Raw genomic sequence first — 60948 nt, forward strand, 5'->3', positions numbered from 1 at the left:
ATGTGCCGGCTATGTAACTTGCATCTGACCCATCCTGAGCCGTTCCAGAAGCAGTGGGGGTCGGCTACTGTGTGTAACAGACCCCCCCCCCGCTGCTAATCACCCGCAGCCTGTCACACCTCAGCCTCCTGTCCCTCCTGGAATGCAGCAGCCGGTGTGAGGAGCTGCGTCTAGGGCTGAAGACTCTGATGCCCGCTCGCCCTCCGTCCATCCCCGGCGCTGTTCCTATGCATATTCATGTGTGCACACTCTCGGTGGCTGCGCTTCCTGACCGGCCTGAGTGTGCACACATGAATATGCACAGAGTAACGGAGGTCCGACAGCTGGGAGCTTCCCGGAGCTGAGGGGAGGGGGATTTGTAAAGGGAGCTAATATAAGATGGAACAGACAACCTGAACCTTGGCCAGCAGCAAAGGTTAATCTTCCTGGTGGCCGAGGTTCAGGCTGTCTGTTCCACCTTAAATTAGCTCCCTTTACAAATCCCCCTCCCCTCAGCTTTGACAAGCCTCATGCTGAGTGTCCAAAGGTACCGCAGTGAGAGCAGGGGATGTGTGCAGACATTGCAAACATCCCTGCCCTCTAGTGTGCCCCCGCATCCCTGCCCTCTGGTGTGCCCCCGCATCCCTGCCCTCTAGTGTGCCCCCACATCCCTGCCCTCTAGTCTGCCCCCCACATCCCTGCCCTCTGGTGTGCCCCCCACATCCCTGCCCTCTGGTGTGCCCCCCACATCCCTGCCCTCTGGTGTGCCCCCACATCCCTGCCCTCGGGTGTGCCCCCGCATCCCTGCCCTCTGGTGTGCCCCCGCATCCCTGCCCTCTGGTGTGCCCCCCGCATCCCTGCCCTCTAGTGTGCCCCCCGCATCCCTGCCCTCTAGTGTGCCCCCCGCATCCCTGCCCTCTAGTGTGCCCCCCGCATCCCTGCCCTCTAGTGTGCCCCCCCATCCCTGCCCTCTAGTGTGCCCCCCCATCCCTGCCCTCTAGTGTGCCCCCCCATCCCTGCCCTCTAGTGTGCCCCCGCATCCCTGCCCTCTAATGTGCCCCCGAATCCCTGCCCTCTAGTGTGCCCCCACATCCCTGCCCTCTAGTATGCCCCCCCATCCCTGCCCTCTAGTGTGCCCCCGCATCCCTGCCCTCTGGTGTGCCCCCGCATCCCTGCCCTCTGGTGTGCCCCCCCATCCCTGCCCTCTGGTGTGCCCCCCCATCCCTGCCCTCTGGTGTGCCCCCGCATCCCTGCCCTCTAGTGTGCCCCCGCATCCCTGCCCTTACACCCCTGCCCCCTGACAGGAACTGACCTGCCAGGCAGAGTAACCCTCTCCTGTCCGTCCAGACCTGGCAGCCACACCCTGCAGTGTGGGGGTTGTAGTCTGTACCCAGTGGCGGATTAAATGTACCCTGGGCCCCGGGCTGTTCACCCAACCTGCCCCCCCCCCCCCGTCAATCCGCCCACATTATAATCCACTACTGCCCCCCCCCCATGCTGTCTCCAATAAACATAATGTTTGGTCCCTTGCTGCAGAGAGGATGTCAGGAGAGGAGGGGGCTGATCTTATAGGGGAGGTCACAGGGTCACAGCAGCACAGAGGATGTCAGGAGAGGAGGGGGCTGATCTTATAGGGGAGGTCACAGGGTCACAGCAGCACAGAGGATGTCAGGAGAGGAGGGGGCTGATCTTATAGGGGAGGTCACAGGGTCACAGCAGCACAGAGGATGTCAGGAGAGGAGGGGGCTGATCTTATAGGGGAGGTCACAGGGTCACAGCAGCACAGAGGATGTCAAGAGAGGAGGGGGCTGATCTTATAGGGGAGGTCACAGGGTCACAGCAGCACAGAGGATGTCAGGAGAGGAGGGGGCTGATCTTATAGGGGAGGTCACAGCAGCACAGAGGATGTCAGGAGAGGAGGGTGCTGATCTTATAAGGGGTGGGAGTGTTGTATTTTTTTTCGAGGTATCGAACTGGTATCGAGTATCGAACTAAAAAATCGAGTATTGGTATTGAACTCAAAATTCTGGTATCGTGACATCACTAGTCAGGAGTGGCTTAACACATGGAATGCAACACTTGTAGCCCATGTCCTGCAGACGTCTGTATGTGGTGGCTTTTGAAGCACTGACTCCAGCATTTTCGTTACAATCCTGTTAAGACTGCGGTTTTCCCAGTTGCTTGTGCACCTTTTTCTACCACACTTTTTCCTTCCACCCAACTTTCCATTAATATGCTTTGATACAGCACTCTGAGAACAGCCAGCTTCTTTAGCAATGAACTTTTGTGGCTTACCCTCCTTGTGGAGTGTGTGAAAAGGACTGCCTTCTGGACATCTGTCAAGTCAGCAGTCTTCCCCATGATTGTGTTGCATACTGAACCAGACTAAGCCAGGAACAGACTATGAACAGGGAACAGATCATAAAGGAAAGACTAAGGGCCCTATTCCACCGGACAATTATCATTCAGATTATCGTTAAATCGTTCGAATCTAAGCGATAATCATTCGGTTGAAATGCAATTAACGATTAACGATCGAACGAGAAATCGTTGATCGCTTTATAAGACCTGGACCTATTTTTATCGTTGCTTGTTCACAAATCGTTCGCATTGAATAAGACGTCGTTCGGTCGTTCGCAGTAGATACGAACGCAATAGCAAAGAAATAGCGAAGAAAAACGATCGCAAATACGATCATAAGTAACGATTATCGTTCCATGGAAATGAAAGAACGTTTTATGGTCTTTCGCAATAGCGGTCGTTTGAGATCGTTAATCGTTAACGATTATGTGAACGATAATCGTCCGGTGGAATAGGGCCCTAAGATTTCTCAGTTTTTTTAAATCCATTCCTGGCTTTGGCTTTAAAAATCTGTCAGATAAATCTCTCCGTGTAAAGGCACCCGTTTTGGTTTAAGAGCTCACAGTTTTTCAAAATTGTGACTTGGTTTAAGAGCATTGTTTTGGTTTAAGAGCTCCCTGTACTAGGTGGGAGCACGAGTTGGGGAGGGACATGGTCTATATAGCGGGGTCTACAGCCCTGTACTCTAACCCAGGAAGTCTCCCTTGCCTTCCAAATCATAGCAGATCCACTTCAGGCTGGGGCTTACATCAGGGGACAAAACTGTGGAGGTAATCTCTTCATAGCTGTAACCCCTCTCTCCCCGGACAGAGTGCTGCATGTATGTACCCACATCTGTACTGCTCGGTCCTTCATGCTCCCTGCAGTCTCTGTCAGTCCTGATTGGTCCATGCTGAGCACACACCCCTTCTCCATTGCTGTCATGTGACCACACAGACCTCTGACAGCAGCCCTGCTTCTCTATTCTAGCCTGTTGTACTACGCTACTGCATTATAGGGATCTGCAGTTCCACCCTGTATCTACAAACTGCTGCTGTGTTTCAGGTTTATGCTCTTACTATACATCATACTCCACACGCTGATTTCCATACTGTACAGTAACCTATAATATCACATATTCAGCTGTTTATAAATATCTGTTTCATTTGTCTTACATGTTATTCAAAATATAAAATCATTATTTTTGGGGGGTGGAACCAATTGTCTGCATATCAGTGATTTCTTATGGGAAATTTGCTTTGGTTTAAGAGTGGATTTGGATTACAAGCAAAGTCCCAGAACGAATTATGCTCGTAATCCAAGGCACCACTGTACATTTGTTTCAATAAAGGTATACAATAAAGTAATATAATTTTATTGAAGCAATGTATTAGCAAACATGTTTTCTTTGGAGTTGCCCTTTAAGGCCCAGGATACTTGTCAGTGGTAGTAGTCTAGGGGACTTTAATAAGCAATCATTTGGTGTCTTATATAAATCAATGCAGTACATTAATCTATGCGACTGGCACTCTACTGGTACAGACCACCATAGAGATTTGTTAGGAAACACAGGGGGCCCAGCACAGGACTCCTGTCGCCCATAGCAACCAATCACAGCTCAGACCTCATTTTACCAGTCCGCCATAAGCGAAGAAAGCTGCAGGATGTGAACGATCACTCACAGTTAGATAGTTTGGCTATATGTGCCAGTCACAGCATGGGGGCGCTGCACCCACATGTCACATTACCAGAACTGAACATCCTTTAAATAATCTTCAGGAAATGTACAGAACATTGGTAACAATCTAGTACACGGCATTGTTCTAGGAAAAACAAGACATTCTCCCCAATACAGCAACAGCCAAGTGTCCGACCTGACAAGCACGGGCAGTACTTCCTGACACAGACAAGGAGGGGCGGGACATTGTATCGGACCAATCACGGAGCGCGACACAGACCGGATGTTCTGCAATCTCAGCGCGTGTCCAATCAGAAGCCTCCTGACAGCTGAGCAGCTGTCAGTGTGGTGACGCCGGGCCGGAGTAATCAGGCAGGACAGCGTAGGGCTATGGAGCAGGCTCATGTGACATAGAGAGCGCCCTCCATACTACGGCCGGGAGATGAGCAGCAACTCACCCGCCAGAGCCGCAGCCACTGCCCCGCTCGTACTGAGCCCGAAGCGGGAGAACGGCTGCAGTGTGGGGCCGGCTACCCAGCTCATCATAAAGGGTACGGGGAGCTGGAGGGCAGAGGAGCGGGGGGTACGGGGAGCTGGAGGGCAGAGGAGCGGGGGTACGGGGAGCTGGAGGGCAGAGGATCGGGAGGGCAGAGGAGCGGGGGGTACGGGGAGCTGGAGGGCAGAGGAGCGGGGGTACGGGGAGCTGGAGGGCAGAGGAGCGGGAGGGCAGAGGAGCGGGGGGTACGGGGAGCTGGAGGGCAGAGGAGCGGGGGTACGGGGAGCTGGAGGGCAGAGGAGCGGGAGGGCAGAGGAGCGGGGGGTACGGGGAGCTGGAGGGCAGAGGAGCGGGGGTACGGAGAGCTGGAGGGCAGAGGAGCGGGGGTACGGGGAGGCTTGAGGGCAAAAGAGCGGGGGTAAGGGAAGCTGGAGAGCAGAGGAGGGGGGGGGGGTAAGGGAGGCTGGAGGGCAGAGGAGCGGGGGGGGGGTAAGGGAGGCTGGAGGGCAGAGGAGCAGGGGGGGGGTAAGGGAGGCTGGAGGGCAGAGGAGCGGGGGTACGGGGAGGCTTGAGGGCAAAAGAGCGGGGGTAAGGGAAGCTGGAGAGCAGAGGAGCGGGGGGGGGGGGTAAGGGAGGCTGGAGGGCAGAGGAGCGGGGGGGGGGGGTAAGGGAGGCTGGAGGGCAGAGGAACGGGGGTTACGGGGTGCTGGAGGGCAGAGGAGCGGGGGGTAAGGGAGGCTGGAGGGCAGAGGAGCGGGGGGGGGGGGGGGGAAGGGAGGCTGGAGGGCAGAGGAGCGGGGGGGGGGGGGGTAAGGGAGGCTGGAGGGCAGAGGAGTGGGGGGGTAAGGGAAGCTGGAGGGCAGAAGAGGAGGGGGTACGGGGTGCTGGAGGGCAGAGCAGCGGGGGGTAAGGGGGGGGGTACGGGGTGCTGGAGGGCAGAGCAGCGGGGGGTAAGGGAGGGGGGGGGTACGGGGTGCTGGAGGGCAGAGGAGCGGGGGGTAAGGGAAGCTGGAGGGCAGAGGAGCGGGGGGGTACGGGGTGCTGGAGGGCAGAGGAGCGGGGGGTAAGGGAAGCTGGAGGGCAGAGGAGCGGGGGGGTACGGGGTGCTGGAGGGCAGAGGAGCGGGGGGTAAGGGAAGCTGGAGAGCAGAGGAGCGGGGGGGGAAGGGAAGCTGGAGGGCAGAGGAGGAGGGGGTACGGGGTGCTGGAGGGCAGAGCAGTGGGGGGTAAGGGAGGGGGGGTACGGGGTGCTGGAGGGCAGAGGAGCGGGGGGTAAGGGAAGCTGGAGGGCAGAGGAGGGGGTATGGGGTGCTGGAGGGGGTACGGGGTGCTGGAGGGCAGAGGAGCGGGGGGTACGGGGAGCTGGAGGGCAGAGGTGCGGGGGGGGGGGGACGGGGAGCTGGAGGGCAGAGGAGCAGAGGGTACGGGGAGCTGGAGGGCAGAGGAGCGGGGGGTAAGGGAAGCTGGAGGGCAGAGGAGGAGGGGGTATGGGGAGCTGGAGGGGGTACGGGGTGCTGGAGGGTAGAGGAGCGGGGGGTAAGGGGAGCTAGAGGGCAGAGGAGGAGGGGGGGTACGGGAAAGCTGGAGGGCAGAGGAGGAGGGTACGGGATGCTGGAGGGCAGAGGAGGAGGGGGTACGGGGAGCTGGAGGGCAGAGGAGGAGGGGGTACGGGGTGCTGGAGGGCAGAGGAGGAGGGGGTACGGGGTGCTGGAGGGCAGAGGAGGAGGAGTGGGTACGGCGTGCTGGAGGGCAGAGGAGCGGGGGGGTACGGGGAGCTGGAGGGCAGAGGAGCGGGGGGTAAGGGAAGCTGGAGGGCAGAGGAGGAGGGGGTACGGGGAGCTGGAGGGCAGAGGAGGAGGGGGTACGGGGTGCTGGAGGGCAGAGGAGCGGGGGGTACGGGGAGCTGGAGGGCAGAGGTGCGGGGGGGTACGGGGAGCTGGAGGGCAGAGGAGCAGAGGGTACGGGGAGCTGGAGGGCAGAGGAGCGGGGGTACGGGGAGGCTTGAGGGCAAAAGAGCGGGGGTAAGGGAAGCTGGAGAGCAGAGGAGCGGGGGGGGGGGGGTAAGGGAGGCTGGAGGGCAGAGGAGCGGGGGGGGGGGGGGTAAGGGAGGCTGGAGGGCAGAGGAGCGGGGGGGAAGGGAGGCTGGAGGGCAGAGGAGCAGGGGGGGGGGGGAAGGGAGGCTGGAGGGCAGAGGAGCGGGGGGGGGGGGGGGGGTAAGGGAGGCTGGAGGGCAGAGGAGCGGGGGGGGGGGGTAAGGGAGGCTGGAGGGCAGAGGAGTGGGGGGGTAAGGGAAGCTGGAGGGCAGAAGAGGAGGGGGTACGGGGTGCTGGAGGGCAGAGCAGCGGGGGGTAAGGGGGGGGTACGGGGTGCTGGAGGGCAGAGCAGCGGGGGGTAAGGGAGGGGGGGGGGTACGGGGTGCTGGAGGGCAGAGGAGCGGGGGGTAAGGGAAGCTGGAGGGCAGAGGAGCGGGGGGGTACGGGGTGCTGGAGGGCAGAGGAGCGGGGGGTAAGGGAAGCTGGAGGGCAGAGGAGCGGGGGGGTACGGGGTGCTGGAGGGCAGAGGAGCGGGGGGTAAGGGAAGCTGGAGAGCAGAGGAGCGGGGGGGTAAGGGAAGCTGGAGGGCAGAGGAGGAGGGGGTACGGGGTGCTGGAGGGCAGAGCAGTGGGGGGTAAGGGAGGGGGGGTACGGGGTGCTGGAGGGCAGAGGAGCGGGGGGTAAGGGAAGCTGGAGGGCAGAGGAGGGGGTATGGGGTGCTGGAGGGGGTACGGGGTGCTGGAGGGCAGAGGAGCGGGGGGTACGGGGAGCTGGAGGGCAGAGGTGCGGGGGGGGGGTACGGGGAGCTGGAGGGCAGAGGAGCAGAGGGTACGGGGAGCTGGAGGGCAGAGGAGCGGGGGGTAAGGGAAGCTGGAGGGCAGAGGAGGAGGGGGTATGGGGAGCTGGAGGGGGTACGGGGTGCTGGAGGGTAGAGGAGCGGGGGGTAAGGGGAGCTAGAGGGCAGAGGAGGAGGGGGGGTACGGGAAAGCTGGAGGGCAGAGGAGGAGGGTACGGGATGCTGGAGGGCAGAGGAGGAGGGGGTACGGGGAGCTGGAGGGCAGAGGAGGAGGGGGTACGGGGTGCTGGAGGGCAGAGGAGGAGGGGGTACGGGGTGCTGGAGGGCAGAGGAGGAGGAGTGGGTACGGGGTGCTGGAGGGCAGAGGAGCGGGGGGGTACGGGGAGCTGGAGGGCAGAGGAGCGGGGGGTAAGGGAAGCTGGAGGGCAGAGGAGGAGGGGGTACGGGGAGCTGGAGGGCAGAGGAGGAGGGGGTACGGGGTGCTGGAGGGCAGAGGAGCGGGGGGTACGGGGAGCTGGAGGGCAGAGGTGCGGGGGGGTACGGGGAGCTGGAGGGCAGAGGAGCAGAGGGTACGGGGAGCTGGAGGGCAGAGGAGCGGGGGGTAAGGGAAGCTGGAAGGCAGAGGAAGAGGGGGTATGGGGAGCTGGAGGGGGTACGGGGTGCTGGAGGGCAGAGGAGTGGGGGGTAAGGGGAGCTGGAGGGCAGAGGAGGAGGGGGGGTACGGGGAAGCTGGAGGGCAGAGGAGGAGGGTACGGGATGCTGGAGGGCAGAGGAGCGGGGGTAAGGGAAGCTGGAGGGCAGAGGAGGAGGGAGTACGTGGTGCTGGAGGGCAGAGGAGCGGGGGGTAAGGGAAGCTGGAGGGCAGAGGAGGAGGGGGTACGGGGAGCTGGAGGGCAGAGGAACGGGGGTTACGGGGTGCTGGAGGGCAGAGGAACGGGGGGTACGGGGAGCTAGAGGCCAGAGGAGCGGGGGGTACGGGGATCTGGAGGGCAGAGGAGGGGGGGTACGGGGAGCTGGAGGACAGAGGAGCGGGGGGTAAGGGGAGCTGGAGGGCAGAGGAGGGGGGGTACGGGGAGCTGGAGGCCAGAGGAGTGGGGGGTAAGGGGAGCTGGAGGGCAGAGGAGGGGGGGTACGGGGAGCTGGAGGGCAGAGGAGGGGGGTACTGGGATGGGAGCTAGATGGAAGAGGAGCGGGGGGAGCTAGAGGGCAGAGGAACAGGGGGTACGGGAGAGAGGAAGCTGCTAGGAGTGAGCAGGGCAGAGGGCACTATGGGAAAACACGGGAAGCTGTCTCATGTGACTGTGGAGTGTTCAGGATTAGATAACAGCATCTCCTTCCTTCCCCAGAAGTAGTGGCGCTCTTGTGTAGAGATAATGGTATCGCTATATGCACAGTGGCCATGACCCCTTTAAAGTGACAGTCCCACCAGGCCCAGGATGAAGCACTGGAGGCGGGCCGACCCACCCCCAGTGGGAAGAAACCCCAGCCCCTCCATGACGTGACTCCATTAGAATCAATGGAACCCTATCATAGAGGGGTGGGGGTTTCCTCCCACTAAGGGTGGGTCGGCCCGCCTCCAGTGCTTCATCCTGGGCCTGGTGGGACTGTCACTTTAAGAATTGTGATAAGGGCTATGAGAGTCAATTATGACTCAGGCGATGGTGTATAAGAGTGGCGGTTTCTGTGTTAGTAACGCTTGTGACCTTTGACGACTACCTGGTCACTTTAATAACCAAAGTGGGTGGAGCTTAGCGGCAGGCAGTGGCAGAATTATTCTACGTCACACCAGGAGTTAGTGGAAATTATAGCAGAACTCAATGGCTGACTGAGGTGTGGTGTCAGGTACCTCTTAGGGTATGTTCACACTCAGCTAATATGGTGGAATCCCGCCTGCCTCCGTGTGCCATAGCCAGAGGGCTCGTGCCTCCTCTCCCGCCGCTCTCCTTGTCAGTTCTTCAGGTACAAAGCGGATCCACGACGGAATATTCCGTGCATAATTTCCGCTGTGTGAACAACAGAGCGGAAATCCCTTTGAACACGATGGGACACTGCTCTGTACATATTTTTCGTGCAGAATACGCGTACATTTAAGCACAGATTCTTCCTGAAATTCCTCACCTATTCCTCAGTGTGAACATACCCTGAATGTGATGAAGAGGCTCTGCCTCCTGACACCCCTGTGATGGGGGGACAAGCATAGCAGCCACTGTACATAGTCACTGGAATGAGCCAGGAGATATGCTGGACCGTCTTGTGCTTAGCCATATGTTTTTCCTTGCTTGTTCTAGTGATTGGTCGGAGTGTTAACACCCAGACTCTGACTAAGGAAAAGTGTTTTTTTTTTAATTTTTTTAGTAAAAGATACTTTAATTATTACTTGTGCACATTGTAGCAGTCACCATAGCCTTGAACTGCAGCATTGTTGGTCCCTGGCCAACCGAATAAAGGGTTGTAAACTGTAAATGGTGGAAAAGATTCTACATCGGATTATGTGTGAAATCTGCTACTGCTATCCACCCCATTGTTTTACTTTAATGGAAATGTGTGCCATTTTTCTGCAAAGTAAATACATTGTGGCTTCCTATTAGACTTTGGGTAAACTACTGCACAGATTTTTGTTTTTCCATTGCAGATTCATTATCCAAAAAAATAAACATGTAACTTTTTTTTTATAAGATCTTTGTGGCTTCAGCATTGGGTATCCTGACTGTGATTGGAGCCAACCCATGCCCAAAACCTTCAGAAAACCCATAGCAAAATGTTGCAGATCTGCTGTAAAAATCATGGGTATAGCTTGGAGTTCTTGGATGATGGAAAAAGCCACAATGTAAACAAACCCTTAGGTCATGACTACTAGTGTACCCTAAAATAGCAGCTGATAATGGTAAACCATAGCAGTAGGGGGCCCTGTGAACATCTTAGCGCTGGAGGGGAACCTTCTCCATGGGGAAAACACATAACTAAAGCCCCTATTACACAGGGCAACTTGCTCACAGCGCTCGTTTGCTCCTTATTCCCTGCTCGATGCCGCCACCGTTACACGTGGGTCACAGCCGGGTGGGGGGGCAGGGGTGCGGCGAGGTGTGGGGGGCTGCCCGGGTGATCCTTAGATTGTCTGGGCAGCCCATAGAGTATAGCGACGGGAGCAGATTGCTGCTATACGAGTCGTTTTTCTTTCAACATGTTAAAAGACAGAGGCCTACAATGATCAGCCGACATCATTCATGTCGGCTGATCGTTGTGTTCTATAACACAGGATGATTATTGCCCGTAACAGCCGATAATTGTTCTGTGTAATAGGGTCTAAAGGGTCCTATTACACAAAAAGATTTATCAGCTGGGCCAGCAGCAAGTAAGCTCCAATCAGTGAGATCTGTGTTCGTTTGCTGTGCCTCTACATAGCACAAAATATCTGTACTGTCTGTATCACAATTGGCCACACATAACCCTGTTTAAACAAGAAAATGTGTGGACGGCAGCAATAAATTTTAGAAGCAATCTTAAAAGACACAATTGGCTGAGGATCAGGCATTTTCCCACTCATTGGCTGATCAATGTCACCTTTACACGTTACGATTATCGTTTCTAGCAACTCTCCTGGCCAATATTCAGCCTGCGTAAAAGGCCTTTAAAAGATTGTGTGAGGGGGGGGGGGGTAGACACTACTGGGGCCCCAAGAAGTCTTGAGTACTGGGATTTTGCACTCCCGGTTGCGCATGCACACTTCCACTCCATTTATTTTTATTTTACCAGGATTCATGAATATTTGAAAGCAGAGCTATTGGTAATAAAGGGCATCTTTACTCTACTAATGCCTCCCCATTGTTTAAAAAAAAATAGAGAGGAAAAAAAACCTTACTGAAATCCGCACTTTTCTATTTTACAGATGTTGGAGAAATTCATTCCAGAATGTTGGATCACCGACCGATCATTCAGGGTGAAACACGATACTTTATCAAGGAGTTTGAGGTTAGTCACAGACTTTGTTTCAGTGCTGTACATTAATAAAACCTGCATGAATCATGTAAAAGAAAATAAATTCCTTTATGTGTATTATGTACATCTGTCAGTTCCAGATTTATACATTAGGTGGCAGTAGCATTCTACTGTAGTGCAATAGCTAAGACTAGTACTATTCAGTATGCACAAAATATTTCTTTTAAAAATGCTATATAGGGATTATCCAGAATTAGAAAAACATGACTGCTTTCTTTAAAGGAGAATTCCGGTGAACATTTTTATTAAAGTTTTGTATTGCTCCCAATATTGTATTGCTCCCAGACAAAAATGCTTCCATCTCCATTATCAAGCTTCATCCCTCTCTCATCCCTCTTCCACTCTGAGCAGTCAGCTAATTTATATCCTGTAGCTAATAAAGTGAACAAGTTAAAAGGAAGGCAAGCCTATGGAGGGGGTTGGAGGAAAGCAGAAGATGGGAGAGGGAGTGCCTGGGTACACGGGCGGAGAGAGAGACTGATCTGTGAATAAGGGGATCTCACCCCACGGTGAGTTTAGAAATGATCATCAGTAAAAATATTTCACGCCACCACATTTTCCAACCTCGCTTAGTTGAAAGCAACACTTTTCTGTGCTTGGACCCAGTCCAGGTTTTAGCTGCCATATCAGTCAGAATACTGACCAGAGTGTAGAAACTACATATACATATATAAAGACATATACTTGTGGGAAAATTGTACAAATTGTAACATATAATTGTGGGCAAAAATAATGGCATCTGTCTGTCCTTACTGTAATCACCATAGGCTGAAAGTTCAGCAGCCATATCTGTTCTACCATATTCCCCCAAAAAAATCAGGTTTCATGTCATAATACTAGAGGACTAAATACTAAAGTGACTCCACGGCACAGAATGACTTGAGTGTCCCTGGCCACATGTCATGGAGTATCTCTAAAGAAGGGGAGTCCACTTTTTTTCTGGTTGATACTGAAAATGAATCATATAGTTAGTAATACGTACAGAGTAGCCAAGATGTAGATAAATGTTCTAAACACACGCTGCATTTTTTGTTGAGTTATCCCCGAAGAGCATGACATATTCCAAGCTCTGACATCTGCAATATGGCCATACATAAATATGTCTAGCTATCTAATCTATGCATCACCAATAAATAATATTTCTACTCTGATCCAAAAAAAAACCCTTGTTATCAGTTCTGTGACACACAACCTTTTGTATAATCTGTCCACATACTATGTCAAAGGAATAGAGCTTTAGAAGTAACTGCACAGACATTTTTACTGGGAGAAGGAAGACACAATTACTGTGACCATCTTCTGGGACACAGCAGCACATGAGTGTTGGTGATCTCATCATTGAATGTTAGGCCTTGCTAGACCCAGATTAGCTCTGCAGTGAGTGCCAGAGAGCTCTATTAAAGGACATTTTTTAGGCACATGTAACAAAGTAAGATGCATCTCTTTAGGGAGACATCTGATTTTCTACAAATCTTTAGCAGGACAACAACTCCAGACATACAGCCAATATCAAGTGTACTTTGTAATAGTGCCTTTTAGTGTACCACAAAATGTATGATGGAGCCCCCAACAATATTATTTATGGGGTGAAATTGTGGAAAAAATGCAATTTAGTAACACTTGGGTTCCCATGTCCTATGTAATGCACTTTATGAAAAGAACAGCCATTTTTTCAATTTACACAATGGCCATTCTTTTCAGAATTCAATTATTTGCATAGCAAACAACGGCCATTGTTTCACACAGTGTATTGAAAAACGACCGTTGTTTGGCTACAGCCCTCAAAATAATCACGTCATTTATTTCCAGCCATTGTCCATAGACTTCAATGCAATTTTTCATTTAGAACAACAACCGTTGTTTGATACTCAAAACATCACCCGTTGTTTTGAGTGCCAAATAACGGCCGCTTTTTATACATAGTGGGTACATAGCCTAATATTGATATAGCTTTATTCTATATGACAGTCTTAATACAATGATACACATGTTTTCATTGGTTTTTTTTTATATAGTAAAACTTCTTTTTGCCAGGTAAAACGTTTTTGTTTTTTTTGCCGATATGAATTAAATTGCCCTATTGTGACTTGGTAATCCGCAGCTCCGACTTCAACTCCAACTCCTGAGTTTTATCAGGGTCCAACTCCAGCTCAGAAACAAACTCCCAAATAGTGACCAACAGCTTCTCCAAACTCCCATACCTAATAGTGTTTTTCAGGTTTTAATAAATAAGGGCCTTACAGTGACAGGACATAAACTGTTAATAAGAAACATTTATAAGATTCAAAAAAGTAATCCAGCAGTCCACCGATTAACCCCTTCAAGACCAAGCCTATTTGCACCTAAAAGACCAGGCTCGTTTTTCAAAATCTGACCTGTCTCACTTTATGCGCTCATAGCTCAGTGATGCTTTAACGTATGCTAGCGATTCTGAGCTTGTTTTTTCGACACATATGGCACTTTATATTAGTGGCAAAATTTGGTCACTACTTTGTGTGTTTTTTGTGAAAAACATCAAAATATCATGAAAAATTGAAAAAAAAATAGCATTTTATAAACTTTGAAATTCTCTGCTTCTAAAAAAAGAAAGTCGTATCACATAAATTAGTTACTAAGTCACATTACCGATATGTCCTCTTTATTCTGGCTTCATTTCATAAACATATTTTACTTTTTTAGGGTGTTACGGGGCTTAGAAATTTATCAGCAAATTACCGCATTTTCGTGTAAGTTTCCAAAACTGATTTTTTTTTAGGGACCAGTTCTTATTTTAAGTTGATTTAGGAGGTTTGTATACTGGAAACCCCCATAAGTGACCCCATTTTGGAAACTAGACACCTTAAAGAATTAATCTAGGGGTATAATGAGCATTTTAACCCTACAGGGGCTGGAGGAAAGTATTCACAATTAGGCCGTAGAAAAATGAAAAATTAAAATTTTCCAATAATATATACGTTTAGATTAAAGTTTCTCATTTTCAAAAGGAACATGAGAGAAAAAGCACCCCAAAATTTGTAACGCAGGTTCTCTTAAATACTACGGTACCCCATATGTGGGCGTAAACCACTGTATGGGCACACAGCGGGGCTCAGAAGGAAGGGAGCGCCAATTAGCTTTTCCATTGCAGATTTTGCTGAAGAAGTTTAGGGGCGCCAGGTGCATTTGCAGAGCCCCTGTAGTGTCAGCAGAGAGAAAAACCCCCATAAGTCACCCAATTGTGGAAAGTGCACCCCTCAAAGAATTCATCTTGGGGTAGGATGAGCATTTTGACCACACAGGTGTTAGAGGAAAGTATTCAAAATTAGACAGTAAAAATGAAAAACTCTTAATTTTTTCCAATAATATGTTCGTTTAGTTTGAAATTTCTCAATTTCACGAGGAACTAGAGAAAAAAAGCACCCCAAAATTTGTAACGCAGGTTCTCCTGAGTAAAAAGGTACCTCATATGTGGGCATAAACCACTGCATGGGCACACAGGAGGGCTCAGAAGAAAAGGAGCGCCAATTAGCTTTTTCAATGCAGATTTTGCTGAAGAAGTTTCTGAGCGCCAGGTGCGTTTGCAGAGCCCCTGTAGTGCCAGCGGAGTAAAATCTCGCCATAAGTCACCCCATTTTGGAAAGTGCACCCCTCAAAGAATTCATCTTGGGGTGTGGTGAGCATTTTGACCCCACAGGTATTAGAGGAAAGTATTCAAAAGTAGACAGTAAAAATGAAAAACTCGAATTTTTCCAATAATATGTTCCTTTAGTTTGAAATTTCTCAATTTCACGAGGAACAGTAGAGAAAATTCACCCCAAAATCTGTAACGCAGGTTCTCCTGAGTAGAACGGTACCCCATATGTGGGCATAAACCACTGTATGGGCACACAGCCGGGCTCAGAAGGGAAGGAGCGCCAATTAGCATTTTCTGTGCAGATTTTTCTGAAGAAGTTTCTGAGCACCAGGTGTGTTTGCAGAGTCCCTGTAATGTCTACAGAATAGAACCCCCCCAAAAGTCACCCCATTTCGGAAAGTACACCACTCAAAGAATTCATCTTGGGGTAGGATGAGCATTTTGGCCCCACAGGTATTAGAGGAAAGTATTAAAAATAATATGTTGGTTTAGTTTGAAATTTCTAAATTTCACAAGGAACAGGAGAAAAAAATATACCCAAAAATCTGTAACGCAGGGTCTCCTGAGTACAACGGTACCCCATATGTGGGCATAAGCCACTGTATGGGCACACAGCAGGGCTCAGAAGGGAAGGAGCGCCAATTTGCTGGAGCAAAACAGCAGCTAGTAATAGTTATTAGAATAGTGCAGTTAATAAAATAAAAAAATTAGATTACAGGTAATATGGGGTGGTTACGGACAGTCTGGGGTGATTCTGGGTAATCTAGAGGGGTTTCCGGGCAGTCTGAGGTGGTTCCGGGTAATCTGGGGTGGTTACGGGTAATCTGGGTACAGGATACGGTCAACATGGGGTGGTCACAGGCAACCTGGGGTGGTAAGAGGCAACGTGGGGTGGATACGGACAACCTGCTGTGGTTACAGACAATCTGGTATGGTTACAGGCAACCTGCTGTGGTTAGAGGCAACATGGGGTGGTTACGGACAATCTGGGGTGGTTACGGATAAACTGAAGTGCTAATAGGTAATCTGAGGTGGGTACCTGTAATCTGGCGTGGTTACGGGCAATCTGGAGGGGGTCACTGGCAATTAGGGGTGGTCAGAGGCAACCTGCGGTGGTTGCGTGCAATCTGGGGGGTTACATGTAATCTGGCATGATTACGGGCAACCTGGGGTGGTTATGCCCAACCTGCGGTGGTTACGAGCAACCTGGGGGGGTTACAGACAATCTAGAATTGTTACGGATAGACTGAAGTGCTTATAGGTAATCTGGGGTGGGTACATGTAATCTGGGGGGTTACGTGCAATCTGACGTGATTACGGACAATCTGGGGTGGTTATGGGCAACGTGCGGTGGTTGCGGGTAATCTGGGGGGGAGGGAGTTAGGGGTATTTTGGAAGTAAACTGCAATTATTACTATAATAAAAAGTGTGTTTTTTTATTTTTTTGTATGTTTGTCACTTTTTGTACTTTATACATTCATTTTCACTGTATTACTATGATTACTGTGATATTTTCTATCACAGTAATCATAGTTCAGTGACAGAGACCAAATTGGTCTCTGTCACTTTAAATTTTCAGAGCTGGCTGGTTGTGGAGCGCATGCGCACTTCATAACCAGCCAGGACACCGAAGAGGAAGGAGCTCCAGGATCAGGTAATATATAAGGGGTATAAGGGGTGACTGGGGTGACAGGGGGGGTGGGGGGACATCACTTTTTATCCCCTGTCACCAATCATTCATGGTGACAGGGGATAAAAAGTGCCTGGAGCACATGGCACAAGCGATCAGCGGTATATAGTATATACCGCTGATCGCTTGTATCGGGACCCCACAGGGGGGGGGTCCCGATGACTGCTCCATGCTCTCCGCTCCCTCCGGTGGCGGAGAGCATGGGGCTTTCATTCATTTTTCTTTTTTGATCACTGTGAACAGACATTAGTCTGTTCACAGTGATGGCGGCGTCCATCTTGGATCCGATGGCCGCCGCGGGAGGGGGGGTTAGTGACTGGGGCACTAGGGGGGCTGATCTGGGGTCTGATTTTACTTATTTCATCTCCCCCCACCGTGGATTCACGGTGCGGGGAGATGAAAATACAGCGGCGGCACCGGCCCATTAGTGACCGCCGTTTCGGCGGTCACTAAGGGGTTAATGGGGGTCAGCTGCGGGATCGCAGTTGATCCTCATTATCTCCGGTGCTGTACTCAGATGAGAGCGGGATCGCTGTCCCTGCAGCGATCCCACTCTCATCACAAATAGGAACATATATATACAGATTGCTGACGTGAAGGGGTTAAAATACAATATTTTATTGCAAATCCATTTAAAATATGTAAAATGGAGTACACTGTTAATGGATTTGCAGTAAAATACTGGATTTTAATTGGTGGACTGCTGGTTTATGTTTTTCGTATCCTTTACTGGCTTTAGTTCAACTGCGGTTACAGGAGGGTTTGACATCACTTCAGGCTATTACAAAGTTATACAACTTTGTAATGTATGTTATGTCTGTGAATGGCCACCTTCCCCGTGTTTCCCCCCACCCACGCTAGACCCGGAAGTGTGGTGCATTATACTCACCGCATGTCGTGTCGTCCACGGTCTCCGATCGTCAGCAGTGACGTCTTCTTCGGGAGCTTGGCGGATCTTCCCGAGTGCCGGCCACCCTCTGCAGCGTCATCCGAAGCTCAGCCGCGATTGGCTGAGCATAACTGTGCTCAGCCAATCGCGGCTGAGCGGCTGATGACGCGGCCACGTCATCAGCTGCTCAGCCGCGATTGGCTGAGCACAGTTATGCTCAGCCAATCGCGGCTGAGCTTCGGATGACGCTGCAGAGGGCGGCCGGCACTCGGGAAGATCCGCCAAGCTCCCGAAGAAGACGTCACTGCTGACGATCGGAGACCGTGGTCGGCACGCGACAGGTAATGTATAGCGCACCACACTTCCGGGTACACGGGTGGGGGTGGTGGGACACGGGGAAGGGGGCCATTCACAGACATAACATACATTACAAAGTTGTATAACTTTGTAATGTGTGTTATTCTGTGAATAATTTTTTTTCGCCGGACAACCCCTTTAACTGGTACCAGAAAGTGTCAGAGATTTGTCATTTACTTCTATTAAAATTTTTTAAAAAGTCTTCCAGTACGCACTTATGTCTTGTAAGAATGTATGTATGTCTTGTAGGAAGTGGTGTATTCTTTCCAGTCTAGAGAGCAGGAGAGGTTTTTTTTTTATGGGAATTTCCTACTGTTCTGGACAGTTCCTCTCACGCAGAGAGCGATGTGTCAGACTGGAAAGAATACGCTACTTGCTGCAGAACATACAGGAGCTAATAAGTACTGGAAGACTTGAGATTATTTATTACAAGTAAATTACAAATCTCTGGCACTTTCTGGCACCAGTTTATTTGAAAGAAAAGATTGTTGCTAAACTACCCCTTTAAGTGCACTAGACCCTTAGGGCCCTATTCCACTGGACGATTATCTTCAGATTATCGTTAAGTCATTCACATCTAAACGATAATCGTTCGTTTGAATAGCAGTGAAATATTAACAACTGAATGAGAAATCGTTGATTGTTTAATAAGACCTGGACCTATTTTTATTGTTGCTCGTTCGCAAATCGTTCGCATTGAATAAGATGTAGTTCGCAGTAGTGACGAACGCAATAGCGACAACAAAACGACCTCAAGAACGATCATAAGTAACGATTATCGATCCATGTAAATGGGTGAACGATTTCAGGTCTTTCGCAATAGCGGTCGTTTGGATCGTTTATCGTTAAAAATTATCTGAACGATAATCGTCCTGTGGAATAGGGCCCTTACTATCTCTGCAGTACAATCCTAGTAGGCAGTGACGCCTCCACCAGCTTCAGTAGATAAATTCTCTCTCTCTCTCCACGCCCAGATCTCTAGCTACAGCAATCACCAAATGGCCCTCCTCCAGCAGAGTCAGGACACAGGATTTGTTTTCCATTTTAGGCTTCTTCTGACCCACGGAGGGAGGTAGCTTCACACACACTGTATTGCAGCGAATTTGATCTAAATAATTGAACACTGCATCAAATCTGCTGCATGTATGTGTGAACGCAGCCTTAGTGTTTGCTTTTCTCTCCCATTGTGTGTGAAGTCAAATCATGATGCAGTTGTTGTTTTTTTTTTCTCCCCGCCACTGTATACAGGACTCCTGAAGAGAGAGGGCAGTGCTTGCTTTAATCCCATTGTATCCATGTCCTGTGATCTCTGCAATGCTTTCCTATTGGGACAGCTTTTGGAGCTGTCCTTTTTATCGCCTTTAGGCCTTTTGGCCAAGATCAAGTGTGGAAACAGTTCTTAAGTTTAATATCTGATATGTCCCCTATCTGGGGACCATACATTAAATGGATTTTTAGACAAGGAAGATGTCCTCTCCAGGCATTGACCTTCTATTGCAGTGCTTCCAGGTTCAGTGCGCAAAAAGAAAAAATGAATATCCTTTGTTGTCCATAGCAACCAATCACAGCTCAGCTTTTAAATATTCATGAGCTTTGGTAAAATGAAAGCTGAGCTGTGATTGGTCCCTATGGACATGATAGGACCTTCCCACTGTAAGACTGCTTGATAAATCTCCCCATGGTTCTTATTTCCCATGTGTTTGGCTGGTGACTTGCTATAACTCTAAATATGTGACTTCCTGGTCTGTATGCAGTTAAAGTGATTTAATTCACAGTTTGCTAAGCAAAAAAAATATTCAATGGAAGCAGTCTTGTCAAATAGATATATTGCTGCTGTTAATTTTATAGGCAGACTCAGACAGTGCGTCGCCCCATTAGCAATACTGTATGTCTGTGAGGTTCAGAGGTCTCCTATTGTGTGACGGCAACATGTAAAGCAAGGATAACTTACACAGGATATTTTGCCAATCTTTTACTGAATTGTTAGGGTATGTGTTGCTGTAACATTTATGTCCTAGTTATATTCATTAATGTAGTTAAAGGATGGGGTTACAGAGTGAAAGCTTCAGAATAGGGAAAATTAGATCCTCTTTGGAGGTTCATGCATCATCATTTTTGAGTAAAACTCTGATAGGGACCTGTGTACCCCAAACACTATTAGCTGGTAAGGGGCTCTTACATTGCTGGTGGCTATTATGCACTAGTCATACCATTAATACCACTGCCAGGTGAAGTGAATATGGAGTGCAAGACACAAGCCCAGATTTATCACTTTTTTTATCTCAGGAAGTCCTTTCTGAGGAATGAAAGCTGAGCTGTCATTGGTTGCTATTTGTCTGAGATTAATAAATCCTAATAAATCTTGACCATAATCTCCAATTTCAGTTTTTGATGTGTTGGAAGCAGTAAAAATGGACGAGCATTAGGGTCTGAGAATCTCTGGCAAGGCCCATATTGTGATGGCTATATGGCTGGGTCACAGCCTATCCAGAATGGCATGTCTTGTGGGTGTTCCTAACATGCATTGGTTAAGTGTAACCAAAAGTACGTCATTGGGAGCGAAGGATAGCCATCTTGTCTAATGCCATAGAAGAATACCGTAGCACAAATTGCTGAAGAAGTTAATGCAGTGGTCCTGCATAGGTCTTGTGGAGTCGGGAGCTAAATATTAAAGGGAAACTATCAGCAGGTTTGTGCACACGTACCTCATCTTTCCGGTGCCGGTCTTCATTCCTTAATCGGTCCTGCCGTTTAATCAGACAGAAGTATGTAAATTAGCCCATTAAAAGTACTAAGGCTCTCCTTGCCCCCACCACCACCACCTCCTCCTTTGGTCATACCTACCTAAAGACTGTCCTGTTTATGCATAATTGACTATGCACAGGTAGGTGTGACCGCTGGAGGCAGCTTGTGTGGGCCGAGGAATGCCCCCAGTGCTTCTAAAGCGCAGATTTAAAGGGGTAGTCCACCCAAAAAAAATTTCTTTTAAATCAACTGGTGCCATGAAGTGCCAGAGATTTGTAATTCACTTCTATTAAAAAATCTTAAGTCTTCCAGTACTTATCAGCTGCTGTGTGTCCAGCAGGAAGTGGTGTTTTCTTTCCTGTCTGACAAAGTGCTCTCTGTTGCCTCCTTTGTCCATGTCAGGAACTGTCCAGAGCAGTAGCAAATCCCCATAGAAAACCTCTCCTGCTCTCCAGACTAGAAATAATACAACTTCCTGTTGGGCATACAGCAGCTGATAAGTACTGGAAGGCTTGAGATTTTTTAATAGAAGTAAATTACAAATCTCTGGCACTTCATGGCAGCAGTTGATTTGAAAGAAAAAAAATTTGGGTGAACTACCCCTTTAAATACTTGTTTCAATAAATTTTATCTAAAACAGCGGGACCAGCATCGGAAAAATGAGGAATGCGGCTGCAGGGAGATATCAGCAGACTTTTACAACCACATGCAGATAAGTGTATCTTGCTGACCCTCTTTACATGCTTATAATATGTACTGTATTATTGTTCCTGCAATTTGAAAGGAAATTCTAATAGGAAGCTTCCTAAGCTGCACCAACCCAATTACACCACTAGATGGAAGTAGACAGTTATTTTTGTTGTGCTGCTGACAGATTTACAATCCTGCTATTATCTTGTTAGCATAGCTCTTTCTGTGGCTTTTAGTGCTCTTCACCTCAGAAAGGCGGGTCATGTAGCGCAGACACGACAAACACATGTTCCAAGCAGATGTCCTTTGAGTGGTTTGTGCGAGGTGCAGTTGTGAGCTAATATCTTCCAGTGTTCCTCTGGGTCTGTGTTTCATTCCACTAAGGGTTTATTAAAACTCTCATATTCTTTGTAGTGGAGATTCTTTTGAACCATTTTCCAGGCCTGCAGAACTCATCTTCTGCTCTGTGCTACACTCCAGGGTGTGAGATCAATGTAGTGAATGTGGCTGCTTTATAATTCTGCGCTCATGGTTTACCTTCATTCACAGTGGGCCCAGATGTCTCTGACAGTTCATGTATCATGGTAACCAGGGTGCATACATTTCTGGAGACACAGGGCTACTAAATACAAATGGCTTCCAAACAATTGAGATTTCTTGTGTTATGTCTTCACTTTCAGGATTTACAGTACTTTTCAGTGATGTACCCTTCAGTGTATGTACTCATTAACATTGAAAATGCAATGCCAAGAAGTAAAATAAAGTATGAGAAGATTTTCAGAGTTTCTTCTATAATACCATACTATCTAAATCTCTATACATGGCTTTGGTGCAGTAAGAGTGTGAACATCATTTAGGGAGTAACTGGTAAAGTGAATTTGAGGCTAGAAGATCTACAAATGTGTTTATTTCCCACAATACTCCCTTGAGCTGTGTATTGTCCAGGTTTCCCTCAGCCTGCTGTACTCCTCTTTATACAACAATGCCTCCTCATCTTACTAAATAGAGTAATACCTTGGTTCCCAAACAACTTGGTTTTCCAACACTTCGATATTTGAACAAAATTTCTCCCTGAAGTTTTGTTACTCGAACGTTGTTCAGTATCCGAACAAAATCGGGGAAGATACTGTAACTGTCGCTTGAACTATTGTTCAGCTGACCGCTATTAGGAGCTGGGACACCAATGACACATAATGACAAGAATCCCCACTCTCAACTAGTGTTCCCTGCAGCAGAGCCGCAGAGAGAGAAACAGGAGCGGGGCGGCTGTATGAATTTGCTGCACTCGTGCCCCTGTTAGAACTCAGGACCAAATACAAACAGGTGCCAAGTTCTAACTGGACTTAGTGGTGGGAGCTGTACCAGCTGTGAGGACTGGAAATGAACCACCGTCTGCGGCCTGGAAATAGTTGCTGCAGCTGGGGCAGACTGGCAGAGAAGCAGCGACGGTCTGGGAAAAGTGTGGGCCGCCGGCTGCTGTGGGGAGCAAGGATGCCGACGGCCTGGAGGAGCAGGGTTCCTAGAGCTGGGCCATGGCAGTGAGCAGCAGCATAGCGGGAAAGCAGTGGCTGCCAAACAAGGGGTGGACCAGGTGCAGTACAGATGGCAGGCTGGAGGAGCTGTTGCTCGCAGTGGCTGCCAGGTGAGCGGTGGGGAGGGCCGCAGGGACGCAGCCTGGAGAGGAGTCTCTGCAGCTGGTGCAGCTCCCACTCAGCTCCACATTCATTATAGCAGGGTCCTTTCCAGAACCGATTAAGTTTGAGAACAGAGGTACCACTGTAGTATTTAATATTTTAAAATACTTGCATCAAGGTCATTGATTCATGAAAATAAAGCAATTTGATTCTAGAATAAAGAGGTTATCTGCTTTACTAATATACTTTGGCCTGGTATACTATTGCATTTTGGCATTAAATTGTACCACAATTTGCACAAAAAAAAAACACAAAACTCTAACGAAGGGTATGCAGCCTGTAAAAGGGGTCATTGCCTGAAAGCAGCAAATACAGTACATCAAAGTATGGGTGCACAGTTTAGTACAACCGCTAATATTTAGTGTAAACCTAGACTAGATATACAGATATAGGCCTGAGACACTAATAAATTTGGACCATTTGGAGACTTTCTGGAAGAATTAGAGTTTAAGCAAGTCTGGACCTTTGTGCATTAATTCTCAGTGTTAAAGCCTTTACCTGACAATCTGGTGTACAATCAAAGGCTAAACAGTATTTAGAATATATTCAAGAAGAATGTGGACAGCAGCACATCACCTTAAAACTTCACCTTTATTTCATCCGACAGTACAGAGAAGAAACACTGAGGAATGCTCACTCCCTGCCCTCGCACGTTTTGTGCTATCAAGCACTTTCTTAAAGCGAGTCTGCACCCACAATCTACCCTCACCCCCAAACCGCTTGTATCTTCGGATAGCTGCTTTCAATCCAAGATGTGTCCTGGGGTCCGTTCGGCAGGTGATGCAGTTATTGACCTAACAAACAACTTTTAAACTTGCAGCCCTGTCTCAAACTGGCGTGGCCTAGAGCTTCTATGCCCCTGGTTTGCACTGCCTGTCTGCCCCTCCTCCCCGGTCTCTTCATCATTAGAAATGCCCCAGGCAGGATTTCTCCTAATCATCACTTGTCTGAACACTGCACATGTGCTGGATCAATAAGGCACATATGCAGTGTTCAGACAAGTGAAATCCTGCCCTGGGGCATTCCTAATGATGAGGAGGGACAGATTGGCAGTGCAGGCCTAGGACACAGACACTCTAGGCCATGCCAGTTCAACACAGTGCTGCAAGTTTAAAAGTTGTTTTTCAGGTCAATAACTGCATTTAGTATACAGCGATTAAAGGGATTATAAGCAATGATCACCCATCTAATTGATAGATGTGCTATAATAAGGGTCCAGGTGCTACATTCCCTTCCAGCTAGGAGTTTTCTGTAGTCATTGAGCATGTGTCTTGCCACTCTATTTAAGGCTTATGGCCCTGATGCAAATAGCCTGATGCAATAGGTTGTGGTTGTTTGAGTGGGTTACCCTTTTAAGCCTATGGCCTCATCCACACATTTACAGACAGGAAAAGGATCCTCTGATTTCAATGTGGTCATCCACACATCCGCTTTAAAGCAGATCACTTTTGGCAGCCATTCTGTTACGCAAAAAAAGTAGGACCTGGACTTTATGGTCCATTTTTGCAGAACGTAGGCTCCAGTAGAAGTCAGTGGGTCGATATTAAAGGGGAACTCCACATAAGGGAAACTGTTTTTCTATTAAAAGTACATTAAAATGTTGTATAGATGTGTCTATACAATGTATTACCATATCTTTACGGTTCTGCCACACTGGTAGCTGATAGAAATCCAAGAAGTGAAGAAAAATGGCCTTTGTGCCAATTCACATTTTCTCCTGTTCCCTCTGCTCTCCCACCTTAGGAGACAAATCTTCCATGCTTCTCTCTCACATTGTGTGTTTGCTGAGCACAGGCTGATGATGCAGACAGGGGGTAGGGAGTGATGCCACAGGAAGCTTGGCTGGATCCCCCAATCCCCTGAGTGATTCACCATCTCTGACCGGCCAGAAGCAGATGCTGGAACTTTACCGATAGTGGAAAATTCTGCTGTAAAATTAGGGCTGTGTTCACACATGTTGGAGTTTCATTGCAGTACTGCAGTGTATTCACAAAAATGATGCAGTAACACAAGTAAATGATGCTAAACGGTAGAGAGGATCAGAGCCGCCACTGCCAATCCCACCTGGAGAAAAATTTTGTGGTGGTAAAGATAGAGAATACAGCGTGCTGTGTGGTGTTACAGGTAGAGAATACAGCGTGCTGTGTGGTGTTACAGGTAGAGAATACAGTGCTGTGTGGTGTTACAGGTAGAGAATACAGTGTGCTGTGTGATGTTACAGGTAGAGAATACAGTGTGCTGTGTGGTGTTACAGGTAGAGAATACAGTGTGCTGTGTGGTGTTACAGGTAGAGAATACAGCCTGCTGTGAGGTCTTACAGGTAGAGAATACAGCGTGCTGTGTGATGTTACAGGTAGAGAATACAGTGTGCTGTGTGGTGTTACAGGTAGAGAATACAGTGTGCTGTGGTGTTACAGGTAGAGAATACAGTGTGCTGTGTGGTGTTACAGGTAGAGAATACAGCGTGCTGTGTGGTGTTACAGGTAGAGAATACAGCGTGCTGTGTGGTGTTACAGGTAGAGAATACAGCGTGCTGTGTGGTGTTACAGGTAGAGAATACAGTGTGCTGTGTGGTGTTACAGGTAGAGAATACAGCGTGCTGTGTGGTGTTACAGGTAGAGAATAGAGCGTGCTGTGTGGTGTTACAGGTAGAGAATACAGTGTGCTGTGTGGTGTTACAGGTAGAGAATACAGTGTGCTGTGTGGTGTTACAGGTAGAGAATACAGTGTGCTGTGTGGTGTTACAGGTAGAGAATACAGTGTGCTGTGTGGTGTTACAGGTAGAGAATACAGCGTGCTGTGTGGTGTTACAGGTAAAGAATACAGTGCTGTATGGTGTTACAGGTAGAGAATACATTGTGCTGTGTGGGTGGGACAACAATGAAATGATAAAGTACTGCAAATAATTCCGTAACTCAATGAAACTGCAATGTGTGAACACAGCCTAGATGTTCTACATCAGATTTGGGTGGGGAATGGGCAGGGTGGGGGACTGTTGAGCATCTGAGGAAAAGCATTCCATTCTGGGAACTGCTCAACCAGGAAGTACAGAAACACAATATAGAACAAAAAAAACCCAACACAAACGGATTTTTGGTAGTTTCAAAACTGGGATAGATAGGTAAGTAATGCTATAGTTTCATTTTTCCCCCTCTACCTGGAGTTCCCCTTTAAATAGCTGTGTGCAGTCGGTCGATTTTCTAGGCAATAATAAATGTCGTTTTTTTTTTTTTTTGGTTTGTTTTTAAGGAAAAACGTGGACATAGAGAAATGAGAGTTCTCGAAAATGTGAAAACCAGTGTATCTGAAACAAGTGACCATGTTCTCCCAAAGTGTACAGATGTAATGCAAGATCAGTTTGGACTGGTGCTGAAATCATGTAAGTAATTCATTATGATATTGTAGAATAAGAAATACTGATTCTCAACTCCATACCAAAAAGGTAGAGCATAGGCGTGCCCTAAGAATGAGGGGAAACTATAAGAAGTGGTAGCTGCCCTGTTACAGGCCTTACCAATGGGAGTTTACCCTACCGGATATCCACTCTTGTACTTCAGAGGTGTTTGTAGTAAATACACCCTCTTATTTGCAAAAGTTCATTAAGCGGATGTGGGAGGCAAGTGGGCAGAGGAGAATAAGGAGTATAAAAACAACTGGGGAGATTATCAAGGATAACGAAAGGGTAAAGCAAAGCAGTTGCCATATTTTTCAGACTGTAATATCAGGGCTCCAGACTAAAAAATTTACCTAGGAGCCATTGGCTCCTAACCTGAAAAATTTAGGCGCCAAATAGAATATTTGGTCGCCAACATTTTAAACCATGTAAAATTAATGTTATGTTAAATGGGACTTACTGTGTGCAGAGGCCGCGGCAGCATCCTCCTCCTTTAGATTCTTTCTTTTCTTAGTTTGAAAACGTTCAACATGGAAACTTGCAACTTGACAACCATATACAGTCTGACTCAGTACTTCAGCTTCACTTGGCTAGCCTTTTAATGAGGCTTACTCTTCTGAACTTGAACTTAAAGGGAACCTGTCGACCCCCGTGCCGGGGTGACAGGCTCCCAACCCCCCGTTAGAGACCCCTATACTCACCTCATCTTCACCCCGCTTCTGAAGATGGTCGGGTCACGGAGATCTCAGCCGCTGCAGCCCGACGTGCGCTGAGAGATGAGTCCAACGCTCATAGAGAATGACGGGAGAGTCCAGTGCTCCGTCATTCTCTATGAGTGTTGGACTCATCTCTCAGTGTGCGCGCCGGGCTGCAGCGGCTTAGATCTCCGTGACCCGACCACCTCCAGAAGCGGGACCCGGCGCGATGAGGTGAGTATAGGGGGTTCTAACGGGGGGTTGGGAGCCTGTCACCCCGGCATCGGGGGTGACAGGTTCCCTTTAAAAGCTTGCAACAGTCTATACATACTGAGCTAGACTTCTGACTGCAGCCATAGTGACCCCCCACAATATGTGTATATAGATAGATATATCTCTCACCTAGTGACTAATGCAAGTGACCCCCTACAATACAGACACCTGAGGGGCCCTGATAATAATAATTGTGCATATATCTATCTCCCAGTGTCTGCAGCCAGTTTGCCCTACACTTATAGATGGCCCCCTCCCCTTATAGATGACCCCCTCTACCCCCATTATAGATGCCCCCTCCTCCCCCCCATTATAGATGCCCCCTCCTCCCCCCCATTATAGATGCCCCCTCCTCCCCCCCATTATAGATGCCCCCTCTTCTCCCCCCCTTATAGATACCCCCTCCCCTTATAGATGACCCTCTCTACCCCCATTATAGATGCCCCCTCCTCCCCCCCATTATAGATGCCCCCTCTTTCCCCCCCTTATAGATACCCCCTCCCCTTATAGATGCCCCCTCTCCCCCCCCCATTATAGATGCCCCCTCTCCCCCCCCATTATAGATGCCCCCTCTTCTCCCCCCCTTATAGATACCCCCTCCCCTTATAGATGCCCCCTCTCCCCCCCATTATAGATGCCCCCTCTTCTCCCCCCCTTATAGATACCCCCTCCCCTTATAGATGCCCCCTCTCCCCCCCATTATAGATGCCCCCTCTTCTCCCCCCCTTATAGATACCCCCTCCCCTTATAGATGCCCCCTCTCCCCCCCATTATAGATGCCCCCTCTTCTCCCCCCCTTATAGATACCCCCTCCCCTTATAGATGCCCCCTCTCCCCCCCATTATAGATGCCCCCTCTTCTCCCCCCCTTATAGATGGCCCCCTCTCCCCCCCTTGAAGATGGCCCCTCTTCTCCCCCCATTATAGATGCCCCCCCCCTTTCCTCTATGCTAAGCAATATTTAAAAAAAACAAACACACAAACTCACCTGACAACCCGCTCCCCCGGCGATCCTCTTCTTCTTCGGACGCTGTCCCCGGCTGATGCGCGGCTGCCGGGGGTGTCCCGTCCTATCCCCGGCAGCGCGGCGCGTCAGTGAGCTCCCTGTACGCCGGGGCTGTGACTTCTGACACAGGAAGCGTCTCTGACGCGCGCTCCCTGTGCCGGAAGTCAGGGCCCCAGGCAGCTCACTGATGCGCCGCGCTGCCGGGGATAGGACGGGACACCCCCGGCAGCCGCGCATCAGCCGCGCATCTTAAAGAGACAGCGCGCCGCCGCCGGGGCCAGTCGCAAATGGCGCCCAGATTAATAAATCTGGGCGCCATTTGCAAAACGTCAGTCGCATTGGCGACCATCTCTTGATGACCGCCGGGACCCCGCTCTGAACGGCGCTGATCCCGGCTGACATGTGCAGCCGGGCAGTGCCTCTATTAGCCGGCGCGGGTCCCGTTGCCGCGCCGGCTAATTAAGCCCTTCAATGCAGCTGTCAAACCTGACAGCTGCATTGAAGTGCTTTCCTCCGTGCATCCCTGGTGTCTAGTGGCACGGATCTCCCCCCTGCGATGCGATCGCGGGGGGGAGATCCGTTCTTCTGCCCGTGCCGGGCCTCAGCGTCGGAATGACGCTGATCCCGGCTCGGCAATAGATTGCTGTGGCCTGCAGCAGGCCATAGCAATCTATGACCGATCTCATCGATCTTTGCTGTGTATATACACAGCATTGATTTCTATGAGAGATCAGTGCTATGTATATACAAGCCCCCCAGGGGGGATTCTAGTGTATGTAAAAAAAAAAAGTAAAAAAGTGTTTTTATTAATAAAAAAATCCCCTCCCCTAATAAAAGTCCAAATCACCACCCTTTTCCCATTTTATAAATATAAATTAATAAATAAATAAATTAATAAACATATTTAGTATCACCGCACACGTAATCGCCCGAACTATTAATTAATCACATTCCTGATCTCGCACGGTAAACGGCGTAAGCGCAAAAAAATCCCAAAGTGCGAAATTGCGCATTTTTGGTCGCATCAAATCCAGAAAAAAATGTAATAAAAAGCGATCAAAAAGTCGTATATGCGCAGTCAAGGTACCGGTAGAAAGAACGCATCATGGCGCAAAAACTGACACCTCACACAGCCCCATAGACCAAAGGATAAAAGCGCTATAAGCCTGGGAATGGAGCGATTTTAAGTGACATATATTTGTTAACAATGGTTTGAATTTTTTACAGGCCATCAGATACAATAAAAGTTATACATGTTATATATCGTTGTAATCGTAACGACTTGAGGAACATGCATAACAAGTCAGTTTTACCATAGGGCGAACGGCGTAAATGCAAAACTCCCCGAAATCAAAACAAATTCGTTTTTTTTTTCAATTTGACAGCGCAAATGATTTTTTTCCGGTTTCACAACATATTTTATGGAAAAATTATGCCTGTAATTGCAAAGTACAATTGGTTTCGCAAAAAATAAGCACTCATATACGTCTCTAGGTGAAAAAATGCAAGCGCTATGGACTTTTAAACATAAAATGGAAAAAGCAAAAACGAAAATTGGCTTTGACCTTAAGGGGTTAAGTATAGATAAGCGAAATTAGCATTTTGACTCTGAGTGGCTGGAGCCTATGGCTGTATCCATGTTTTCCAGGACTCCCTAGGTCTGCATCCATATTCTACAGCCACCGGAATCGAACGCAGAGAGTTTGGGTTAGGACAAATATGAACTTAAAGAGTCACTGTCGTATTTTTTTTTTTTGCAGAAATCAATAGTCCAGGCGATTTTAAGAAACTTTGTAATTGGGTTTATTAGCCAAATCTGCCATTATCTGCATGTAAAAAGCCTTTTCCCAGGTCCCCCCCTCCTTCCTCTTTTTCATCCACTCTGAAAAATCTGAAAACTGTGACTTGTTGCAGGAGACGTACCCTGTCTGTTCTAGGGAGAGGGGAGGGGGGAGGAGGAAGGAGGGAGTTAGCCGGCAGCAGAAAGCAGATAACAGAGGATTACAGGCATGGAGCTGGGTGACAGCTGTAATCTGAGCTCAGACAGGTCACTGGTGATGGTCCCAAGAGATATCAGGTGAGGGATTTGTAGATTAACTCTTTGTTGTCCTGTTTTGGTCTTTTCTTTAGCTCTCTCCATAGGAGAACAATGAAGACAGGGGGGAGAGCTTCAAACTGCTTTTTCATGATAAAAATGCATTTTTCGGATAATAAACCCAATTACAAAGTTTCTTAAAATCGCCTGGACTACTGATTTCTGCAAAAAAAAAATTCACGACAGTGACACTTTAATGCAAGTTTGCTCATCTCTAGCCTTAAGTTGCTTTTGAGCAAAACATTTTGAGTTGACTAGGCATATAATTGAGCTGACAACATTGGCATGGTTTCCATGGAGAAGGATAAAGTAAGTATTCCATGTTTTTCCATTAATTGAGTACAGTTGTCAGTTTTGTTGTACATTGGCACCCGGCGCCTGAAGTGTCGAGTTTCCACTCTGAAATGTGAGCCACTCTGCCTTAACAAGGCCAAACAAGCCAAGAAAACTACATACAACATAATTGTGTTGGCAGCAAGTTGCCACTTAGGTTGCACCTAGTAACTCATTGTTTTCCATGTTACAGATTACTCATTTTTGCTGATGTATCTTTTTTGAGGATCAATTTAAAAGTAACTGCAACCATCGGAGATTATGGGTTATACTCGCGTGTCACATGTGAGATTCTGACAAAACAAACTATTCTGAAATCTCAAATTAAATTTCAGGGCAATTAGCTTTAATTTGATGACTTCCTGTTATTGTTCAGTGGTAAAATCCAGTCATATAATACATGCATGGCATACATTTACTCATTCTGCTTTCTCTACCCCTTTGCCAGCAATCCCAAGATACTGTACATCAGCACAGCGTCACATGGGCATCTAGATCCAGTCCCATTGCTGCCTGCTGGGAAGATACAGTAATATCCTCAACTCTATACTCGAATAAATTTACAGACCTTAGGAAGGCTGAACGGTCATCTCCTCCATTAGAACTGTGTGACGGGAGCTGTATTATCATAATCGGGAACTGCAATAGAAGTATCTGTTTGCCCCCTGTGGAGATTATACAGGAGATTCTAGCAGCTGAACCACCACAGAAAGTATGTAATTTCCAGTGCGTTAAAGTAAATTATATTCAGCCACACCCATTGCAAGCCGGTGCATACAGTCAGGCACATGGCCATACCATCTCCATAAACTTTATTCCTAGTCTGGGTCATACTAAAGAGCACCGCTATAGGATGCCACCCTTACCATAGTTCTACTTTTCTGCTAGGTCTGCCTTGGTCAGCTGTAAGTTATAGTGGCAGCTTCTAGCTTGGTCATAAGCCAGTAGACCACACAGACTTACAGGGTTGAGGCACGTGGCACATACAATTGACTATAGTTTTTTCATCTTATCCATCTGCACAAGAACTGTACAGCTGGAGCTTAATGAAATGGGTTTCCTTGGTCGAGCATCTGCGCACAAGCTTAACCCCACAAGGACAGAGCCAATTTGCATTTTTGCTTTTTTGGGTTTTTATTCCTCCTTGTGCTTAAAAGGCCATAGCACTTGCATTTTTTCACCTAGAAACCCACATGAGCCCTTATTTTTTGCACCACTAATTGTACTTTGCAATGACTGGCTGTATTTTTTTCATAAAGTACACTACAAAACCAAAAAAAAAATTCAAAGTGTGGTGAAATTGTCAAAAACTCATTTCTTTTATTTGGGGGGTATTTGTTTTTACGCCGTTCGCCCTGGGGTAAAACTAACTTGCTATACATGTTCCTCAAGTCTTTACGATTACAAGATATGTAACATGTATAACTTTTATTTTATCTGATGACTTGTAAACAATTCAAACCATTGATAACAAATATATGTTCCTTAAAATCGCTCCATTCCCTACTTATAACGCTTTTATCCTTTGGTCTATGGGGCTGTGTGAGGTGTCTTTTTTTGCGCCATGATGTGTTCTTTCTATCGATATTTTGATTGCGCATATGTGACTTTTTGATCGCTTTTTATTACAATTTTTCTAGATTTGATGTGACCAAAAATGCCCAATTTGGCGTCGATACCAAACATGTTTGTTTGTTTGTTTGTTTATTTATTTTTATTTATAACATGGGAAAAGGGGGATGATTCACACTTTTATTAGGGGAGGGGGTTATTTATTAATAACAACACTTTATTTATTTTACACTTATACTAGAAGCCCCCCTGGGGGACTTCTAGTATATGCACACTGATCTCTCATTGAGATCTATGCTGTATAGTTATACAGCATAGATCAATAAGATAGGCACTGGATTGCTTTCGGCTGCTGCAGCCGAAAGCAATCGAGTGCCGAGCTGGAATCAGCGCCATTACCAACTTCTGACAGCTGCATTTAAAATGCTGATTAGCGGGCACGGCGATCGGACCATGCCCGCTAATAGCCACAATCCCGGCCTACATGTCGCACCCGGGACAGCGGTGGTTCAGAGCGGGGTCTTCATGTTTCTCGTATGGAGAAGGGAGGGGTGGAGGTTGATGAGGCACCAAAACAGGATAATAAAGAGTTTACAGCTACATCTCCTCTGAAGTCAGCACTGACCTCCAAATACTGCTGCCTCCTCCCCCCTCCCCTCTCCATAGGTTACACAGGGCTCAACTGATGTAAAAGAGTTAGAGGTAGTGCGGCGGTAAGCAATAACACACATTGCAAAGTTTTACAACTTTGTAATGTATGTTATGCTAGTGAATGGTCCTCTTCCTTCTGTTCCCCCCCACCTACGCTAGACCCCCCCACCCCCTAACATAACATACATTACAAAGTTGTATAACTTTTGTAATGTGTGTTATTTAGTGAATAATTGTTTAGCGCCACACTACCCCTTTTAAGATTTCCTTATAATTAGCAGTGGATGAGAGAGAGGGGGGGGGGACATGGGGACCTGAATGCACATAATGGCATATTTGCCTAATAAATCCAATTACAAAGTTTCTGATTTCTATTGTACTATTGATTTCTGCAAAAAAAAAAAAAAAAAGACAGTGACACTTTAAGATCTGCATGTGCAATGTCAAGCATCCGCTAAAATGGTTTAAAGCATGTCACCACTTGACACTGAAACAGTGAATTGCATTTTATTAATTTGAAAGATAATGTTAAAGGGGTATTTACAACTCAAATGAAATTAGCTAATCTTGTAGGGCTAATGAAGTTCTTTCTTGTTGACTGCTTGTTTTCTAGGTTTCCGACCACCACGCTGCTCTAAAAACAGTGGTAGAACTGATATGTATAAAGATCTAGTGTAGATGTATATATATGTAATGTATTTATACACTGTAATATATATAATGAGCCAGATCAATGCTTTTAGAGCAGAGTGGTGGTTAAAAACCTATACAATGAGCTGTCAACTATGGGAGGGAATGAGCAGCATATCTAAATTAAAGGTAAATATTTTTGTAAATACATTCATGAGCCCTACATGTTAAACTTTTGACTTTGTGGAAACTGCTTTGGGAGGGAAGGTTTGACAGGTTTGTTGTGGAAGAACAAGAACTCGAGTGACTGTCACCTGGATGGAACCTTGACCCCTACCTTTTTTTTATACATTTAGAGTAAGTCTGCAAGGAACAGAACAACCAAAAAGTTACGTAGGTTTGGTCTGCAATGGATTACAGTGCCATTCATGTGGATGAGATTTTGCTAATTTCATCCATACATTACTGATGTTTTCCTCACCAGTATTGACCAGAGTTGCAGGTTTTAAAGGTCTGCAGCATGTCTATTTCTGTCTAATGTTGGGGGCATTATATTCATGAGGCAGCACAGTTAAAATAGTAGGAATACTGGAATTTTCACAAACTGTGGAGAAAGCAGACAGACTGAGGATGCATGCACTCAGGGCCGGCCTTAGGGTAGATGGCGCCCTGTGCAGAATATTCTTTTGCCCCCCCCCCCCCCCCCCCCCCCCCCCCCCCCCCCCCCCCCCCCCCCGGCTGATTGTAGCCCATCCCAAGCTCAATCCCCATCTCTTGGAGACACACACTGTATATACTGCTTACACAAACAGATATGGTCACGTATACACATACGGACACACTTATACTGCTTACACAGAGACACACAGCCACACTGGAGCATGCTGGGAGTTGTTGTATTCCACACACACCACACAGGAGCATGCTGGGAGTTGTTGTTGTATTCCACACACACCACACAGGAGCATGCTAGGAGTTGTTGTATTCCACACACACCACACAGGAGCATGCTGGGAGTTGTTGTATTCCACACACACCACACAGGAGCATGCTGGGAGTTGTATTCTACACACACCACACAGGAGCATGCTGGGAGTTCTTGTTGTATTCCACACAGGAGCATGCTGGGAGTTCTTGTTGTATTCCACACACACCACACAGGAGCATGCTGGGAGTTGTTGTTGTATTCCACACACACCACACAGGAGCATGCTGGGAGTTGTATTCCACACACACCACACAGGAGCAAGCTGGGAGTTGTATTCCACACACACCACACAGGAGCATGCTGGGAGTTGTTGTTGTATTCCACACACACCACACAGGAGCATGCTGGGAGTAGTTGTTGTATTCCACACACACCACACAGGAGCAAGCTGGGAGTTGTATTCCACACACACCACACAGGAGCATGCTGGGAGTAGTTGTTGTATTCCACACACACCACACAGGAGCAAGCTGGGAGTTGTATTCCACACACACCACACAGGAGCATGCTGGGAGCTGTTGTTGTATTCCACACACACCACACAGGGAGCATGCTGGGAGTTGTTGTTGTATTCCACACACACCACACTGGAGCATGCTGGGAGTTGTTGTATTCCACACACACCACACAGGAGCATGCTGGGAGTTGTATTCCACACACACCACACAGGAGCATGCTGGGAGTTGTATTCCACACACCACACAGGAGCATGCTGGGAGTTGTATTCCACACACACCACACAGGAGCATGCTGGGAGTTGTATTCCACACACACCACACAGGAGCATGCTGGGAGTTGTTGTTGTATTCCACACACACACACCACACAGGAGCATGCTGGGAGTTGTTGTTGTATTCCACACACACCACACAGGAGCATGCTGGGAGTTGTTGTATTCCACACACACCACACAGGATTATGCTGGGAGTTGTTGTTGTATTCCACACACACACCACACAGGAGCATGCTGGGAGTTGTTGTTGTATTCCACACACACCACACAGGAGCATGCTGGGAGTTGTATTCCACACACACCACACAGGAGCATGCTGGGAGTTGTATTCTACACACACCACACAGGAGCATGCTGGGAGTTCTTGTTGTATTCCACACAGGAGCATGCTGGGAGTTCTTGTTGTATTCCACACACACCACACAGGAGCATGCTGGGAGTTGTTGTTGTATTCCACACACACCACACAGGAGCAAGCTGGGAGTTGTATTCCACACACACCACACAGGAGCATGCTGGGAGTTGTTGTATTCCACACAGGAGCATGCTGGGAGTAGTTGTTGTATTCCACACACACCACACTGGAGCATGCTGTGAGTTGTTGTTGTATTCCACACACACCACACTGGAGCATGCTGGGAGTTGTTGTTGTAGTCCACACACACCACACAGAGCACTAACACACAGACATACACACAGACACATACATATACTCACACAGAAGGATCAGTGGAGGATGTTTCTGCCCATGAGGAGGAGGTGGAGGAAGTAGAGCGGAGGATCACATTGCTGATGTCTCCGTCCAGAGGAAGAGGGGGCGGGGGCTGAGGCATCTGTGAGCCGGGAGACGCTGTGGGGGCGGGGGCCAGGCTGCAGTCACATGTCTGGGGGAGAGAAGGCTTCTCCTTGCTGACACTCAGCAAGGCTGCTGTGCCGGCGATATATGGCCTCAGGGGGAAGCAGGTGGCGCCCCCTGCTGGGAGTGCACAGCGCCCTGTGCAGCCGCACTGCTCACACACCCCTAAGGCCGGCCCTGCATGCACTAAGTGTTTAGCTCAGAAAAGAGCATGTGCTTTCACATGTACTATATCTGCATTCACATGTGCTGCAATAAAAATGCTCATTAGGATAGTATACATCTTTATAAGATAACCCTTCCAGACTACAGTAATAGTATTTCAGCATAGTGCCTAATATTTTATGTGTGTGTTCTCTGCTCTAAGACCACCTATACAAGAAGAACCTGTGGCTTGTAACCTTAGTGGCGTGATGCAATGTCTGTCCTGCTCACCAGACAGTCTCATTCTAACATTCTAAGTGTTATAAGTATTGTTTCTGCATAGTCTTGCATTCCAGGGATCAACCAAAATATACTGCATATGCCGAAAAGTATTTTAAAAAAGTGTTTAGCTCCTTTAGCTTTTGCCAGAAAAGAAGAAAGTCACACGAGCTGGCAAAATATCCCTGAGCTATGTAAAATTCTGTCCTGTTGTGGTTTTAAATCTGGCACCTGGCAAAGTTTTCACACTTGGGAAGTAGCTGGGAAAATTTCAGATTTTTCAGAGTGTTGATACTTAACCATAAAAATATATATATATTTTTTTATACTTAAAGGGTTTGTTTATGCACCTGTGGATTCTAGAATGGCAAAGACGTGGGATGCAACCGGCTCTTGCTTTGGATTAAAGAGGATGTACCACCAGGTAAATCCTCTTTAAGCTGAACCCACGGATCGAACAGCGCTGTCACAGGGAAGCCGGTGCTCGGTTCCCGTGCACGGCGCCGTTCTATACACGGGAACCGGCCGATGCTCAAGCACTGGAGGCCGGGCCGCCCCCAATGGGAGGGAATTCCCTCACCTGTATGACGCGGCTCCATTCATTCTAACGGAGCCGCATCATACAGGGGAGGCCCGGCCTACCTCCAGTGCTTGAGCACCGGTCGGTTCCGGTGCATAGAACGGCCGCGGTCCAAAAAAGCTTCCCCGTGACTGCGCCGTTCGATCCGTAGGTTCAGCTTAAAGAGGGTGTACCTGGTGGTACATCCTCCTTTAAACATGCCGATACTAGTACATTATTCCTGTGCTTGAAAAATAGTGCTGCACCTTGGGTTTATACATTTATTATTTTAATTAAAGTGAATGTACCATCACGCTAAAGCACTGGAGGCGGCCCAACCCACTCTCAGTGGGAGGACCCCCGCCCCTCTATGATACGGCTCCATTGATTCTAATGGAGCCGCTTCATAAAGGGGCAGGGGGTTCTTCCCACTGGGGGAGGGTTGGCCTGCCTCCAGTGCTTCAGCCCAGGCCTGATGGTATATTGACTTTAAATATAAATTAATATTTTGCTTACTCTTTTAAAAATGTCATCATTTACCAATGCAAGTGCCTAAACATTGGATCTCTAGAGTCTGGTTGTATCAGGACAGCCAGCTTTCCTCATACAGCTTCTCTATTGCTGGAATTCCCAGTAGTCAGCTGATGTTTCTCTCCTCACCTTCACAACGGCACCATAGGAGGATAGGTTGTACCCTAGGGACAGGAAAAAGCACGAGAGGTTAAAAGCCCCTCCCCTTCCTCCCAACACCAGTGCTTTTTCCTGTCCCACTAGGGCAGGCACGAGAGGGAGGGGATCCGCGTGAACGCGAGGAGAGATCCCCTCTACCATTACTACTACTACTACCTTTTTTGACTTGCTGCGGGGTCGATCGGGGCTTTTTTGTTCCTTCCTCCCCAAAAATGGTCCGGTAGCAAGCTTCAGCTGGAGCGGCTCCGTCGTTCCGTGGAACCTCGTGCTGTCTCCAGGGATACCGGATGATACTCCACTACCGGAAGGGTAAGTGGACGTCTTCCGACATGTTGGGACGCCAGGTGCAGGCCTCGGGCCTGATGTCCGTGCGGAGTGACCCACTTCCGGTCGGCGTCTTCATGCCGGGAGTGACGCACTTCCGGTCAGCGTCCTCACGCCGGAGGTGACGGCACACACCGTGCGTACCTGAAGTGGTGCGCCGGAGAGTCCGCGTGCTACATTTAAAACGCCAGTAACAGTGGATCGGATCGTCTCTGCTCAGCAATGGATCCCTCCACGTCTGACAAGGCTGCTACTGCGGTAACAGTGAGTACTGACTGTCCCCAGCTGCTTCCGTGTGCAAAACTCTGCAATCCTGCACGCTTCCAATGCAAGCTCTGCATTTTATGTTTGGGTTCTCTCTGGAATCAGGTGTTCCACTGTATGATCTATTCCTACATATTTCGGTGTCTGTAAATTATTTATCATTCTACTGTCACCAGGGCTGGGGTTTCCTCTGATTATAGTAACATCACTGGACTAAAATTTATTAAGAATCTACTTCTACTCCCAAAAAGGAGAAACCAAGAATTCCTGTTAGAAGATGTGTGTCTTGCAACAACAAACTACCATCTAACTGCAGGAAAAATATTTGTCCCTCATGTATCGGTGATGTTATTAAAAAAGACAGAGCTTCCTTCCTTGAGGACATTAGGAAGATAATGAAAGACGAGATTGCCACATCATTGGCGAATCTCCCTCCTCCTCTTCCTCCACCCCTCATAACTCCTCCACCACCTCCTGCTATGCCTCAGAGCCCTACACCTACCCCTCCAGTCCAGCAGCCCATAGTGGAAGAAATTCCCATAGCAGAGTCGATTGCTAGTTATCCAGTCTCTGTATCCGCTTCGGAAGGGTCAATCGCATCCACTTCCAGGAAGCGTAAAAGACATTCTTCGGCATCTTCCTGTGAATCAGGACAGATTTCCGAAAATATAGAAATTGATGAAGGATCTGAACAAAAGAAGGAAATAAAGAAATATTTCTTTTCTTCAGACCATACTTCCGCCCTCCTCACAGCAGTCAGAGACGCTTTGGGAATGGAAGAGGTGCAGGAAGAAGTAGCACCCAAAGATAAAATGTTTAGGGGCTTAAAAGCAAAGAAAAAACTAGTCTTCCCGGTTCATGAGACCTTACAATCTCTTATAACCGACGAATGGATGGAACCAGAGAAAAGACTTCAGGTTCCGGGTGAAATTAAAAGGCGTCTCCCCTTTGGTGAGGCGGACATAAGCAAATGGGGGGAGATCCTGAAAATTGATGCACAGGTAGCAGAAACTACAAAAAAATCCATCTTACCCTTTGAGGATTTTTCCCAACTAAAAGAGCCTATGGATAAGAAGGCTGAGAGCCTCCTTAGACGTTCATGGGAGACAGTTTTGTACTCGTTAAAAAATAACATTGCTGCCACCTGTGTTGCTAGAGCTCTCCATGTGTGGATAGAGCAATTGGAGGGCCACTTAAACAACAAATGCCCTAGGCAGAAAATAATTGACTCTTTACCCCTGTTAAAAGATGCCACTGCCTTCTTAGCTGACGCCACGGCAGAATCTATTAGATTTGCTGCCAAGGATGGCGCCTTAACTAATGCAGCTCGCCGAGCACTTTGGCTAAAAAATTGGACAGGGGACAACACCGCAAAATCCAACCTATGCAGTATACCATTTGAAGGGGAATATGTCTTTGGTGCTCCTCTCGATAAAATTATTGAAAAGACAGCAGACAAGAAAAAAGCTCTACCCGAAGAGAAAAACACAACAAAAAAACAACAATACAAAAGACCTAAATTCCAGGAGAATTATCGTGGTAAAGGGAAGACAGGCCGCTGGAGCTATTCAAAAGGAGGCAAGGGGAGGAATATTTTTTTCCAACCCAAAGCCTCCCAGGACAAACAGTGATGTTTGTCCTGTAGGGGGAAGACTACAGGGTTTTTCAGAAGCGTGGGACTCTATTACCGAGAACATCTGGGTAATGGATATCATCAAAAAGGATATCAAATAGAATTTACTTTTCCCCCCCATCCCCCCCACGAAGATTCACCATATCCAGACAGTCTTAAAATTCCCTACAAACAGAGCTGGTAGAGAATGTACGGAAGCTACACCACATGGAAGTCATCTCTCCAGTTCCTCTAAAAGAAAGGAAATCTGGTCATTACTCAAATCTATTTCTTGTAAAAAAAAAAAAAACGGCACCTTTCGCCTAATTATAAACTTAAAACCTCTAAATCAATTCGTGAAATATGCAAGGTTCAAGATGAAGTCTATAAAATCCACCACTCCTCTAATAGCGTCAAACGCATGGATGGCCACTATAGACCTTTAAGACGCGTATTATCATGTCCCAATACATCCCCAGTCTCAGAAATTCCTGAGATTTGCGATACAAATAAACAAAAGGATTTGCCACTTTCAGTTCAGAGCTCTCCTGTTCGGGATTTCGTCTGCCCCACGAATATTTACCAATGTGATGTCAGAGGCTGTGTCCTTTCTCCATCTACAGAGAGTAAATGTAGTGGCTTACCTGGACGACTTACTGATAATCGCAGATTCTCAGGCGAAACTCCATCAGGATCTGCAAACAACTTGTCTACTATCGTCACTGGGTTGGATCATCAACGAAAACAAATTGGACCTGGTACCATCCCCCAGGAAAGTATTATTAGGAATACTCTTAGACTCCAGTCTTCAGATGTCCTTTCTCCCGGAAGAAAAAATCCTAAAGCTCCTCTCAAAGATCAGGAAAATCAGGAACAGTCCTCTGTCTTCCATATGAGAAGCCATGTCAGTGCTGTGGTCAATGACCTCGTGCATACCAGCAGTTCCATGGAGCCAGGCTCATTCCCGAGTCTTACAGGCCCAGATACTAAAAGTCTGGAACAAAAGACCGTCAGGGCTAGACAAAAAGATAGCCCTCACTCCTCAGGTGAAACAATCACTACGCTGGTGGCTCAGCCGAGCAAACCTCGAGAAAGGAGTACATTGGAATCCTCATCCCAAGGTAATCCTGAAAACAGACGCAAGCCAGACAGGATGGGGGGCTCAAACAGGGACTCATTTCTTTCAGGGAATATGGGAACCAGACGACAGAAGAGTCTCCTCAAACCTCAGGGAGCTGAGAGCGGTTCAGTATTCCCTTCTGGCAGCTCAAAACATCCTAAACGGGGTACACGTTCACATACTGTCAGACAACATTACGACAGTAGCCCACCTAAGACACCAGGGGAGCGCAAAACACAACCGTCTGTGGTCGGTCTCTCAACAGATTCTCTCTTGGGCGGAATCACATCTCCTGTCTGTCAGCAACTCACCTGAAAGGGACAGAAAACACGGAAGCGGATTTTCTCAGCCGCAATCACATTCATCCGGGAGAATGGTGTTTAAAAGAGCAAGTATTCCATCAACTAGTGGATCGTTGGGGATTCCCTGAAATCGATTTGTTTGCCACAAGAAAGAACAGGAAGGTAAAGAACTTTTACTCCCTGAACCCAGCCGATCATCCGACGGCAATAGATGCGCTAACTCAAACCTGGAATGTAAAGTTAGCGTACGCATTCCCTCTGATACCTCTAATACCCAGAGTGCTGCAGAAGGTCAGAGACCAGAGGTCAAAAGTCATCCTCATAGTCCCGTACTGGCCAAAAAGAAGCTGGTTCGGACTTCTAAAGACCTTAGCCTTAGAAAACCCGGTCCTCCTTCCACACCAAACAGACCTTCTGTTTCAGGGCCCGATATTCCACCCGGATCCACTGAAGCTACATCTCTCAGCATGGATCCTGAGAGGTCAATGTTAAGAAGCCAGGGCCTTTCTGAAAGTGTAATAACATTGATGAAAAGCAGGAAACAGGTAACAAATTCCATCTATTTGAAAGTCTGGAAAGTTTTTTCTTCATGGTGCAAAACTCCGCCTCCCTTTCCTGCTGAACCTAACCTATCTCAGATACTAGATTTCTTAAAGGCCGGACTATCCAAGGGTCTCAAACCTGCGACCTTAAAGGTACAGGTTTCGACTCTATCTGCCATATATGACAAAAATCTAGCCGACCACCGATGGATAAAAAGATTCATCAAAGCAGCCTCCAGAATTAATCCCAAACCTCAGATTATTCATCCAGCATGGGATTTAAATGTAGTTTTAGAGGGCCTAACAAGCGAAAAATTTGAGCCCATTTCTGAACTTAACAATAGACTCCTCTCTTACAAGACTGTCTTCTTAGTGGCCATTTGCTCTGCAAGACGGGTGAGTGAGATCCAGGCCCTAACTATCCGTAAGCCCTACTGCATGATCTCTGAAGATCGTATAATCCTAAAAACAGACCACTCGTTCCTACCTAAAGTGGTTACAGAGTTCCAAAAGTCCCAGGACATCATCCTGCCTTCTTTTTGCCCAGATCCTAAAAACAATCTGGAGGAAAAATTCCATACTCTGGATGTAAGAAGAGCAGTACTCCAATACATCAAAACTACAGGTGGAGAATAGATCAAAGTTTATTTGTACAATTCCAGGGCAAAAATAAAAGCAAAAAGGTATCAAAGAGTACCATTGCCAGATGGATAAGAAATGCTATAACAGAGGCTTACAGAGCTCAGAACCTTCCTTCTCCAATCAATATCAGGGCACACTCCTACAAGATCAGTCTCCACCTCATGGGCAGAGAGGGCCTCTGCCTCTCTGGAACAAATCTGCAGGGCAGCGACTTGGTCGACTCCCCATACGTTCATCAGACATTATAGACTACTACTACAGTCAAGTGAAGACCTGACCTTCGGCAGGAAAGTTCTTCAGGCTGTGGTCCCTCCCTAAGACTAATGGTTGGTATTACTCCTATGGTGCCGTCGTGAAGGTGAGGAGAGAAAATAGGATTAGTCCTTACCGGTAAGCCGGTTTCTTCGAACCTTCACGACGGCACCAATATCCCTCCCTAGTATTGTATGAAAATATGATACTCACGTGGTGCTAAAATGACTGTTATAAAGGCACTGGTGTTGGGAAGAAGGGGAGGGGCTTTTAACCTCGTGCTTTTTCCTGTCCCTAGGGTACAACCCATCCTCCTATGGTGCCGTCGTGAAAGTTCGAAGAAACCGGCTTACCGGTAAGGACTAATCTTATTATATGGAGGTACTCCACCTGCTTGCCACTCTCCTCTGCAGCAAATGTTGTATTTCTTGACATCTATTGAACTTGGTGGGTGATCATGTTATTTATAAGTCCTTCTAGACATCGATCTTCTGCAGCAGGTATCCCGCTATTAGATGACACAGGTCTTGGGGGGAAGGAATTGCTTTTTCTAATTGATTTTAATGTGTTTACAAAAAGTCTGAGCGAAAAAGTCTGTGTGAAGGAATGTGTGGTGTTCTGTAGGGTGTTGCCTCATCCCTTGAAGTTTTTATTGTGTGCATTTGACATAATTCATATGGTATTTGGTTTTCCAGGGGAAAGAATAGTGTTTCATAGAAATCTCACATACACACACACACACACACACACACACACACACACACACACTTGTGAGTCAGGTGTCTCTGGTTCTTGTCTCACAGCCAATTTCTTGAACTGATAATGTTGCTTTTGTTGGGAAAGCTACTTATGTAAACTAGATGTCACAGATTTGAGATTGACATATTCTTTCTGGCTTTGGATGATATTGGATGTGCTCAATCATGTCACCAACCATTGAATATGAAATATGGTAGTGTTTGGATTAATGGCAACTTTGGAGTTTTCTATACCATAAGGGCCAGTTCACATGGAGCAAAAGCAGCAGCATTCCACCTGTCTCGGTCTCCTACAGTGTGTCTATGGGAGGGCTTGCGTGCCTCTGAGAGGAGAGAGACTGAAGCAGAGGCGTGCAAGCCCTCCCATAGATACACTGTGGGAGACTGAGGCAGGTGGAATTCTGTTGTTTTTGCTAAGGGGCAAAGACGGTATAGTACCAGTAGCCAATAGCGTGGCTTAAGATAGTGCCCCTCAGGTATCAAAATGTATCAGATCTCCCAACTCCTTCCCATCCCATGGTGTACAGTTACTCCAGAGTCTGGCATACCCTCTATGCAGCTGACATCAGGAAAAAAAATCTTATGCCGGTTATTTAACTGTTTAGATGATGGCAGCATCTAAACTGTTTTGACAGCTGTCATTAGTGGCACAGTGGTTCAGTCTGCACCCCTATGATTCAACCGTGTGGTACCCAGTGGATTTTGCTACCCATTGACTTCAGTAGGTATCAAAATTTACAGTAAAGCTGCAGGTTTTACGCTCCACGGGTCAGGGGCAGAGCACTCAGCCCACACATTGTTAAGTAGTGATGCTATAGTGTCATCCCTTACCTCCTTGGGCCGTGCAGTAAGCATTGGTACATTGCGTATTGCACAGCAGTCTGGACTCTGCTCTAAAGGGTCTCCAGCCATTGTATGCCTTCTGCTTAGCCTGCCAGTAAAGAGTGGCCACTGTCACCCCAAGATTCATAACATAGTAATATAGTGTTATCACCTATACTTTTGGCTTTAGCATGCTTTTTCATGCTTCACCCCTGACATGAAATTGAAAATAGTACAAAAGTACAAAATATGTATGGTCTCCAACTCCTCCCTTTCTCCCAAGACAATGCATTATGCTCTTATGTCACAGGAAGCTTTGCTAGTTCACACAAATACACAAATATTCTCTTTTTTTGTTAAGTGGAATAAACCTTTTGGTATGTATTGATTGATTTATCTGGAGATAATTTGCTTATGACAAAGCCTGTGTGTCTGTGTACAGAGTTTGGTATAGGTGACAACCAAGTGAAATCCTTGGATTCTTGTTGGAGTCTTCTAGAACATGTAAATAAAGGAAGTATTTGAGTCTTTGCTCCATCTGTTAACAATCTGTGACTTGACAAGCCTTTTCTTCCATATGCACAATGAGTTCCAAATTCCCATTGCTTGTCAGCAGTATAAAGGGATGGGGCCTTAATATCCTTTCCTGCTTTGGTTTCTCTAAAGCTACGGGGTGTAGTGCACTGAACCAGGGATTTGTAGTTCTCACCCATGGGCACTTCCTGAACATACTGCTAAAGTCTTTTACTACAGCGGGTCTGCAGTCTACCGCACACTGATGTGGACACGCTTTCCCTGTGAGGACAGCTGATTAATCCATTCATATCTGTTTCTTTCAGTGGAAACTGCCAATCACACCATCCATAGGCTCCAGCAGCGAGAGCAGGAGAATGAGAAGGTAAACGGGGCTCACAGCACGTGTCGTCACATAACTCAGAGCTTCACAAAACAGCCAGGAAACCTGCCGAGAAGCTGAAATATCCTAGACGGTCTTTATTATTATTCATGCACATTTTATGGTATGCTTGTTATAGGCAAAGGTCATTACAAAGAAAACACCTAGATAGGAAGTCCACCTAGTTATGAAAACTTCTGAACATAAAGACACAGCATTTACAGAAAGGTGAAGGATGACCATTATTGGAGCTGCACTGCTGGCCACAGTGTATCAAAGGAACTAATCATTATAATTAGACAATTTTAGAATGTTAGTTACTGCTGATATTTTACTGTAGAGAAATTACACTTTAAAGCAAGTTCTTTAGCTGTTTTTTGCTGTTTACTGGATATAGTCTAGTACAGTACTTGGCTACCTACAACAGTTCTATAGGCAAATGGGACCCCCTTGATCATAGATTTGTTATAATAATAATAATAATAATAATAATAATAATAATAATAATAATAATAACTATTGTTATTATTACACTCTTGTCCACAGATTTAAAAGGACAGTGCACAAATGTATGATAAGGGGGGTCCCATTTGCCTATAGAACTGTTGTAGGTAGCAGAATACTGTACTAGACTATATCCAGTAGTCCCCGTACACAGTAAATGAGTGCCCACAAGACCTGCCTAGCCTTCGTTATTTGTGTCACTTGTACTATTTAAATTTGTCACCATTTCATGCCAGTGATACATACTTGTGACATTTGTCATAGTTTGCAGTTGTCAGCTACAATTTAATAGCTGGAAACAATTCAGTAGTATCTCTGTAAGGTGAGGACTAACTTCTGCTACTTTGTGATTTAGGGAAATATAAGCAGGTTAGATGCTTTTTGATACTAAGTAGAGATGATCTAACAGCGCTGATGTTCAGGTTCGTTCGAACTCGAACCATCTGCATTTGACTCCCGCTGCCTTCCCGTTCCATGGTACAGCCTGAGTACCGCCTGGAAAACAGGGATACCGCCTATTACCTAGGCTCTATCCCTGGTTTCCAGGCGGTACTCGGGCTGTCTCCTTCACCATGGGACGGGAAGGCAGCGGTAGTCAAATGCCGATGGTTTAAGTTTGGACGAACCTGAACATCAGCACTGTTCGATCATCTCTAAAACAAAGTACTCTACAGACAAGCAAGTAATTGTCTTACATTACTAGCTTTAGGGTTGTTTTTTTATTTATATATTTTCTAAGTCCACTGTTTTTATTGCACTTCTGTTTTGAATCACAGCGTAGGATTATCAGTGTCTGGATTCTAACTACTGAAATAAGGCCATGTTCACACATTGGGGGAAATTTATCAAAGGGTGTAAAATTTAGACGGGTGCTAACTGCCCACAGCAACCAATCACAGCTCAGCTTCCAGCTCTGGAGAAAGGAATGAGGAGCTGTGACTGGTTGCTGTGTCCAGTTTGCACCAGTCTAAATTTTACACCCTTTGATAAATCTCCCCCATTGTGTTTTATTTGCAATTTAGTACCTATGTAATGTGAGTCGTTTACTGTGTCTGTGTATGTAAAACCCCTTAATCCACCGCAGCCCAGTTAAAGGGGTAGTGCGGCGCTAAAAAATTATTCCCAAAATAACACACATTACAAAGTTATAAAACTTTGTAATGTGTGTTATGTATGTGAATGGCCCCCTTCCCTAGTTCCCCGCCCCCCGCCCGTGTACCCGGAAGCGTAGTGCAGTATACATACCTGATCCGTGTTGACCGACCCCGTCTGTAATCTTGTCAAAGACATCATCTTCGAGAGGCAGGCCGACCCGCTCCTGCAGTCCCTCATGCCGCCCCCCCTCTGCCGCGTCATATCTGTGCTCAGCCGCGGGGGACACGGGAAGGGGGCCATTCACATACATAACATACATTACAAAGTTGTATAACTTTGTAATGTGTGTTATTTTGTGAATAATTTCTTAGCGCCGCACTACCCCTTTAATACATTACCCATCCGCGTTCCGGCCTGCTTCTCTCGCTCCCTGATGTCCCGCTCAGCCAAATGGTGCGATGTCCCGCCGCAGCCACTAATAAGCTGAGTGGGACGTCTGGGACCTAGAGCAGGCTGGGGGGCAGACTTATAAAGTGTAAGGCTCCGTTCACACTGAGCAAAATTGGCGCAATCCCGCCAGCCTCCCTGTCATAATGACATTCTATGGAAGGCTCACGCTCCCCGTCTCTCCACGCTAAAGAATGGACATGTCCATTCTTCAGCGTGGAGAGAGGAGGTGCACGAGCCTCCCATAGACTGTCATTATGACAGGGAGCCTTGGAGAAACCCTCCGCCATGGAATTCTGCCAGTTTTGCTTCGTGTGAACAGAGCCTTAACTGGACAGCGGTGGGTTAAGGGGGACAGGTCTTTTCATACAGCGGAATGAACAATCTGCTGCAAGTATGTAAACCCATAAAAAATTACAGTACTGAGAATTGCAGCGGATTTTGGTACACATAAAAGCACCCTTAAAGGTTTCTTATATCTGTCTTCTAGCAGAGGTTCTTTGATGGTATCAACCGTCCTTTTGAAAATTTCAGATAACCAATTGAATGCCATAGGTTTGATGTAAGGAAACGTCTACACACCCCAGGTTTTTGTCATGTAAAAAAAATATGACCAAGTAGAATAACTTTGTTTTCCACCTTTACTGTAATCTATACAGTAGTCCCTCAAGTTACAATGGCCTCATATTACAATAGTATCAACTTATGATGGTCTTTTCAGGACCATTGTAACTTAAGACCCAGACTGGACATACATTGCTACAGGCTGAATCTGTAACATGTGAATGGCTGGATGATTTCACCAATAAAAGTGGGCATTTCACTGGTAGTACACCTGTATTATTGATGTGCTGGCACAGATTGGCCGTCTTGTAATGCCTCTCCACAGTGTAGTGCAGTACTACAAATTCTGTGCTGCTCTCTACCTGTTCCTACGATCGCATTTGAGCGATAATTGTACCGTGTAAACACAGCAAACGACGAACGAGAAATCGTTGATTTAAGAACATGTTGAAAGATCAAAATGATCGTTCGCTGAAAATTCGCAGATCGCTACGTGTAAACAGTCTTTCACCAATTTACCCTATGTAAAATATGCACAAGCCAAAAAGACAGAAATGGCTGCACATCGCACCCATGGCTGACACGAAAGCTTATTCAGCTACATTTAAAACCAACATCAGAAGTTAGTATATAATTTGGCCAAACCATATTGCCTCATGTACCACGTGCAGGTCTTCTGATACACATGAGTCCCTAACCAAACATCATCACTGTGCCGGTCAGCGACCACAATCCCCGCAAAACGTGCGCAAGCAGAGAAGAGGGGCCACGGAATGGCCCTGCAACCCCATTGTCACAGGACCAGACCCAAAAGGGCACCCCAAACCCCGCAGGCGCCACCGGCGGAAAAAGTGGACGCCAAGCAACACAAGTGTGAACAAGCTCTTACCTCTCTCCATTGCTCTGCAGGTAGAATGGGAGAATACTAGAAGATCCTCCCCTTATGTACACAGGTGCTTCCTGCTAATTTGGATCACATGGGTCTTACACAGCACGAGTGCTAGCCACAATGAAAAAAGGGACAGAATACATAAAATATGCACAAGCCAAAAAGACAGAAATGGCTGCACATCGCACCCATGGCTGACACGAAAGCTTATTCAGCTACATTTAAAACCAACATCGGAAGTTAGTATATAATTTGGCCAAACCATATTGCCTCATGTACCACGTGCAGGTCTTCTGATACACATGAGTCCCTAACCAAACATCATCACTGTGCCGGTCAGCGACCACAATCCCCGCAAAACGTGCGCAAGCAGAGAAGAGGGGCCACGGAATGGCCCTGCAACCCCATTGTCACAGGACCAGACCCAAAAGGGCACCCCAAACACCGCAGGCGCCACCGGCGGAAAAAGTGGACGCCAAGCAACACAAGTGTGAACAAGCTCTTACCTCTCTCCATTCCTCTGCAGGTAGAATGGGAGAATACTTGGAGATCCTCCCCTTATGTACACAGGTGCTTCCTGCTAATTTGGATCACATGGGTCTTACACAGCACGAGTGCTAGCCACAATGAAAAAAGGGACAGAATACATAAAATATGCACAAGCCAAAAAGACAGAAATGGCTGCACATCGCACCCATGGCTGACACGAAAGCTTATTCAGCTACATTTAAAACCAACATCGGAAGTTAGTATATAATTTGGCCAAACCATATTGCCTCATGTACCACGTGCAGGTCTTCTGATACCGGGTTCTGGTGTGGTTCTGGCCGGGTTCTGGTGTGGTGTTTTTGGGTCTGGTCCTGTGGCATGGGGGTCGCAGGGCCGTCCCATGGCCCCCGTTCCCTGACTGTGCGTGCCTGCGGGGTTGGTGGCCACTGACTGGCACAGTGTGGACTTAGTGTAGGGACCCATGTGTATCAGATACCGGCACGAGGTACATGGGGCAGTGTGGCTTGATCAATTCATACACAAAATTCTGATGTGTTTTTTATGTAGCCTAGGGGCACTAGTATCAGCCATAGGTGTGAGGTGCAGCACTATTTTTCTTCCCTGAACCGCATTTTGTTTCTCTCTTTTCTCCGTGTTTTGCACTCCTCCTGGTGAGACCCACATGACTGCAATTAGCAGGAGACACCTGAGTGCACATGGTTTTAATCCCTCCTGTCTTTTCCCATTCTGTCTGCAGCAGCTATGGTGAGCGCAATACCTCATCCAGACTTGTGCTGTTTGGGGGCGACCTTCTCCGCCGGTGGTGCTGGCCGGGTTCTGGTGTGGTGTTTTTGGGTCTGGTCCTGTGGCATGGGGGTCGCAGGGCCGTACCATGGCCCCCGTTCCCTGACTGTGCGTGCCTGCGGGGTTGGTGGCCACTGACTGGCACAGTGTGGACTTAGTGTAGGGACCCATGTGTATCAGATACCGGCACGAGGTACATGGGGCGGTGTGGCTTGATCAATTTATACACAAAATTCTGATGTGTTTTTTATGTAGCCTAGGGGCACTAGTATCAGCCATAGGTGTGAGGTGCAGCACAATTTTTCTTCCCTGAACCGTACCCTATGTAAAAGATGGGCTTAAGCGATCTTAAAAACGATCGCAATAAAGATTTTTCTTACGAATTTTCAAACGCTGATCGTTATAAGAACCAAATCGTTGCTTCAAAATCGTTAAACAATCGATTGGGCGAATTATCGCTCCGTGTAAATGTAGCATTAGTAGTCCTAATTATTCCTTGTAAAAAGGACCATTTTTGATAGTTTTCAGAAAAATCATTGATTTTTACCAGAAGGGGGCATCAGTGTAACACAGCACACATGCTTAGAAATACTTGCAGTCCATGTTAACCCATAATGAACTTGGGTTAATTTTCACGTTCCCTTTCTTGTGTACATTGTAATACTTTTTTCACTTGTTAAGTGTATATAGCATAGTGGAAAGTTAAATCTTACACCCATTGGTCTTTATGTAATATCAGCACTGCTTTATAGGGAGATCCTTAAACAGCTAAGTTTAAGTGTCCCATATGACTACTTGTTTGACTTGAGGATTGAGCAAACTTGCTTATGTGAACATATATTTTGTAATGGCTGTGTGACCTCCAGTATATCACCACCATTCAGTGACTGGCTGTACAGGCCATCAGTGAGCCAGGACCCGGAGACTCAAGCAGGAGCGCACTTAGGGCCCTATTACACCAACAGATTATCTGACAGATTTTTTAAAGCCAAAATCTGTAATGGAATTGAAAAGAGGAGAGATCTCAGTCTTTCCTTTATTACCTGTTCTGTCAGATAATCTGTTGGTGTAATAGGGCCCTAAGTGAGCATGGTCTGTTTATTTTTTTTACCACTGTGGCAGCTTATTGGTTAAACATGGCTGTCACTTTAATCTCACAGAGGAATGCAAATCTGCTGCGAAACGGCAGGGCAATAGGCTATAATAGTACAGAGTATCACTACAAAGCTCGCAGTCCGGAATATGCTGTGAACTTGGTACATGTGAATTCACACTAAAAGAGAAAAAAGGGGGTTTTCAGTTTTACTATTTGTCATATAAAAACTGGTTGAATAAAAACATATGACTATCACTGATATTCAATCAGCTTTCCAATAAATAGGGTAATATTATTTGCTAATCAATGACTAAATAAATAAAGCTTTTCTGGTGTATTTTTTTCCATTAAAAAATCCTCCTACAAATATAAAGTATTTACATACTGTAAGCTGCCTAGCCTGCTATGTTATCATCACTATTGACTATACCTTATAATGCAGGCATCATCACTGAGCTCTTCATATCTGATTCTGTAATTACGAGGGTTATTAAGTGGTTTACCAGTGCTGGAAAAATATTTAAAGCGACTCTGTACCCACAAGCTGACCCCCCCCCCCCCCCCCAAACCACTTGTACCTTCGGATAGCTGCTTTTAATCTAAGATCTGTCCTGGGGTCCGTTCGGCAGGTGATGCAGTTATTGTCATAAAAAAATTACCTTTAAAATTGCAGCTCTGTGCCCTATGGGCGTATCTGTGCCCCAACTTTGCACCACCCCCTCTGTCCCTCCTCCCCACCCTCTTCATCATTAGGAATGCAACTGGAACATTTACTTCTGTTTGAACATTGTACAGGTGTCTTAATGATCCAGCCCATGTGCTGTGGTAACACAGGTGGGGAATAGGAAGCAATCTGCCTGGAGCATTCCTAATGATGAGGAGGGTGGGGAGGAGGGACGGAGGGGTGGCGAAAAGTTAGGGCACAGATACGCCCGTAGGGCACGGAGCTGCAATTTTAAAATTAATATTTTATGACAATAACTGCATCACCTGCCGAACGGACCGCAGGACAGATCTTGGATTAAAAGCAGCTATCTGAAGGTACAAGTGGTTTGGGGGGGTCAGATTGTGGGTACAGAGTCGCTTTAAAGCGAGTATGCCACCAGTACATCCCTTTTTTATTTTTTAGATGAATAGACCGACACAGGGATGCCGGTGCCGCAGTCACTTTTTTAAACCGCCACCCGGTTCCCATGCACGGTGCCGGTCTATTACCGAGCACCAGCTGGGCACGAAGCACTGGGACAGGCCCACCAGCCCCCAGTGTGACGAAAACCCCTCCCCTGTGACACAGCTTCATTAGAATCAATGGAGCCGCAACACAGAGGGGAGGGCAGATCAACACACTTGGGGCCAGCTTCATGCCCAGCTGGTGCCCCGTTAATAGACCGGTGCCATGTGCGGGAACCGAGCAACAATAAAAAAAAAAAACATCACGGCACCGGCATCTTCGTGCCAGCGTCGGTCTATTCAAGGGGAAAATAAAGCGATGTACTAGTGGTACATTGGCTTTACAAATAAGCCATTCCTCATCCTCTGCCGATCCCATTCTGAGTGTGCCTGGTCCCTGCCGATTAGCGATTCCTGGTGATGTTTCTGCACACGGGAAATGCCAGCTTAAAGTGACTGTACCACCAGGCCCAGGCTGAAGCACTGGAGGCAGGCCGACCCACCCTTAGTGGGAGGAAACCCCTGCCCATCTGATAGGGTTCCATTGATTCTAATGGAGTTACATCATGTAGGGGCTGGGGTTTCTTCCCACTGGGGGTGGGTCGGTTCGCCTTTAGTGCTTCAGCCTGGTCCTGGTGGTACAGTCACTTTAACAAATCATTGAGTAAGGTCCCCAATACACTCAGTGATTGGCTGAGAGGCTATTTCCTGTGTGCTGCAGTGATTACCAGGAAGTGCTGATCACTGAGAATTGGGGCACTGATGCTGTGGCAGGGCATTGGGTAATGACTATAGACAAATTTCTAAGGCAACCTGTGCTTTAATTACCCCCCCCCCCCCCCAAACACACACACATGCACGCACGCACCTACCTTATGCTTTTTTTACCCTTTTAAGATGTTGTGAACTTAGGTGTTCTGATGGTGTTCTTTAGCAAAGATCATTTCCACTCATAGTTAACTGTTAAAGGGGTAATTTTATTTTTAAATCAACTGGTTTTAGAAAGTTTTAGACAGCTTTGTAAATGACTTCTATTTAAAGCCTTCAGTACTTCCGGCTGCTGTATGTCCTGCAGGAAGTGGAGTTTTTTTCCAGTCTGACACTGTGCTCCCTGCTGCCACCTGTCTGCTCAGGAACTGTCCAAAGCAGGAGAGTTTCTTATGGGGATTTGCTACTGCAGCAGAGAGCAATGTCAGACTGGAATAATACATTACTTTCTGCAGGGCATAAAGAATTTGATGAAGGACTGGAATACAATATTTTTAAATAGAAGTAATCTACAAAACTTCCTGACATCTGTTGTTTAGAAACAATTTTTGTTTTTCTCCAGACTACTCCTTTAATATAATAACCAAAATGCTGGCTCTTACCTGTGCTTCAATAGCATGGTCATTTTTAACTTTTATACCATTATCAATTTGTACTTTGTGTTGAGCCAGCCAGTGATGTGGCATGAATATACTGATGTACTGAACAAAAATATGTCCTTCCTACTTCATATATTTTAGATACTTGACTCCCTGGAAAAGTCTTGACACACAACATTTACTTTAAAGCTGCTCTGCTTTTTTCGGCTCAGTAAATTTATTTTGTAACCTTTTAGGGTTGGTATGAAACTGCCAAAACTGCTTTCCTTAAATGATGGGTATATTTTCATTCTTTAAACTAAGAAGATTAAACCTTACTTGTTTGTATTAAGATCAAGAGCGGGAAACCACTATGACCTATACACTCCCACTAAAAATCAACAGTGGTCTTGACTCTGTGGCTAAGACTAGAGTGGTGAAAGCCCACAGGACCTGTTCATACAGTACCCCCTCTATTTACTGAAAAATAGGGAAAAATGCTTACAAAGGTCACTGTACAAAATAACTCTGGAAAAGGACTGTGTAAGCCATAGCTTCTGCTCTTTTAGTAACTGTCTCAGACACTTATTTCGAAGATTTAACTGCACCAAGGATAAAAATGGTGTTCTGTACTCCACAAATGCCGATGTGAGTTTCAACACGCAACTAATAGCTTGGTCTGTTTTACACCTAGGTGACATGTACAGATATCCCAAACTTTGTATTTATACAGTTGCACAAGGGGATTGGAAGTTGTGGATAAAATGGATGTGATGCCATAGAGTTTAAGCATAGTTATTGATTTGGTTGCGTGGCTAACTAGACACGTTGGGTGACCGTAAAAGAGCCTTTTTTTTCTCCCCATTTTGCAGTCTGTTACTTCAGCTGTCTACTGTGATTTTCCATGCCTTATGGTACTGACAAGTTCATTAGTGCTTTTTAAAGATGTGCCATATTCTGATTTGACCTCTAATGTTTGTGCTGTCACAACATGAGAAATACAAAAGACATGTGCTATAATAGCAACACTGGCACACCAAGTATTAGAAATATATACTGTATAATAAAGGTACTTTATTTTATCAGGTACAAAATACAAGTAAAAGAGTCCCAATTAAAACCACTTAAAAATCCCAAAACTCCAGGGAAGGCATAAGGTCTAATGCAATCCAGGACAAGCAACCCCATATACAATGTATGCTATCCCTGGCACATAAACAGATATAGTAAAAGAATTTAAATGTGAATACAAAACAGGCCACCAGTTCACAAAAATATAATAGATATAGACAAGTATGTACTAAAGGTAAATAATGATGGAAAGGCAAAAGATGTATATCTGAAAGAAGATGACCAAGGCTGTATATCACCAAATGTTGGGGACCGGGATTGACTGGGTGCCGTCCAGAGATCCCCACGCGTTTCGTCCGTACTCTCAGACTTCATCAGGGGTTTGTGCTGTCACAAATATTTTTTCTTTTTCCCGATTTGACAACTGCCTTGTTTACTTCCATTAACACCTCTTTAGATATTAAAAGGAAACCGAGAGCACCGATATGCATATATCCCTGCTTCCAGTTTCCTGATGCTGATCATGTGAGCACTGCATGCATGCCTTCAGCGCTGCTCTGTGATTCCGCGTGTTGCTAAAAAAAAAAAAAAAATTTGGGCTGACCCGCTCAAAAAGGTGGGTTTGTGACACTCCTGTCTTGCTTTCCAGCCACCACTGTGTCTTCAGGCCAACACCCACCTCCTCCAGAGTAAGATACAGAGCGGAGTGGGAGCTGACCGTTTAACAGACCTGTGACGATTTTTAGCAACACCCCAGATCACACAGCAGCGTTGAGGGCATGGATGCAATGTTTATGTGATCAACAAAAGGAAACTGGCAGCATGGATATATGCACATCCCTGCTGTCAGTTTCCCTTTAAGTTCCCATGAACAAATATGAAATGCAAATTGAAAACTTGGAAGGAACATGCCACACCAGACCATGAAACTGCTTGTCAGTCATTTGTCCAGTTACCACTAAGCCTAGGAAGATGATTGTGTAAAAAATTGTTGCAATTCCTAAACGGTTAAGTCGGGGTTTTTTGTCTTTTTTTTTTTTTATTAAAACTTACTTTACAGCTGAAAGTGTACACTTTAAGTCCAGTAGGATGGTATGCAGAGGCTAAATTGTGACCCTATCAATGCTACATAAATAAAAAGGCAGAAAGCCATTTTCACAAATCTTGGACCTGACTGTGGTTGATGTAGTTGCACTTATGTATCTTTGATTTCCATGGTCATAAAAAAAATTGTGCTTTTTTTTTTTTTCTTTAGAGTAACGAAGCAACAAAAATCAGACATGAGAAACTTCGTTCACAGTGGGAGGCATTCATGAAGGAACAGGAGCAGAGACGTTTGGCGATAGACGAGGAGCACAACAAAGCTGTATTGCGTCTTAAGGAGCAATATGTACTGATGGACAGAGAACTCTCCAAAATGGCCTCTTTTTGAATACGACCCGGTGCACATCATAAAATATGCCTCTTTGCCATTCTGTTATGCTACAAAAAATCTGTGGTAAGCTTCCATTACCTCACATACCAAGTGCCTGAGGAAGCGCAAGATCTGGGATGCGATCTAGACAAATAGGGCAGTGAAGATGATCCATAGACGCATAGTATGCTTGCTGTTATAAACTCTTGATAGACATCATGGACGTTTGGTCTGCTGGTCTTTTCCTTGGCTTCTCCTTGAACTGGTGTTACTTTCAACTACTTTTTTTTTATTAAATCTGTTTTATGCAAACAGTGTTGTACACTGTACAACTATCACTGTGTATCTGAGCAATATCCAGCTCCTACTTTACCTTTGAAATAATTCAGCAATAAAAGACCAAGATACAGCAAGAAACAAAGATAGTATAGTATTTTTTTTATCTTATGTGAGTCCTGGTAACTTGAGCACTTCGAGCCTCCTTAATGAGAACCTGTCATCACTTTAATGCTGCCTGAATTATGAATCATTGGGGCAGCCCCTGGAGGCTTCTGTCTGTCCTGCCAAGCTTTATGGCTTGATCTCTCCCTATATCTGTACAAGGAGTGATCTATCAAGGCTGGTGGGGCAGGAAACTCCCTCTTGGCATGTGGTTCAGGCAGCATGAATTTAATGTGTTGCCTTTAAAATAGATACTTGTTTACTGGAGGTCTGCAGAAGATGTATAACTATAGTGCACTTACCTACTTTAATGGCGTTCATGTTTCAGTTCACCACTGCCTCTTTGAAACATAATTTTATAACTTTTTAAACAGCCATCAGCCAAGAGACAGCTATAATTTCTTTTCTCTTTATATCATACATCTGCTCTGTATAGCTATAGAGCTGACAGATTTCCTTTAAGACATATGTGATAAAATGTCTGTAAAGAACCTATTCTGGCCACACACCTTTTCTAGCACACTAAGTTTTATGCTTTGGTTAGAGAACTTGTCTCCAAGACAATGCTGTCTAATCTTTCGACATCATGTTATAGAGCTGGAAGAACCAAGCAGATTGATACAGTGGGGAAAATATGTTTTTGATACACTGACTATTTTACAAGTTTTCCCACCTACAAAGAATTGAGAGGTCAGAATTGAGAGACAGAATCTATGAAAATAATTCCACAATCATTGTATGATTTTTAAATTAATTTAATTTGCATTTTATTGCATTAAAAAAAAATATTTGACCACCTACCAACAAGAATTCTGGCTCTCACAGAGCTGTTAGTTTTTAGACCCTCCTACTCTGCACTCATTGCCTGTATTAATTTCACCTATTTGAACTCATTACCTGTATGAAAAGCACCTGTAAACACAATCACACCTCTCCACCACGGCCAAGACCAAAGAGCTGTCTAAGGAACAATAGGCAAGCAGCTTGGTGAGAAGGCGACAACTGTTCCTGCAATTATTAGAAAATGGAATACTTTGGGGTGCTGTTCTGCAAAGGGAACAGGACAACTGCATTGTATTGAATGGAGGATGGATGGGGCCATGTATTGCGAGTCGTCCCTCAGTTGAAGCATTGATGATGGGTTGTGTTCTTCCAACATGACAATGCCTCGAAACACATAGCCAGGGCAACTAAGTAGTGGCTCCATAAGAAGCATTTCAAGGTCCTGGAGTGGCCTAGCCAGTTTCCAGAGCTGAACCAATAGGAAAGTTATACTGATCCTTTTCCAATAAGATAAATATCAATCAGCTCAGCTCCTTCTGCTCTATAACATGATGCAGACAGCTTAGGTAGCATTTTCATGTTGACAGGTTCCCTTTAAGTTAAACTGTAATAGTATCTTGCAATTGCACATCCACACAAGGATTGCATATTTTACAGTGATCTTTTGCAGCTAAGCATAATTTTTCAAAAATAAACAAAGTTCATGTGACATGTCAAAAGTTTATTTTTGTGACAGTGACTCTTTAATGTACTCTAGCCTTTTTATATGTGCACCATTAAAGGGGTACTCCAGTGGGGGGGCTATTTTGGGATCTGGCCGGGGAGGAGGTGGCTGAGAGAAAAGATGTCCACTCACCTTCCTGGATCCAGCGGCGGGATCCCTGGTTCCCGGCCACTTCCTGGTGACTTGAAATGGATGCCGCCTCTGTCACTAACTGGCTGAGTGGACTTGAGACGTATCGTCTCCAGCCCGCGTCAGTCACCAGGAAGCTGCCGGGGACCGGAGCACCGCAATACGGGACCCGCCGCTGGATCCAGGGAGGTGAGTGGAGGTCTTTTCTCTCAGCCACCTCCTCCCCCGCCAGATCCCAAAATAGCCCCCCTGCTGAAGTACCCCTTTAAAGGGATAATGTCAATTTTTTTTTTCTTTTTCCTTTAAATGTAATTATAAAAAAATAAGTGGTTTGGTATTTTTTCTTTTTATTTTGCCTGTAGTATCAATGTTTTATAACCTTGTGATGCTGGCCACAGGGGCTGCCATGTTGAATAGCATCTGTGTATGGTGTCTTTGCACAACACTTACACAGATGCTGTACGGCACACACATTACATTGAAGTGAACGGGACGGAGCCCGTCCCGTTTACTTACATTGTGTTTCATGAGCTGTGTGCTAGGCATATTCAAAGGCATGCGTAGTACACAGCTGGGGGAGGGCAATGGCGCCATTTTAGAGGAGCCTGCTCCTGGAAGTACTGTGAAAAGTACTGCGAGTGGCTGAAAGTTACTTGAACTGTGGTTTCCGGCTTGCTTGCTTCTGCTTCCTTACCATAAGTCCCTGGTTTTATGGTCCTTCTCCGTACTAACTCCCTGAACTTGTTGCTTGTCTGTGTGCCGCTGCTGCCTCGGTCTGTGTTCCCCCTGCTCTCCCCGGTCTGTATGTCGCTGCTCTTCCCGATCTGTATACCGCTGCTCTCCCCAATCTGTATACTGCTGCTGTCCCCATCTTTATATCGCTGCTCCCCCCGTCTGTATGCCGCTGCTCTCCCCGATCTGTATACCTGCCGCTGTTCCCACCGATCTGTATGCCGCTTCTCCCTCCATCCTGTATGCCGCTTCTCCCTCCTGTCTGTATGGCGTTTCTCCCTCCCTCCTGTATGCCGCTTCTCCCATCTGTCTGTATGACGCTTCTCCCATCTGTCTGGATGCCGCTTCTCCCTCCCTACCTCCTGTCTGTATGGCCTTTCTCCCTCCCTCCTGTATGCCCCTTCTCCCTCCCTCCTGTCTGTATGCCCCTTCTCCCTCCCTCCTGTCTGTATGCCACTTCTCCCATTTGTCTGTATGCCGCTTCTCCCTCCCTCCTGTCTGTATGGCGCTTCTCCCATCTGTCTGTATGCCGCTTCTCCCTCCCTCCTGTCTGTATGGCGCTTCTACCTCCCTCCTGTCTGTATACCGCTTCTTCCTCCTGTCTGTATGCCGCTTCTCCCTCCCTCCTGTATGCCGCTTCTCCCTCCTGTCGGTATGGCGTTTCTCCCTCCCTCCTGTATGCCGCTTCTCCCTCCCTTCTGTCTGGATGCCGCTTCTCCCATCTGTCTGGATGCTGGTTCTCCCATCTGTCTGGATGCCACTTCTCCCTCCCTCCCTCCTGTCTGTATGGCCTTTCTCCCTCCCTCCTGTATGCCCCTTCTCCCTCCCTCCTGTCTGTATGCCGCTTCTCCCTCCTGTCTGTATGCCACTTCTCCCATTTGTCTGTATGGCGCTTCTCCCTCCCTCCTGTCTGTATGGCGCTTCTCCCTCCCTCCTGTCTGTATGGCGCTTCTCCCATCTGTCTGTATGCCGCTTCTCCCTCCCTCCTGTCTGTATGGCGCTTCTACCTCCCTCCTGTCTGTATACCGCTTCTTCCTCCTGTCTGTATGCCGCTTCTCCCTCCCTCCTGTATGCCGCTTCTCCCTCCTGTCGGTATGGCGTTTCTCCCTCCCTCCTGTATGCCGCTTCTCCCTCCCTTCTGTCTGTATGCCGCTTCTCCCATCTGTCTGTATGCCGCTTCTCCCATCTGTCTGGATGCTGGTTCTCCCATCTGTCTGGATGCCGCTTCTCCCTCCCTCCCTCCTGTCTGTATGGCCTTTCTCCCTCCCTCCTGTATGCCCCTTCTCCCTCCCTCCTGTCTGTATGCCGCTTCTCCCTCCTGTCTGTATGCCACTTCTCCCATTTGTCTGTATGGCGCTTCTCCCTCCCTCCTGTCTGTATGGCGCTTCTCCCATCTGTCTGTATGGCGCTTCTCCCTCCCTCCTGTCTGTATGGCGCTTCTCCCTCCCTCCTGTCTGTATGCCGCTTCTCCCTCCCTCCTGTCTGTATGCCGCTTCTCCCATTTGTCTGTATGGCGCTTCTCCCTCCCTCCTGTCTGTATGGCGCTTCTCCCATCTGTCTGTATGGCGCTTCTCCCTCCCTCCTGTCTGTATGGCGCTTCTCCCTCCCTCCTGTCTGTATGCCGCTTCTCCCTCCCTCCTGTCTGTATGCCGCTTCTACCTCCCTCCTGTCTGTATGCCGCTTCTACCTCCCTCCTGTCTGTATGCCGCTTCTACCTCCCTCCTGTCTGTATGCCGCTTCTACCTCCCTCCTGTCTGTATGCCGCTTCTACCTCCCTCCTGTCTGTATGCCGCTTCTACCTCCCTCCTGTCTGTATGCCGCTTCT

At 46.9% G+C, this 60948-nt stretch overlaps 1 protein-coding gene and 1 pseudogene across 1 annotated transcript; both read left to right on the top strand.

Moving 5' to 3' along the window:
• Nucleotides 1-4318: 4318 nt before the first annotated feature.
• On the top strand, nt 4319-58260 carry BLOC1S5 (biogenesis of lysosomal organelles complex 1 subunit 5). Its single transcript, XM_069958043.1, has 5 exons — nt 4319-4548; nt 11208-11290; nt 26245-26374; nt 45370-45428; nt 56156-58260. The coding sequence occupies exons 1-5, from the start codon at nt 4440-4442 to the stop codon at nt 56330-56332; spliced, it is 558 nt and encodes a 185-aa protein (XP_069814144.1). The 5' UTR covers nt 4319-4439; the 3' UTR covers nt 56333-58260.
• LOC138784985 (U2 spliceosomal RNA) lies at nt 19221-19391 on the top strand (annotated as a pseudogene).
• Nucleotides 58261-60948: the final 2688 nt, after the last annotated feature.

The sequence above is a fragment of the Dendropsophus ebraccatus genome, chromosome 2, assembly GCF_027789765.1.
Source record: "Dendropsophus ebraccatus isolate aDenEbr1 chromosome 2, aDenEbr1.pat, whole genome shotgun sequence".
Classification (NCBI taxonomy): Eukaryota; Metazoa; Chordata; class Amphibia; order Anura; family Hylidae; genus Dendropsophus; species Dendropsophus ebraccatus.

Excerpts from the sequence above, each read along its gene's own strand:
- BLOC1S5 (XM_069958043.1), top strand. The coding sequence starts at position 4,440 with ATGAGCAGCAACTCACCCGCCAGAGCCGCAGCCACTGCCCCGCTCGTA. Across the intron at positions 26,375-45,369 it reads TGGACTGGTGCTGAAATCAT|TGGAAACTGCCAATCACACC; the intron begins GTAAGTAATTCA and ends TGTTTCTTTCAG. Across the intron at positions 45,429-56,155 it reads GAGAGCAGGAGAATGAGAAG|AGTAACGAAGCAACAAAAAT; the intron begins GTAAACGGGGCT and ends TTTTTTCTTTAG.